At 38.2% G+C, this 72,089-nt stretch overlaps 2 long non-coding RNA genes across 2 annotated transcripts; both read right to left on the reverse strand.

Moving 5' to 3' along the window:
* Positions 1-12,959: 12,959 nt before the first annotated feature.
* LOC122893327 lies at positions 12,960-15,222 on the reverse strand. The gene is made up of 3 exons (XR_006381613.1): positions 15,159-15,222; positions 14,953-15,075; positions 12,960-13,027 (listed from the first exon to the last, which is right to left on the reverse strand). It is a non-coding gene; the product is annotated as an uncharacterized LOC122893327 (long non-coding RNA).
* A 1-nt stretch (position 15,223) lies between these two features.
* On the reverse strand, positions 15,224-49,244 carry LOC122893329. Its single transcript, XR_006381614.1, has 3 exons — positions 49,196-49,244; positions 15,868-15,933; positions 15,224-15,305 (listed from the first exon to the last, which is right to left on the reverse strand). It is a non-coding gene; the product is annotated as an uncharacterized LOC122893329 (long non-coding RNA).
* Between the last annotated feature and the right edge of the window lie 22,845 nt (positions 49,245-72,089).

Consider the following 72,089-nt stretch of genomic DNA (forward strand, 5'->3'; position numbering starts at 1 on the left):
TAGCCAACCTGAGTCTACTTTTGGTTCAGAGTTCACAGTCAGCAATGAATATTGTTGCAGAATCCTGGAGCCTTTTAGGAGATCCATTGATCTTTATTGTAATATAAATAATGACTATCACATGTTGGGCACTGCTATTGATCTTACTGGATTTTGAATGGCATGCTCTCTGAGTATCTATATTCTCCTTCTTTGACTCTTCAGGAAAAGCACAGACATAATCCTGTATAAAATGATCAGGGTTTGATAGGTCTGAATGGACTTCTGCTTTTTCTGAAATGAATATACCTCTGCTTTGCTGACTCAAATGGTAGAAGCATTGCTGTATGTTAAAAACTGCTCCTTGGATTGGAGAAAATTAGCAATGCAATTTTTTTTGCTAAATCCTTTCCCTAGATCATTAAAATTATGAAATTTAGTTCAGCTGAGAGGTAAATAAGAGTCTTTGGTGGGACTCCCCCATAATAGAAGATTACACAGTATATAAAAAATTCCCAAATGCTCTTCATAAAACTATGCAATGTAAGCTGCAACGTGTCCATTTGTAATACTTAAACATCTGAACAGTGATTGATGGAGCTTCTTTAGCAATGCAGTCATTTCATCAAAACTCTTGTTCTTTAGTGTGGTTAAGAGTAAAGAGACACCTTATTTTGCCATATGTTTGGGCCCCCTTACATTGTCAATAACACCACACTCCAATGCAAGTTCTCTGTATTGTTTTACTGCAAAATGAAATGAATGTCTCACAGCATGTGAATCCTAAGAAGAGTAATTCAGATCATCAAAATTTTCAGTGGGCCCCAAAGCAGCCATTTGAGGTCTGCTCAAGTTTTGTTGTGGAGGTTGAATTCAATTGTTTGCCAAGACTATTTGAAAATGAATTTATACTGCCAGCTGCTGTCCAGCTTTTATTGCCAAATAAAACACATTACCTTATTATAACTAAAAATTGACATAAATAACTTCTCCCTTTCTCCTGTAGCCTACCCAATAGTGGGGCCCCCAAAAAGAATGAGTTAGAACAAGAAGTCAAAGGAAAAAAGAAGCTAAAGATCAGGAAGTTGTGCAAAATTTGGGGGCAGAAAATCATGATATGCAGTCAGAGAATCAAGCCAAATCCAATCTTTTTTTTTTTGTTGTGAAAAAATTATTTGTAATGGAGATATATATATATATATATATATATATCTGTATATCTATATCTATATATATATCTGCTTTATTTACATAGAAAGTTAAAGTTAAAAGCATAGCCCTCATAATGGCTACTCAGTGATCTGTATAACCTTTGGTCAAGTTGATCTGGTCCATCAAGGAAAGGTGGGTTAGCTGACTTAAAAGAAAACTTATTGCTTGGTTTTGTTTTCTTTTGTTTTTATAGCATAGTCCAGTCTGGCCCTGAGTCTTACAGGATGAGAAACTAAATTTTGTTCACACTAGTGCTCAGAGGTGGATTGATAGTAACCAACCTTGCAAGATGATGGTGTGAGCCCAGAACACTTACATTTGGAAGGCCAGCTTATCTTTCTCCAGAACCAGAATTATGTGGAAAATAAAATTATAATCATAATGCCAATTTCTTCATTAATAATGATTAATAGCTATTACAGGGACAAAAAATCCTTAAAAATTTTAGTTCTCTCTCTAGTGGAGGAAAAGCATTGGAAGCCTATTAATTATTTATATTAGTTAGAGTACAGGTTAATATATTGCATCATAAGATCTGTCAAAAATCCAGGAACAGTAAAGAATAAAACCAAATCACTAAAATAGTAAGAGTTTATTGTGTACAAAAGAACAGTTCACCAGTTGGGAGTCTTCCAAAGCGGAGGTGAAATTCAGAGGCATGACGTTAAAAGATGGCTTACAAAGTGAAATTGAGGAAGTTATTTAAACTTTATAATGATTGATTATTACAGTGTGGGTTTCCAGATGGCAGGGAGTTAGTTAAAAGTGATTATCTAGGGGCGCCTGGGTGGCAGTGGGTTAAAGCCTCTGCCTTGGGCTCAGGTCATGATCTCAGGATCCTAGGATTGAGCCCCGCATCAGACTCTCTGCTTAGTAGGGAGCCTGCTTCCTTTCCTCTCTCTCTGCCTGCCTCTCTGCCTGCTTCTGATCTGTCTGTCAAAATAGTAAATAAAATCTTTTTTAAAAAATTAAAAAAAATTTTTTTTAAAGTGTTTATCTTATACCATTTCAGGATAACTGAAGTTTTTATTTTATGATTATCAGAGGCATGTACAAGAAGTAATCTAAATTTAGTTTCATTTACGTTCATGAAATAATCTGGATTTAGCTTTGTTGACATGGCTTGAATAGCTTTATCTCCTTGAGGGATTTTCAACTCCTGATCTCCATTTTATTTTATTTTAACAGACCCCAGAATACCATGGCTTTCACATAATGATCCGGGACGAAGAGGCTATCCAGCTCCAGGAGGCCATCTAGGGATCCAGAGTCTGCCTGTGGTAGCATTCCATTATCTCTTGGTGCTGCTTTTATCCACCTGGTTGGAGCTTCTCAACCCATCTACATCCTCCAGCCTCAAGCAAGAAATAGGATGTGGAGGAGAGGTGAGGGTTACTTTTTTATTTAAAACATGACCAGAAATTTCACACAGTACCCTGCTCATGTCCCATTGCCCTGAACATTATGACAACATCACCCCTAGTTGCACAAGCAGCTAGAAAATGTAGTCTTTAAGGAGGTGGCCGTGTGTCCTGTTAAAACTTGGCTGTAGAGCCGAGGTGAGGGTTCTGTCATTAAAAGAACAGTTAGCAGTCTGACAGAGTATGGTATCTGAACAAGCCTGTGGAGTTGAATTAAATGCTTAGTAGAATCTGCTATAATAGGTTAGAGTACTCAGTCTCCTTCTTTCCTCATAGGCCTGTGAAGCTGCCTTCGACAGGAAATGGGTATAATATAAAAACATCAGTAACAGTAATTGTACCTGCTTCTTGAGGTTATTATGGGGATTAATCCCCAGGTCTCAGATATTCCTCTAGAAAATCTTCCAGGGACATTTTCCTTCTTTGGGTTCCTTATAGCACCTTGTATACTTTTTCGATCATAATATCCATCATACAACTTTAAAATCACTTTTTTATCTACCTCTGCCATTAGACTACTAAGTCCTGTAAGAACAGGGATTTTGTTTGTTTGTTTGTTTACTCTTGTACCCTAGCTCAGTGCTTGACACATTATATAGACTCAAGCATTAGTTAGCCGACTGAGTCACTGACCGAAATACTAGCCTGGCCCACTAAGGTGCTTGCAGGGAAAGGGGAGACACATTCCTGAGCAGCCAAAGGCAGCAGAAGGGCCCAAGATACGTGTTAGAGAGAATAGGATGCTGAAAGTTTTTCAAAGAGTACAACACATCCACTTCACAAACTTGATCAGCAGCACCATGAATGTAAATAAGTCCAAAGAAAGAGGAGAATCTTCAAGCTGATTCAAATTAGGAAGAATCAGAAAATCGTTGGGCTCAGTCAGCGATCACAGCTGATTTGCATAGGTGACCCCAGTCCTTTTACTGAGAGCAGACTGAAGGCTAGTTTTATCCCCTCCCTCATCACCTCAGGAAATTCTGGCTCTAGGAGAGCCCCACCACAATTCTAGGAAGAGCTTTGCAATCTTTTCCTTGGGTTTATGAATTATGCAAGACAATCTTAGGATGGGCCTCTGAATGGCTGTGTGTCACTCAGACGGACTGGTTTTGCATCCTCAAGGAGGGAAAATATGACTGTGAACTGTATTCATAAATATTCAGGAGACGCATTACTGTAGAGCCTGGCTGGCGTGGCTGTGGCTTGGCATATGGGCCGTCAGGTATAAAACAAGTGATAGGACACCCGTAGTGGGTATTGCTGTGCTGTTCAGTATTTTAAAAAGTTCCTTGCCCCTCAGAGTTCCTAGAGAGGTGAGAGGTCCCACAGACATATTTTCCCATCCCCTTCTCCAACATCAAATAGAACTCCGAGTTTTGAAGAGAAGATGGCAGTTTTATCCCATCCTCTCGGGAACTTCCCATGGGAAGAAATTAACAGGGAGGCAGATTTCAGGGAAACATATGGAGATTTTTACCACCCTCGGAGCTGTCTAAAATGAGAAGAGTAAACTAACTGCCTCATAAATACTGAAATTTGTTTCACTTTCAGCCGGAGAGAAGAAATTAGATTTCAGTTTTCAGCAGTGATTTGGGATGGATGGGACGTGATGACCTCTAAGTTCGATTCTGATTATCCAATTCTATGATGTAACTTTTTCTTGATGACTCAGAATGATCGTACTGTACAATGATGCAGTGAGGTCCCCAGGGTCTGTGGGGTGAGTTCAGCTGCCATTTCCTACATGTGTTGCTCCAGGCCGCAGTGCTTTTGTCCTTGGTTTGTATCTACCCCCGACCCTGTCCATCCCGCAGACCAGTCCGCTATCACGCTAGCTATCACCTCCTCATCTGAGCTGGAACGTTTGGCAGACAAGAAGCAAATCTGCTTTTGGTACATAAGACAAGGCTTTTTCTTAAGAATTCCATTCGATGACACTTTGGTGATACTCGATGAAGATTTGGTGAATGAAAGATGAGTGATGTCTTAGGGAAGAATGCTACTCTTTATTTACTGCTGTTGAGAAAGAATCCCTGCCCCAGGCGTTCACCCAAAACCCAAACCACAAAGATTTCTTGACCTTCTCTGAGGAAAACATCTTGCATTCTTGCTGTGGCTGGAAATTCCTGCTGTTGTTTCCCTGTCTTCCAAATGCTTACTGATCAGTGAAGCCTCCATTTAAATATTATCTCCTGTGTGAACCTTTTTCATTATTTTATTATTAACTACTTCTCTTACGCTTTTTTTAGAATTTCACACATATTTTTATTATATAACTTTTTTTTTTAAGATTTTATTTATTTATTTGACAGAGAAATCACAAGTAGATGGAGAGGCAGGCAGAGAGAGAGAGGGAAGCAGGCTCCCCGCTGAGCAGAGAGCCCGATGTGGGACTCGATCCCAGGACCCTGAGATCATGACCTGAGCTGAAGGCAGCGGCTTAACCCACTGAGCCACCCAGGCGCCCCTATTATATAACTTTTAACATTGTATCATAATTATTTGATTCTGTTTATTTCCCTGGTTAACTCTGAGATTCTTGAGTATAGAGTATCTTAACCCACCCCGGTGTGATGCCTGGAATATCGTAGATGCTAGGTAGACACTGGTAGCTAGATAACCTAGCGAGGCAAATTAATGTGTCCTCTTCCAGCAGAGAAAAGCACATGGCTTTAATGCATTCATCTCAAGAGGCATTTTTGCCTACTTTCTAATTCCTAATTCTGTTTTAGATCTAAAAATCTGATGTCTGAAATAATGGGTCATACTGTACTATAGTGAGGGTACGTGGAAGTACACACACACCCCCTCAAGAAGTTGTTTTTTTTTTTTTCCAATTTATTTAACCCCCTCAAGAAGTTTTATTCAATTTTAAATCTTTTGTATTTTGACATATTTTGATAAAACATTTACTATTTCTTTAAGAATCAAATTTCTATAAGATAAATGTGTTATAACAAAAGCCAATTCTATTACTTTATTTGAAATGACTGAAGACTTGTACAAGGTGCGGTCTAGAGAGAACTTCATGCTTCAAATTTCAAAGAATATGCAACTATAGAAGAGACTCATCCACAGTGTAATGGGTTGTTGGGCCCATTGCTATGTGGACCACCATGTGCACCTGCAGTCAGGGATGCAGAGACTGCCTCTTCCCGTCGTCCCTGTCATCAAAGCATTTCTAATACAATGGCCAAAAATCATCCGAAGCCTCAGTTCTTGAAAGACAGGTATGAGTTGGATTGTGTATAGACTTTGATAATGATAAAGAAAAAAAAAATGAGAAAATGGGAGCTTGAGGCCCAAACCTTAAAAATAATTATTAGTTCTATTAATTAATGACATCTTCTTCCATGTAATCAATGTAGCTATGTGACTGTGAGTTTCTACCATTTTCCTGCCTTACTGATTCACCGCTGGGAATTTTTTGAAACTTGAAGTATTGCTAGCAGTTCTTCCTCAGTGGGTAGGAGAAGCAGATAGAAGTAGCTTTTCGCCATCATCCCGCCCTCCCTGGCTCTTGCCTCTATCACCTCTGCCGTTTTCCTCAGCCAAGAAAGTTCTGCCCTCTGGACCTTGTCTTAGTATCTGAGGACACTCGTTACTGAAAAGTGATTCCATGTCACTTAGGCCAATGGAAGAATTTGACAAGAAAACAGAACTTTCATATAAGCTACTCATTCCTAACCATGGATTTATAGCAACACAAGAAATTTCCACTTAATATCAGAGAATCGTTTTCAAAACAAACACCATTAAAATATGGTCTGTTCTTTTTAAATTCAACTTTTAGAACATAAATTAGAAAAAGAAATAGTGGCTTTTTGGATAAGAACAAGACATTTCTAAAGATACTTAAATACTTGTACAGCAACAATCAATGCTCTATAAGAAAAGGAACTTCTTACCACCTTGCCTTTGAGAAATCTCAAGTCATTTGAGATGGAAAGATAATATATTGTATAGATTAAAGGTAGTATTTTAAACTTTTTAATTTATAAAATGATTTATTAGAAAATTTGTAAATCAATTCATTGGAGCTCAGAATAATTTTTTCCAAGTAGATAATATTTGACATGGGCTTGGTCCACAGGTCTACCCACAGAAAAAATGTTAAAGCTGTAGATGAATCCCATTAGGGACCCAAGTACTGCCAACATTATGATCCCCTTACACATGTTCATGATAATGTTGCCTATTTTAAGTGATGTGAAATTTATCTACTTTCAACAATCAAAATAACCCTGTAAATTTTCTGACTGAAAACATTTTAGATAAGTATATCCGAAGGAAAGATGGTTTCTTTTCATTTTTGTGCCACAGCTGTGCTGATGCCTTCAGTAGGGGCTTAGTCAGCCTATGGCGTGATCAAGCACTGAGCACTCATACATAACAATGTGTTAGATAAAAATGGATTCTCAGTTGCACATTGGGATGCCTGGTGCATCTCTCCTTCACAATGTGAGACAAGGTCTGTTCCAGACTGTGGCCTTGCACATTCCTGAAGGTTCAAGTTCTTGGCTGTGTTCCACTGACCTGGAACAGGGGCACCACAGGGAGAGGATCTGAGGGGAGAAGAGAAGAAGCATTGCCATGGGGAGAGAATGACAAAACCCGGAAGGATGGGGTCAGATCATTTTTTACACATGGAACAGTCAGACCCTCTAAAGCTCCTTGTTGAGTATTTTTCAGAGATGGCACATTAGAGAGGTTTTCTCTTCCTTATTATTTTCCAGTTTCCCTCCACAGCCCCTCTCTCAAATCATGTATTTTCCTTGGTTGCCAATAGATATTAAGCCAAGGTAGAGAAGAAGGAGCAGTAGAAGGAGGGAAGAAGTGAAATTGGGAGAGGATGTCAGACTGAAAGCGTAGTCTATAGCAGGAGGCAAGGAGCATGTTTTGTGATGATGGAAAACGAAGTCCCTGGATGATAAGAGAGAATAAGTGAGAGGACTAGGTGATCAGAGATTACCTCTATGAGTACTGCTAGAGTAACTCTCCCTCTACTCTGCAAGGATTAAAGATCAAGGACCATATTCTCAGCACTTAAATGAAGTGATGATCATGCACGGTTGCATATCTGGGTGAGGGCTGACATCTTTTATCCTGATCACACTAAACTAGAAGCTATGAGATATCGTGCCAGGAGCAGCTGCATCCCAAAGTCAATTCCTAGTCCTGACCCCACTGGACTTATCAGTACTCTGGGCCAAAAATAATCATTCTTGCAATACTTTGCAATACTTTGTTCACTTTGCTTCCCGTATACTTCACATCCTGGGCGTCCTCCTATCCTACTAGCTGCACTTCTCAGTCTCATTTGTTAGTGGTGGGAATACTCAGTTCCTGAACTTCTTACCTATTCATTCACTCTGCTGGTAATTCTGTTTGATCTCGGGCTGATGATACCCAAATGTCTATCTTTAGCCTGTACCTCATTGAACTTCAGCCCCTTACATCCACTTAGCAACTCAACAGTTGCACTTGGCTATCTAAATAGCATCTCAAATCTCACCAGAACTGAACTCCTGGTCACTCTATACATACCTAAAACCTCCACTTCTAGAAGATGTCCTCATTGCAGTGAATGCCAACTGCATTTCTATTAGTCAGGCTATGCTGGGTGATGCTGCAACTTGCATATTTTGCTGGCTTCCAACAACAAAGTTTGTTTCTTGCTGTATATCATCATTGTATCTCTTCGGATATAATCCATATTGGGTTTGCTCCAGAAACCAAACTAGCAGAACAGCCTTTAGCTGGAGCCTTGCTGGCTTTGTAGCTGAGGAGAAAGTGACATGCATGCCAAATGCTAGCTCTCAAAGCTCCTGCTTACTTATTATCGGTCAAACAGTTTCAATCAGACAGAGGTGCGGTATTCTTCCACAGGAAGGAACTCTGCATTGAAGGAAACAGAAATAATTGGTAAATAGTAGAACAACCTGCCGTACCACTCCACGAGTCTCATAGTTAATCCAGCTAAAACTTGTGGCTCTTCTCTTTTTTCATAAGTCTAGTCCATCATTAAATTAACCAGTCAGTGAACTGTTGATCAGTCCCAGCATTCTGGCTCAAACCACCATTTCCAGTCTCCTTACTGGTCTTCCTGCTTCTGCCTTGTTGTTCTAGTCTATTCTCCATGTAGTGTCCAAAAGGGATCATTTTAAACCCAAGTCAGATCATTTTAAACCCAAGTCAGATACTATAGGACAATAAAATATAGAATAAAATATAGAATAATGTCTGGGCATCTGCTCAAATCCTTCCACTGGATCTCCAACTCAGAGTATAAGCTAAAATATTTTGAGTAGCCTTTCAAATCTTCCCAAAATATGATCTTCCCTTCTGACTCCACTGCCCTCTGCATCCTCTCTGCCTTACTCTTCCAACCACATGGACTCTTCTACCTTCAAATATACTAAGTACATTCCAGCCCCAGGACCTTTGTAGTTGCCATTTCCTCTTCCTGGAACTCGCGTCTCCCAGATACCCACATGGTTTACTCCCTTCTCTTCTTCAAGAGCTCACTCATATGTCACTTTCTCAGTGAGTCTGTACCTGGCCAAGTTACTTAGAATTTCATCCCAACCCCTTACCATGGCTCTCCTACTTTCCCTTTTTGCTTTACATGTGTCTCTAGCACTCAGACCCATGTAACTTTTCAGTGAATTTTTATTACCTCACTCCACTAGAATACACAGTCCTGGACTGCATGGATTTTTGTCTGTTTTATTCATTACTATAGGACAATAACATATAGAATAATGTCTGGGCCAGTTGGCACTTCATAAATATTTATTTAATGAATAGATTAATAAATGACACAAACCATAGAAAGATTTGAGGAACTCAAACATAAAAAAAGATGTAACTTAAAAGTCTGGAGAAAAATATGGTAAACAGTAAAATTGAACAGTCTCTCTCTCGCTCACACACACACATGAGAAACTTTGGGATATCTGCAGCAGACATTTACTGGACTAATGGTTAAGATATGATTTCAAAATGGAGTAGAATGGACTCAGTGACTGGGCAGTGGATCCCATTATGAGTCTTTGAAAGGAGGCAAAATCCTAACCTGTAGCTGCAGAGCCCCCTGCAGATGTCAAACTGCTATTTCCCTATTTAATAATTTCTACATGTAAAGTCTTATGCCTATTCTTAATATATAACAGCAGCACAATAAAGCAATGTTATTCAAAATGGATTTAAGCAAATAGTCACAATACCCCTAATTTGACCACTAGATTCATTCACTAGAGTACTTTGGCAACTGCTTTAAGCCGATTCAAAAAAAAAAAAAAATCCTACTCTGGAGATCATTGCATGACTCCAGTATAGTCCAAAATCTTTATTACAAGCTCATCACCTTTTATGAATCACAAAACCCTTCTGAAATTCAAACCAGAATGAGGCATGAGGATGGCTTGCTTTTCTGATGAAATATTTCTGTGTTAGCTATGGAAGCTAACATTAATGGAGCATTTCTTTTGTGTAGGTTCCATGTCAGTCAGAACCTAATGGACCTCGTGAGATAGGCAGACATTATTTTTACTTCTATTTTGTACGTGAGTATTTGAGTCACTTGTTATAAGCAAGTGGCAGAGCTGGGATTTTACCCAAGTCCCTGTGACTAAATAGAATTATACAACAGAGGGAAGAAATGCTGGCCATTTTCTTCAGTTCATTTCTTGGTTTGCCCACTGATGTTCCATAACAAGTAGGCTTCTTAGCCCTCAGAACCTTGGAGCCTGACTCTGCCCCCCTCACCCCCCGGCATGCACTCTACCTGTCGACTTGAAATGTTGCTAAATGATGGGCATTCATTAACTAGTGCGGGCTCCTTAATGACCCATCTCCATTCTCTATTACCTTTTGAGGTAAAAAAGTCAATAAAAGGTATTCTCCCTTTCCAGAGAGTCTGTGAGAAATTGAGATCCCTTTATTCTCATAGATTCATAGGAAATCCCTGCCATTTGAAGCAGTTTCCACCAGAGTGGAAATTGGTGTCTCTTGGTTTGGGCCCTCCCAGTACTCTTCTGATTCTCAGGTCAAGAAAGTCCTGTTCAAAGGGCTCACTTTTATTGCAATTACAAAACACATTACCTGGTTTTGAGACCGGTCTGTGTGACTGAGTCCTGATGTTGGTACGTTAGCAGCCAAGAGGAGACTTCAGATTGGTGAAAGTAAACCCGAGGGTGAACACAGCACAGAGACTTTGGCACTATCAATTGTCGCACTTAAATAATGTCAAAGCAGTTCATAAACTGTATTTATAATGTTTAATTCAACATACCTCAATAAACAGAAATATAACTAAAATTTAGCTATGAAAATCTTTAGTTATATTTAAAAATCTTAAAGTAAGTTTCCTTATTTAATGGTAAGACATATGAGTCATCAGCGTACAAAATTAGTCATGACTGAAAGACTAGCTTTGAATAATTATATTCATGACAAAAATAATGATATTACCATAATATAAATCTGCTCAGTAAAGGGCATGTATTCACATAATTTTATAGAGCAGGGAAATCAGTGGTGCAGTAGATGTTTCTCAGCTACTCCCTCAGAAAAGGAATATTATTTTTCTTAAATAACTTCGACATTAGAAGATTCAGACCTAATGATAGCCTTTCACTTTGAATTTTGCTCCCAGGGAAAAAAGTCTCTTGACATACATTATTTATATTACCTCAGACATTCAGACATACTTTTACTTTACATTAACTATGGTTAATACAAATAACTGCCAAGTTCAGATTGAGATCAGTGCTTGCTTTGATGATTTTCATTGTTTATGTTAAAGGATCATACTAATTTTCAGTAAATATTGACATTTGGTCACATTATTCTAATTTGCGGTGGTTTCCTATAATAATGTGTAAGTTATAATATTAACAGTTTACCCATTTTTAAAGTTTAATTAGAATACCATGGGATGTACATAGGATACGAAAACACACTAAAGCATGCATATACAGTGTTGTGATTTTGGAGTCAGAGAAACCTGTATGAAAATCCTTCAGACAACACTAATTTGCTGCCTGAACTCATAGAGCCTGGTAGTCATTGTCAAATACAAACACTGGTCTCACGTCTCTAGGGAACAGAGTAAGGTCCACAGTCAATGAGGTCACCACAGGTCCTCTTGCTCAGAATCCTTTTCATAACAAGAATTTTAGGACTCTCTTCCTTCTTTACCGAGTCACTTTTTATTGGTCTTCTAACCTCTTTTTGAGTCTATTTCGGCACCAACAGTACAGTAATACTGATGAAATGGGAAGAGATTGTGCGTCTTTCTGCTTGAAATCCATCCATCCATTCACCCACGTATCTAGTTAGTCTTTATCGTATTATCTTTGGCCATTTCAGTGGTTTGATTTATCGTTCAGCTGCATAGTTTGATATTATTTAATATCTTATATATTCAAGAAGACGTACAATTCATAAGATAAGGAGACAAAAATTAAAAAGACATTTTTCCATTCTTTACAATTTAAAGAAAAACTATATTGGATGAGAAAGCTTGCACCTGCATTAATCATTTTGTGGTGTTTCAAGTTTTTACATTTAGATATAACTACCTAAAATTAAATAAGCCTATGCCTGCATCATAATTTTTTTAAAATACAACACAAGTCATTTCAAAATGGACTTTTGCCCATCATGTACTAGTAATTCTGGCTTTATCATATTATAAAAAGTCCACATATGATAAGATATTCTTGTAGTAGTGCTAACATGGGCAAAGATGCTTAATGTTTGTTAGATTGTCCATGCACTTGTTTGTCACTACAAAAGGCTGTGCTGGAGTCTCTAGTATGATCTTTATTCTCTCATTCCAGTGTTAAGAGGTTTGCTCATATGTCCTAGACCTAGTCTAAAGTGAGCCAGGACCCTGGATTGCCAAAATTACTAAAAGGAAGCATATGCTTTGGATTTCAACATATAATGCCAAGCAAATTTAGAAGACAATGCACTAAAAACTATTTTGCACTGTGATATTTAAAAAAAAAAAACCACACACACAAGAAAGAAAAACAACCTTTAGAGCAATCAGATTCTCATATCCTCAGTGCACTTAAAACATACATAAAAATTAATTTATTCTCTTGTCCTTTTCACCAAAGAAGCTGTTTCCAAGAAGTTATTTATTTTACATAAACTCCAGCAAAATATGCAGACTTTAAACAATCCAGTAATTTTTACTTCAAAAGTAACACAAGGCTGAATTCTGGAGGAGTCCAGAGCATATTCCCCAGGATAGAGCTTAATTTCCTCCTACCCAGCTGATATCAAGAATGGGTCCAAGGCCCCCTGATGGGCACTGTTACAGAGATGGGTCTTCCCTCTTTCCATGCTCTTCTTTTTTCCTCAGTAACGTTACTCACCCCGCTTGCTGCAGAATCGTGCTAGGATAGAATCACATAGATCAGATACAAACAACTCACCAAAAAGTTGAATTTCTTGAGTTTGCCAGAGATGTGCCCCTTAATAAAAGAACATAAATCTTAAATAAAAACAGAGCTTTTCAAACATAGCAAACTCCCAGAAACATCTGGAATCCTTGTGAAAAATACACACTCCTAAACCCCTCTCTTGAAGATTTTGATTGAGCAGAACTTGGGTGGGGTAAAGGAACTCAGGTGACTGAAAATTCACCAAACTCTGAACACATTGACCTAAAGAATGACTCTTTAATTATAGACTTCAGGCTTCACTGAGTAAGTCAAAGCCGTTATCAGGTAGTGGTGATGGTTTTAAAATTGTTTCCTCCAGGGAATCTGGGAACTAGACTAGCATGTTTTGTAATTTCAATACAAAATAACCATAACTGATCATCTGGCTTTCAAAAGATCTGGCTTCCAGTTTCCTACTTTAGCCAGTTTTATAATCAGCAGATAATAAATGGTGGACCTTTCACAGAAAGCTAGTAGTTCTTGCCCCCTTAAAATTAACTGTAGCTACGAGCATTAAAATAACTTCTATTTAAGACCATTTTATATACCAGTTAGAAGCTAGCCCCTGGTGTTTAATAAAACATTTCAAAAGAAACCTGTGCTGGAATTCAACATCTTAATTTCCAAAATAGAGAATAAGGATGGAAATAAAAATGATGATTATAGAAGTAAATTGAGTGTGACATAGAACAGTGTAGAGCCAGGAAATAATAGATGGGAAGGATTTTTACTAAAGAACTTTGGCTTATTTTCCTGTTCTGAAATTTGGGACAATGGATTTAACCTTCATGTCATGAACTGTAGGTGACAGAGTGACTTTCCCTTCAACATTCATCAAATATTAAATGAGTTTGGCCTTGTGTGAGACCCAGGGAGTTGTGTATAAGAGGACTATTCCATTTTGCATTCATAGTTTCAAGAACTTTAAAGAAATAAGTGGTAAAGAAAATCCAAAAATGGCGTGTCATTATTTTTTTTGTTTACGTGTTCCAAGAAATTTAGAATTAGAAAATACGTCCCATTCAACTCTCCTACAAGAGATATAGCTTAGTAAGATTGTGCAGTGTTATTATTCATTATTATTGTTGTATGAGCATAAACTTCATCATGGGAATAAAATAACATTCAGATTGTTCTTTAATACAACCAAAGATATATTTGTTCTGAACTGGCTGCCAATTAATTTTGTGAGCTTGGGCAAGTGGCTTTGCCTCTCTAGAGTATAGCTTCCTTGTCTGTGAAATGAAACAGTCAGATTAAACCATTTTTAATGTCCCTTTTGGCCATAACATGATGTAAAAGAGTATCTTGACCTGACTCCTGGTATGGTCAGGATGGTTGGGGTGCCTGGGTGGTTCAGTCTGTTAAGCATCCACCTTTAGCTCAGGTCCTGATCTCAGGGTCCTGGTATGGAGCCCCGCATCAGGCTCCCTACTCAGTGGGGAGTCTGATTCTCCCTCTCTCCCTGCTGCTCCCGCATGCTGCGTGCACACATGCTCTCACTTTCTCTCTCTCTCTCAAATAAATAAATAAAATCTTAAAGGAAGAAAAGATGGTCAGCAGTGAGTGTTGTTTGTAGAAGTTGTATGAAGAAGAGTTTATGCATCATACCCAAACGCACTACATTACCTGGCTGAGTAACATTTTACAACAGCTTTAGGGGCAATGGCAAACACTTTGCAGCATTCGACTTAGCTCATTTAAACCTCACAACAAAATTAGAAAGTAGATGCCGTTAATATTGTCCTTTCCATTTTATAGATAAAGACTTTGAAGTGCAGAGAGGTTATGCAGCAAGCCCCGAGTCACCAGCTAATAAGTGGCATAGCTAAGATTTGGATGCAGACAGCCAGTTTCTAGAGAATGTGTGCGCTTACCCTCTATGTATCACTTCTCTGCTAGATTGTATGAAGAGCACTCATTGAAGATCTCATTGCTAAAGCTGCGCTGAGCGTGTACTACGGCTGGGACTGGCTGAGACACGGATGTGGGATCAATACCTTTATTGAGAAGATAAATCAGGGTTACTAATCAGATCTGAAGAAACAGAAGTGCAAAGTCTGTTGCAGTAAACCACACTGACAGTGACACGGGGCACGGCCACACTGCGGCCAGACAGCTGTCAGGGGCCCTGTCCAGCCTGTGAATAGCGAGCCCCTGATCCCTCCAACCAATTCTGATGATGCCTCCAATCGCGTATCCCTCCAGGGTCCCGAATCCACGGCTGCATCTGTAAAACAGACCAAGACCATGGAAAATGCTGTCACTCTGACGAACTTATAAACCAAACACAGTATGTTTATGATTACTTTTTTACTTTTTTCAAAGGCTCAGGCTAATTTATGTAACAGCATTGACAGTGAGCAGCCCATTCACTTCTTGGAATTCTTTTCATGTTTCACTACGAAATATATTTGAGGCTTACTTTTGGATTCTGTGTGTCCATATTTAATGCTAAGGGTCTTTCTCTTTTTTCCAATGATTTTTATTGGGAATGAGTATTCAGTTTTACTGAATATTCTTTTTGGCAGTTATTGATATTGATATATCTTTTTCTTTATTACTTTAATATTAATATTTAATGAGCATTTCTGTTATGGAGTTATACTTACATTTCACAACAGACCATGTAGGGCTGCTTTAAAATACGCACTAAAGTTTATTATTACAGTTTTGTAAATACAAAAAAAAATTAACTTAATCCTACCAAACAAAATTGTACTAAGCTACAGTGCAGCAGAAACCAATGAGGCAAATTTAGAATCATCTGGAAAAGGAATACCAGTACATACCCCTTTCTTCCTCTGTCTGTCACAGGTTCATTTCTCAGTAAGTATCTCCCTAATCACCAACTGTACCTAAATTCAAAATAAAATAAAATGAAAAGGTTTGCTCTTTGGAGACCTGAACTAACAGAACATCGGTTTAGAAGGTTGCCTCTCTACACGGGAAGATTCAAGATGTGAAAAGGGAGAGCTCATAACTATAAAGGCTCATTTTTAAAGAGAGATTAGACTGGTGTGAAGGAGAAAACTAGGTTCCCCCTCAGTTCAGCATTATGTTTTTTGTGAAATGAATTCCTTTCTTAAAGCTTCTTTGCTCCCAGAAAAAACGGGTGAAATATGGAAGCTGTTGGCTCTGGGCAAGATTTAAATTCTTATCGGGGCCCCTGGGTGGCTCAGTTGGTTAAGCATCTGCCTTCAGCTCAGGTCATGATCCCGGGGGTCCTGGAATCGATCCCCTCCTTGGGAATCACTGCTCAGTGGGGGGCCTGCTTCTGCCTCTTCTGCTGTCTGCCTGCTTGTGATCACCTTCACCCTCTCTCCTGCTCTCTGTCAAATAAATATATAAAATCTTTTAAAAAAATACTGGATTCTTATCTTGTCTTTTCTTTTTATGGTTTCCAGAGCCTGGACACAACAGGCAACAGAATGGGGGTACTTGCTTTCTTTATGGAGGATGAAGTGATTTTTAATGATTTAGAAGTTGGAATCCTTCCTCCGAGAAACCCAGGCCTGGCTGTAAGACAAGCTGTACCTCCTTCATAAAGAGAGAGCAGAGCACTCAGCTCAAAAATACGGGTTTAGGACTTAGAAGACGGATTCTGCTGCTAACTAGCTACGGGACTTCAGGTAAGTCACCTAACCTCTCAAGGCCCTCAGTGTCTTCATCTGTTAAACGGAGATAATAATACACGCACCCCAGGGTGAGGCAGACAATGTGAAGTACCTAGCTCCATGCCTAGTGCATAGTAAAGTACTCAGTAAATGTTAGCTAGATACATACACATATTCACACATGCATACATTATGAAATATTTGCAAAGCTTCAATAAACAACCAGAAATGTCTTGCTGAGTTCTCTCGTTCCAAGGATACAGTCAGATAAGTACCAGGAGACACAATATAGATTTTGTAAAGCCAACTCTCCCAGCTCATCCAGCCACTGTGGGCCAAGCACAACAGGACCAAAAGCTTCAACGCCAGAAGAATGATTCTTGTTATGAAGATTTGCCAAAGGGCATATCCTCCCCAGTGAACCTTTACAGTACAGAGGTCTCCCTCATAGGAGAACCTGATTTCTTTCTGGTTTAAAAGCCAATTAGAAATCTTTGCCACAAGAAAGAGCACATGGAAAGGGAGGAGAAAAATTGCAAATAATCTGCCCCCACCAAAATTCAAATACTACTATATTTAAAATGAAGCGTTGATCTAATCATTAACTGATGGAATTAAGTATTATCACTAAGCTATGTATTGATAAAATTAAAATATTGATAAAAAATGATCCCAAGAATTAATTTCACTGACAGGTGACAGACTAGGAAGGCAGCCTGGTCTGTGGTGGACTTCATTCTTGATTTCACCTTTCTGAGTCTGGAAACTTCAGAGGTACTACTAATCTCGTTGTGAAAGCTCAGGAAAGGCATCCATTTCCTTACGCCTACTGTGAGAGCTGGGTGGAGAGAGGAAAATCTCCCTAGCAGCTCTAGAATTCTCATATTCCAGGTTCTGCAGGGTCATCCCTGGGCAGCTTCAGACAGGAAGTTCCTTTGAAGCTGTGCAAGCCAGCCGACCAGACTCTCGGAGAGCCAGAAGGAGCCCTGCGGACATCAGCCAGCATTGAGGCTATGGCTATGGCTGTGGCCATGTTCCCTGCCCCCTGGTGCACTCATCCAGAGGGAAGAGGTGACCAGATTCCTTCCCAGGGCTCCTGTAAGTCTTTGCATTTCCCCTCGGATGGCCCAAAGTGCTTGCCTTTGGAAAAAAAAAAAAAATTGCAGTTAGGTTCCATTTGGAAACACCAAATTAGAATTAAAATGAATATTAAGAACCAGCATCTGTGAATCTTTTCTTAATGGTTGTATAACTGGGTTGAAAGTTTCTGGCACATTTAGACTGCGTACCAAGTCACCCGACCATCTGGCTGGAGGACAGTTATGCAGAGAGCTGCTCCCCACCTGGGCACAGAGCATTTATATTAACATCCTGCTGGGAAGGCGCATACATAAACAGAGAGTAGGATGGGTCCAAGGTCAAAAGTCAAAGAGATTTGAAAAACACTTGGGTTGTGAGAACAATAGCATAAAACTTGTTTCCAGTGAAAATTATGCTTGCAAATCAGCAAGGATGAGGTAAAGAGAAGTTAAACAGCTGCGGGAGGAAGGTACGTAGAGTAGACCTCGGTAAGGAAGTCTTTAGTGTAGATTTAACAGCATAACTATACTCATAATTTAACTGTCCTTTCAAAAACCCATCTCCCTACAGAACTACGGGGAAGAGATGACTTTGAAAATGTTCCCGATACCGGATACGATCCTATTAACATGGCTGGTCACCAGCGCTTCGGTTCCGTTTTTTTGTCAGTTGCCCTTTTGAAAATGTCTGATTGCCTTAAAAATGTAGCTCTTGATATATAGTCCTCATATATTTGTGTTTCAGAGATAACTCACACATTTAAGTTTGATTACTTTTCCTTAATTAAATATAGATTTCCACGGCTCCCAGGTGTCTGGAATAAATCCGATAAAAACAAGATTCCCCGCCCCCTGTGCCAGGCTGAGCGCCGGCCAGTTTTGCATTGCTTATATTAGCAGGACAAGCCGCTGGAAGGTAGCCTTCCTACCACGCACCCAGTCTGTGCACAGGGAAGCCCCTCCTTCTGTGATTTCCTCCCCTTGCTCACGGATTCCTTTAACAGGAAACCCAAGCTGACGTATGACAAATTCAGGTATCGTTGGGAGAGGGGATGTGTTCAATGGGATTCTAAGGTTCAAAGGGCCGGAGAACTAATCCCCTCTTCCATAATTTTACCCTTTGTTGAATATTTCTAGATCATCCTAAAAATGAAACAAACAAACAAAAAAAGCTAACTCTCAGAATACTAGAAATGTGTGAGGTTGTGTTCAACTTTTCAATATTTTAGAGTCCGTGAGTAGGTGGGGAAACATGCCCTCTGTCACGGTCTCAGCTCTTATACCTTCTGGGAACACAGATTCCCATCAGCTTCCAGGCTGTGGCTCAACCCACATGCCGCTCAACGGAACAGCTACTATTTATACGATCACCTGTGAATGCCAGGCATTTTTTTTTTTTATCATTCCTCACACATTGTCTCATTTAATCTTTATAACACCTCTGCAAGGAAGGCATGAAGGAATATTTCTTATTTTAAAAACAAGGAAAATGAAGCTGTGTTTGTCTGGGGTTTCCAAGAAATAGATACCTAGTTGGGATTCAAATTTGAAGGATCTTATTAGGGAAGATGCCTGCATGAGAGTACATAGGAGGAGAGATGGGGTGTTGGAAGAGGTGCCAGACCATGAGCCAGATCTGCCCTTGGGTGAAGGATGGGGCGGGGGAAGCATCCCAGAGCCCTGTAGTGTCTAAAAAAAGTTCCCCAACTTCATCAGAGAGTCCTTGAGCTAAGAATGGTCATCCAGGGAGTTCCTTGAGCCAAGCTCGCTAAGGTGTCCCTTCATCTCCCAGAAATGGGTCTGTGTGAGGAGCTGTGTGATGGATTTCAGTGGCTGGGGCTCTGAGTCCATCCTTCTCCCTGAGCTAGGATGTCTACAGGCTCTTTCTCATAACTCCCCAATAGACTCAGTCAGCCTACTTCTCCCTGGATCTCACAGCCAGCTGCTGGCAGAGGAATAAGACTTGGCAGTCTAGGCCCTATCCCCACATATCCAGACATGTGTGATTTGAAGCCTAGAGGTGCCCACCCTGGGCTCAGACCTCTTCCGTGTTCTCCGACTCACCCCAGCTTGCAAAGGCAGGCCAGATGCAGATGCGGGGCCCCAGGGGGCCAGAGCGAGCCCCTGTCAGAGGCTGCATTTTGCTACCCAGAGCACTGCTCTCCCACTGCTTCAATAATTTGTTATAAAACAAACAAAGTCACCGGGGGAATTGCTGCCAGTGGATAATGGCCTCCTGCTTTGCAATTAAGTGCTGACATTCAGCTTTGCCTCACCAGCCACAGTATATTGCTGCTTCCTGTCCCAATGTTCTCACCCACGAGCGTTTTCTGCTAATCAAATTTATTATCCTATATAGCAGATCTCGACGTTCGTTTCCTTTTCAGCTTGGTGGTAATGGCTTAGAGAACATAATTTTTAAGCTACCTGTTCTTTTCAGTCCAGCATTCATGTGGCCCACAAAGAAACAAAAATAGGTTTAAGTATTAAAGCACAAAAGCTCCAAAAGTTAATGTTGGTAAGAAACTGGGATTCAGTCCTAGGAATTCAGGCACAAGACAAGCTATTCAAGTGGATGAGGAAGTGGAGCCGTGTGAAAGTCCTTTTAATACCATGCTGAAATTATTCCCTACTGACCACTTGGCTCAGGTTCAAGTTCATAAACCTTGCCTGGGCTCTGACCTGTGGGATGCGTTTACGGATCTCCCCGTTCAGACCTAATAGCACCTTCTGGTTCTGCAGTCAGGTTTCAATTCTTTTACCAGAAAAGGGTATTTCATGTACCACCTATATTTCCCTGGTAGGTTCAGATCGTTAAAATACTAGTTACCCAAGAGGTGTGGCTGCTTCCTCAGCAGCCCAGGGGCTGAGAACTGCTCCCAGCTCTGAAAACCACACACGTCTTCCCCTGGGAAGAAGGGATAGAAAGCATGCAGTACTTCCCACAGTTAGAAGCGGCGTTTGAAGTGCCTGTCCAAGAGCAAGGACAGTGAGTTTCTGAGGTCTCAGTTCCCTCATCTGTTACCTGAGGGCAGTGCACCAGGTGATCACATGAACCTTTTAGACTGTGATGCTGTAAGAGGCAGGAGGTCTTAAGAATAGGCATCAGGAACCTTCTATTTTCCTTCATTTCTCCACATCAGTCCCCTTACCCCTAGTTAACAGTCTCTCTTCACTTCTCTCCTTGTTTAGGGTCCAGCCTTGGCATCTGCTATCCCCAGTCTACAATCACCCTTTCCTACCCCACCTTCTCAAGTCACCCTGTTTTCCTCTCTCTCACTTTGCTATCCTGTAAACCAAATTCACCTCCACCCACCAGCCTGCCCTGGAGATCCATTTTGTTATTGCTTTCTGTCTTCTTTGCCGGAGCAAAACACATTTAATTGCTGTACAATTAAATGCAAACCAGCCTGAGAAACGTAACAGGTTATGTTATATTCACGCTAAATTAGAAAAGACAAAGAGACTTCTTTCCTGAGCACAGGGGAGAAGTATATGTGTGGCAGAGTAGGGGATGAGGAGGAAAGGAACAGTCATTCATTGAGTGTCAAGTAATGCCAGGAAATACATGAGGTTAATAAATTATTATATTGTTATATATATAATGTTATATATTATATATCTTTAATAAATTATTATATTGTTCTCTTAGATTTAAAAAACAACTTGTACCTCTTACACCACGCAAACACAATGAGATGTATAAAATAAGTTCTACTGTATCCTCACTCTCCCCCACCTCCCTCTTTTTCTAAGATCAACCACAATGATTTCATTATGTATTGATTTAACAGATATTTACTGAGTGTTACCCTTCATCAGGCCCTTTCATGATGTAGGTGTTTTGCTTTTTTGTTTTTCTTTTTCTTTTTCTTCTTCTTCTTCTTCTTTTTTTTTGTATGAACTAAACAGACAAAAATCTGCTTTCCTGGAGCTTACATTCTAGTGGAGGAAGACAAGCAATTCAAAACAAGTAAAATGAATATTATATCAGAGACGATAAGTGCTATGGACAAAGTAGAACAGGGAAGGGGATAAAAAGGGCTAAGACAGGGATCTGGGGCAGGTGAACAGTTTTGAGTAGTAGCATCAGGAAACACCTTGCTGAGAACACCCTGAATGAATATAGAAAGTTTGTGTAGTAAGTAAATATATCTTTCTCTAATTTTCTCTGTGCTCATGTAAATATTCCAACCATAAATGCACGCATATGGTTTGTCTGAATGCTTCTTACATAATGGAATGATGTTATACACATTACTTTGCAACTTGTTTTTTCCACCAAAAAGTAAATTATTTATTTTATATAGATCAATACATATAGATCTAGTTCGTTCTTTTTAATAACTACATACTTTTCCATAGTATGTGTGTACTATAACATACACAAATGTTCCTCTATTGATGGAATTCCAATTTTTTGTTTTCCACATTCTGTTTTATTCTCTTTGAAAATAAAAGTAATGCTGTAAGGTTTTCCAGGCTTTATTTGTTCATGCCAAAGTTCTAGATATTTTAAATATTCTTTTATTCAGAACAATTTAACCAGGAGCTAGATTTATTATTTCTTTTTCAAAAAGCAAAGAAGCAGAATTTCAGAATAGTTAAGTTGGTCTGCACTTGGCTGGTTAGCGATTAAGTGGAAAAACAAAGATTTCACCTCAAGACAGTATGGTGTCAAAAATACCATGCTCTTTCCAAAACCACACTGCATCTCAGAGCTGAGGACGGAGCAGCAGTATCATCCCCAGGAGAGTGGGAAGAGCAAAAGCAATAGAGTTAGTTTTTCATAGCACTGAATTTATTCAACGTAAGAACTGCCATTTATTTTGAGATTATGTCCTTCCTGTGTTTTTGGCATTAAATTCACTTGCTTTAATGAAATAAGGTGATAGCAGATGGTGGACGATACTGTCAAATGAGTTTACTTGGAAAAGAAAAACTTCTCAGTCTTAGTTTGAATCCCCAAATATACCTATTTTAATGTTTCATGAACCTGTGGAACCACTGGAGTACAATATGGTATGAAATTTCCCTGGTCTACACAGCAAAAGACCTGAGCCCCACCTGACCTATGCCTCTGCTTCTAGACCTCAAAACACAATTTTCCAGATTGTGGAAATTGAGATCATAATACTTCTCAACTCCTTACATGTAGAGTGTTTTTATTTTGCTTAAAGATAAGCTTGTGCCTATCCACAGATAATACTGGGAAACAAAAGATTCAGCCAAACCCTTTGGATGACAATAAAATTTCCAAGTTTGGGAAAAAATTGAAGCTGAGTAACATTTGGAGTCCAAGACTAAGCAACTCGAGTTTTAAATAATAATGTAGAAAACTTTTATTGAGAGTTTATTTTATTGTCAAATGTATATTCTGTTTAATATGTTTAGAAAGCTTTCTCCATATATAATCATTTGACTGAGCTAATATTTTGTGAACTATATATTTTTGAACTTGACTTTTAGTGTTAGATAAAATATTGACCCTCGTGGTATATGGTATCCCTAAACTGAAGGAAACATCTCTCCAATAATTTTAGAAATCAGAGTCACACACACGCTCAGAGAAATGAACTCTCAAAGTGAGAGTGTTTGAAATTGAGATGTGAAATGAAGAAAGCATAAGAAAAAACAATTTCTTGTCCACAATTTCTTGTCTGTTGATGTCCATCAACAGATGAATGAATAAAGAAGATATGGGGTGTGTGTGTGTGTGTGTGTGTATTTTATATATATATATATATATATAGTGTATATATATAGTGTGTATATATATTCATATATATATTCATCATATATGTGTAGTATTCTATTATATCATTATATTCCATTATATCCAATATCTATATTCCATTATATATATATTCCATATATATATGATGAATATATCATATATGTGTAGTATTCCATTATATATATATGATGAATATATGCATAGTATTCCATTATATCCAGTATACATATTGGATATAATGGAATACTATGCATATATGATGAATATATATACACACTATATGAATATATATACACACTATATATATTCATATATATTCATCATATATATAATGGAATACTATGCATACATGATAAATATATATATTCATCAATATAATATATATATAATGGAATACTACGTAGCCATCAAAACCCCTAAATCTTGCCATTTGCAGTAAAATAGATGGAACTAGAGGGTATTATGCCAGTAAAATAAGTCAACCAGAGAAAGACAATTATCATATAATCTCTCTGATATGAGGAATTTGAGAGGCAGATTGGGGTGTTTTGGGGGGTAGGAAAAGAAAAAAATGAAAACAAGATGGGATCAGGAGGTAGACAAACCATAAGAGACTCAAATCTCAGGAAACAAACTGAGGGTTGCTGGACGGGAGGGAGGAGTGGGAGGGATGGGGGTCGCGGAATGATGGACATTGGGGAGGATATGTGCTATGGTGAGTGCTGTGAATTATGTAAGACTGGTGATTCATAGACCTGTACCCCTAAAACAAATAATACATTATATGTTAATAAAAAAAAATTTCTAAGAAACTAACCTAAGAGAGCCCAATATGGTATAAAGTAACGCAATAAAAAGATCATTTTTCATGTACATATAGTAAAATAATACAGTGCTAGAAGAGAGGAGATATTGCTAGTAATCTATACTTAACTGCTTAATCTCTTACTGGCAGAAAAGTTAGATCCCATGTTAATCTAGCATCTATTTTAACCAAGTCCACATGAAAAAACTACTCTGGACTTCCTGCTCTCTGTAGATTTGTTCGTTACTAGATGGAAAGTGTGGAGTCTAAGGACAACACCTTCCATTCGATTTCATCAAATTAATGAATTTATCTAGGAAAAAGTTGAAGGATGTTTAAAGTTTGAAACAAATCAAAACAAAAGCCTTGATAAGAAGTGAATGTGAATCCAAAGTGACAATGTCTTTGAAACACACGTGTAATTTCCCCAGAGCAGAAAGGAACCTAGAGTGTCTGCTTATGAGTAATTGCAAGAAAGAAAATATCTAAACAAAGGATTCTGTAGGCAGCCTAGGTCCTGAGAGTTATAGTCCTAATCTTCTCTGTTGGGTGGAGTCAGCAATGTGGGCCAACTCTGCCACTGTCAGACCTGGAGTCACTAAAGAATCAAAAAGCTAACTGAAGCAGAAAGGAAGGCATTAATATTGAAGGCAGTTTCTAGAGGCTCCAGTGTTGTTATCGCTACTGTAAAATTAACACTGCTGTCTCAGAAGCACCACTAGATTTAGCCCATGCACAGAGCACAAACAAAAAGCCCAACTTTGGCATTTTGCAAACATTTTATAACTAGAAAAACAAAAATAAAGAATGTAATAGCCTTAATCTTGGGATTTTTAACATTGGAAAAATAAAATAGTTCTGTTTCTGAAAATACTTTCTAGGTTTTCTTTACATTAAGACTCTGCCATAGGCCTTGTTTGGAAAATGGGAAATAAACTTGCCTTACTTTTTTTTTCTTTTTTTTTTAGGGGTTAAGTTTTGTGTGCTAACATGTTACTTTTCCTGTTATAAATCTGTTATGGTAGAGATGTCTGCTATTCCAAAAATAACCATGCAACTTGGTAGCTACTTACAGAGCAAGACTTAGGAGTATAGAGAAAATGAAATTAGAAGCAGATTTAATTTCATATGTGCTTAGGTAGAAACACTCTAAGTTTAAAGAAAAAGCTATGACTTCACCATGGGTAGCAGAAGATAAAGTTTAGATCCTATGCTTCCCATTTACCATGAAAGTCTTCATAAACCTCTGGAAATTCAATAGTTTAGATGTTGCTAGAAATTTTCAACCTGCCTCAAGAAATATTCATAAGCAAGAAGACCCCTCTTTACTTAGGCTCATCAAAAAGCTCTAAGGATCTGCATATGGTAGGTTCTCCGTTTACCAGGTACAATCGATTTCTCTATTCCCACTGCAAATAAATAGTTGTACCTGCTTATTTGTTCTCATTGCTTAGTACAGATTATGTGGCCCACAACTTCTAATTGAAAGTACAATATGTCTTTATAATTTCTTTAGGTCGTTTCAATCACTCAGTAATTGGTATTTTTACATAATCATGAAATTTGATCAACACAGGTAATGCTAACTGACATCAGTAGAAAAAGTGGGGACCAGAAAAATTCCATGTTTACAGTGGGAAAACTACACAACAATGTTAACTACCTGTTTTCAGAATGTCAGACACCTGAGGCTGAGGCTTTGGTGTGCATATTGATCACTAGAGAAATTATTAAAGCTATGAAGGTCGGGAACCCATAGACGCTGGTTCACATTAAGAGTGGGGCCAGGATTCCAGATTTTTCAAGATTTGTAGGTGCTTCTGATGAAAAATTGAGAAATGCTTATTTATTTATTATTTTTAAAGATTTTGTTTATTTGTCAGAGAGAGAGGGAGACAAAGACAGAGGGCAAGCACAAGCAGTGGGAGTGACGGGCAGAGGGAGAAGCAGGCTCCCCACTGATCAAGGAGCCCCATGTGGAATTCAATCCCAGGACCCAGGATCATGACCTGAGCCAAAGGCAGATGCTTAACTGACTGGCCACCCAGGCATCCCTGCTTTTCTGAATAACAGGTAGTGACTTACTTCATGAATTCCTTTCCAGAAAACAAAACATACTCTCAAAATGGCATTTTTTTTTTCCCCTCAGGAATTGAGGGCTTTCAAGACTCATTATTGCTTTTAAAAACAAAACTCTCCCCCACCCCAGAGAAAAATTTTAAATAAAAGATCTATGTAACTCCAGTGTCTCTCCGTGTGACAATGCAGAGGAATTCATATAGAGAGAGACTTTTCTACCCATCACATAATTTAATGAAAAATAGCTAGGAATATCAAAGAGGAAATGAAGAGCAAAGCACACACACACCAACATAAAATTATACACTTAATTAAAATAAAAATCAATTACAAAATAAGCCATGTCCTCTCTTATGGTTTATTCTTTTAAAAGTAACAACAATGGGATTGCCTGTAGGAGAAAAACAGACTTGGATTGAACTATAGAGCAAGGGTGGCTTTGTCCAGGGGCATGGAATTCCAGGCCTTCTTCAACACAGTCTGTCTTTACTCTTGTTTCAGGCAGAGCTCTTATTTGCCTTCCAGTTCAATGCTGCGTTGCTAAGAGAAGATATTTGTGCTCATAGACCGATCTTTCTTTACAGTTTCCTTTATACTTTTGCAGAAGTGGGCATTGTTGCAAACCTTTATTAGGATCTAATTTCATAACATACACTAGACAAACATTCTATTCTGTTTAATTAATTCACCTCTGAGTCTGCAGGTTAGCTAATTAAGAGAGGAACCTGTCAAAGTATTAACGTTTGGCATTAGTGGTACTCAAAGTTTTCCAACTGTGTGCTGGGTTGCATGCACAATTTACCCTTCAATAAGAACCAGTTTCCTTTCCTTGAAAAAAATCTTTTCTGGTGGCATCTGTCTTTTTTTCTTTTCTTTTTTTTTTTTTAACTTCTCAGCAACAGCTTTGTTGTCTTAAAATAACATGCAAGAAGAGTATAGATATAAATGCATGAATTCAAAGACAAATCTCATGGGAATATGTAAAAGCTCTGAAAATTGCATGCAACTAAAATAGGAGAGAAAAAAAAAATAAGCTCTTCTTGATTTCTCTTTTCTTCAGCAGCATTATTGTATACACATTAGAATGGGGCTTTTGTATTTGAATTGACAGGCTGGTGTTTCAAGCCAAACCCGTGAAACACTGTCAGTGACAAAACCTCCTTCTTCATTGATAAAATGGTAGAATCTGAACAATGACTTGCCTTTTCAGTGGGTGCTGTGGATCGAGGCCTTGTCTTCTGAAGAACTCCATGTGATTTTTAAATCTTTATTTCATTCATTAACCTATAGACGGTTTGTGTGTTTGTTTTGGTAAAATATAAGAACAATAAAATTTACCATTTTAACCACAGAGTTCAATGGCATTAAGGACATTCACGTTGTTGCGCCATCATTACCATCTATGTCCAGGCTTTTCTTTCCTCAAACTGAATTTCCATAGCCATCAAAAAATAACTCTTATTCTCCCCTCCCCACAGCCTTTGGCAGCCACCATTGTACTTTCTGTCTCTCTGAACACTGCAGGTTCCTCCTGTATATGAAATCACACACTATTTGTACTTAGTATCTGATTCCTGCCACTTAGCTTCATGTCTTCAACGTTCATCCATGTTGTAGCATGAGGAAGAATTTCACTTCCTTTTAAGGTTGAACAAGATTTCATTGCAGGTATATACCACATTTTGCTTATCCATTCACCCATCAGTGGATATTTGAATTATTTCCACGGTTGGCTATTGTAAATAATGCTGCTATGAACACTATTGTACAGTTATCTCTTCAGTTCTCTGCCTTCAATTATTTTAGGTATGTACCTAGGCGAATTGCTGAACCTTATGATAGTTATACATTTAATTTTTTTAGGAACCATCATACTGTTTTCCATAGCCGTGGTACCATTTTACATTCCTTCCAACAATGCACAAGAGCTTTGATTTTTCCACATCCTCAACAACTTTTATTATCCCCCATTTTGTTTTGTTTTGTTTCATTTCAATACTAGCCTGATATCATAATCAGTGTGAAACAATATCCCATGTTTTTGATGTGCATTTCCCTAATGATTAGTAATACTGAACATCTTTTCCTATACTTACTGGTCATCTGTATATCTTCTTTGGAAAAATATCTATTCAGTACTTCATCCATTTTCAATAGGGTTATTTGTTATTTTGTTGTTGAGTTGTAACTCTTTATAAATCTGAATATTAATCCCTTATCAGACAGGTATATTCTTTGCAAATATTTTCTCCCATTCTGTGGGTTGTCTCTTCACTCTGCTAATACTGTACTTTGAGGTACAAAATTTTTGAATTTTGATGAATCCACTTACCCTTTTTTCTTTGGTTGCCTGTGCTTTCAGGGTCATATTTCAAGAAATCGCTGCCAAATCCAATGTCATGAAACATTCCCCTATGTCTTCTACTAACAGTTCTATAGTTTTTAACACACTATAATGTTTATATATAGTATAAGTCAAAGACCCAAATTCATTCTTTTGCATGTAGTTATACAGTTCCCATCACCATTTGTGGACAGACTATTTTTTTACCCTCATTGACTGGTCTTTAGCACCCTTGTAAAAATTATTTGCAAGGGTTTATTTCTGGGCCTGTTCTATTCCATTAGTTTATATGTCTATCTTTTTGCCAGTCCCATACTGTTTTGACTACTATAGGTTTGTCATAAATTTTAAAATCAGGAAATGTGAGACTTTCAACTTTGCACTTCTTTTTCAAGATTGTTTTGGCAATCTGGAGTCCCTTGAGATTCCATATGAATTGTAGGATGGATTTTTTTTTTTCAAAAAGAAAATTTATTGAGATTTTGGTAGATATTGCATTGACTCTACCAGTGACTTTGGGTATCATTGACATTTTAACAATATCAAGTCTTCCAATCCATAAACATGAATATCTTTCCATTTATTTGTGACTTGTTTGTTTTTATTCAGCTGAAATGAGCAATTCACTAGCTACCAGAAAGCAGCTCTCTTATGTGGAAGATCTTGTTCCAAAAAACACAGGACATGCTACACCAGATAAAGGTTCAGGAGATAGAGAAGAATAAATAAATAAATAAATAAGTGAAGACTAATCTGTTGATGAGCAACAGAATCACATTTCTTTCCTATAACCCACAGGTAGTTTTAAGCAACCTCTCTATTTTATAACTTTCCTTCACCTATAAATATAACAAAACTGATGCAGCTTAATTTCGGTATGTGGATGCACTAAAAATATTGATCTGTGACCACACTTCTTTTCTTATAAATTGCAGGAGGTTTGCCCTACCACGATCCAGTTTAGCAAGTGGCCCTAAGGATATACCAACACAGCCTTGGAAATCTGAAAAAAAATTGTATGTATCTAAAACAATTTATATATATATAACTATATATAAAACAATACTTGTCCTTCCAGAGCTTAAAGTTTAGCCTTAGAAGTAGGGAAATTAAGACAAGCATACATTCAGAGGTTTGTTTGTATTTAAGTAATAACATGTTTCAGTAATAAAAACCTAAACAGCATGGTTATATCCATGAGCTAATTCTATCATTTTTCACCTTTATCCTTACCTCTATTTAACTTTACCTCTGTTAAATCCTATTTTAAAAAATAAGTCTGTGGTAGTTTTAAAATATTATTTAAAAAAACTAATAAAAGTTTTGGTTTTATAATTTCTTCTTCCTTTTTTTTTTCCCCCCTGAGAGCTGATAGTCTTATAGACCTGGGATTTGTGTCAGCCATTTTGTTGTTACTGTTGTTAGTTTCCGGACAGGAAATAAAAATATATTGTATACAGGTACATAATATAGTGGTCCTGAGCTTTTACTGTCTTTATACACTTTAGCTGTCTTTTATACACTTTACCTCTAATATACATGTAAACGAAGTTATTAAGATTTTAAAAATGCAAAACTACTTCTGGAAGATCCTTACCATGTTTCAAATAGTTCTGTGTTGATTAACATAGAGGCCATTATTGAGCTGTCTTTAGGGGAAATGTTGCCAACTAAGTATATTTGCTGCTGGATTCCTACATTCATGAATAGCCTGCCACTGTCCATAATTTGACACTTGGAATTGAGTAAATCAATTACTTTTTTATAGTTCATGATATTTTAAAATCATTTTTGATGCCTGAGATTTCAAAAGCCGTATAAAACTAAAGCATATGCCCTTTTAAAATCCTAGCAATCTGTCATTTAATTGACTTGCTTGTTTTTTTTAGTAGCGAAGAGCAAAAATGACTAAGATGATTTGAGAGTTCTCTGTAGTATATCACAGTATTTTCTAACATTTAACAGGTATGACTTTATGAATATAAATAGTATAGGACAATGTATAGCTTTTAACTTCAGTTTTTCTTAGCTTGTGTAATTAAAGTATGGAATTAATGAATAATTTAATGATGATCCTCCCCACCACCAGCCACCAACCCCCAGAATATCAAATAGGATGATTTAACACAGTGAACATTTGGTCTATAAAAGTATGCTATAAACCAAATTCTCATGAGATTATATACAAGTCGATATGTGTTTTAGAAGAAATCTGAATACTATAGCTGGTTTTATGATGAGGTTACAGTCAATTCTTTCAAGCTTAAAATCATGAGTAAGGTTCCAGGAGGATGCCCAATAGGAATAGCCCTCAAATTCTCTAAATCAGCCCACTGTAAGAAGCATGTAGTTTGGACCTGGGTCTAAATTGCTTTCCCTAAACATAAGATTTAGTATAGTGCCCTGAGCCCAGTAAACCTAAAATCATGATATGATGGAGTTCTTTCTTTTTAATTTTTTTTGTTTTTTAATAAAAATATAATGTATTATTAGCCCCAGGGGTACAGTTCTGTGAATCACCAGGTTTACACACTTCACAGCACTCACCATAGCACATACCTTCCCCAATGTCCATAACCCCACCACCCTCTCCCTAACCCCTCCCCCCAGCAACCCTCAGTTTGTTTTGTGAGATTAAGAGTCTCTTATGGTTTGTCTCCCTCCTGATCCCATCTTGTTTCATTTATTCTTTTCCTACCCCCCAAACCCCCCATGTTGCATCTCCACTTCCTCATATCAGGAAGATCATATGATAGTTGTCTTTCTCCAACTGACTTATTTCGCTAAGCTTAATACCCTCTAGTTCCATCCATGTCGTCACAAATGGCAAGATTTCATTTCTTTTGATAGCTGCGTAGTATTCCATTGCATATATATACCACCTCTTCTTTATCCATTCATCTGTTGGTGGACATCTAGGTTCCTTCCATAGTTAGGTTATTGTGGACATCACTGCTATAAACATTTGGGTGCATGTGCCCCTTCGGATCACTACATTTGTATCTTTAGGGCAAATACCCAGTAGTGCGATTGCTGGGTCATAGGGTAGCTCTATTTTCAACTTTTTGAGGAGCCTCCATGCTGTTTTCCAGAATGGTTGTACCAGCTTGCATTCCCACCAACGGTGTTGGAGGGTTCTGCTTTCTCCACATCCTTGCCAGCATCTGTCATTTCCTGACTTGTTAATTTTAGCCATTCTGACTGGTGTGAGATGGTATCTCATTGTGGTTTTGATTTGTAATTCCCTGATGCTGAGTGATGTTGAGCACTTTTTCATGTGTCTGTTGGCCATCTGGATGTCTTCCTTGCAGAAATGTCTATTCATGTCTTCTGCCCATTTCTTGATTAGATTAATTGTTCTTTGGGTGTTGAGTTTGATAACTTCTTTATAGATTTTGGATACTAGCCCTTTATCTGATACGCTGTTTGCAAATATCTTCTCCCATTCTGTCAGTTGCCTTTTGGTTTTGTTAACTATTTTCTTTGCTGTGCAAAAGCTTTTGATCTTGATGAAGTCCCACTAGTTCATATTTGTCCTTGCTTCCCTTGCCTTTGGCGATGTATGTAGGAAGATGTTGCTGTGACTGAGGTTGAAGAGGTTGCTGCCTGTGTTCTCCTCAAGGATTTGGATTGATTCCTTTCTCACATTGAGGTCCTTGATCCATTTTGAGTCTATTTCATGTGTGGTGTAAGGAAATAGTCCAATTTCATTTTTCTGCATGTGGCTGTCCAATTTTCCCAACACCATTTGTTGAAGAGGCTATCTTTTTTCCGTTGGACATTCTTTCCTGCTTTGTCAAAGATTAGTTGACCATAGAGTTGAGGGTCTATTTCTGGGCTCTCCATTCTGTTCCATTGATCTATGTGTCTGTTTTTGTGCCAGTACCGAGTTCTTTCTTTTTATCCTTTAACAAAATCCAACCCATCAAATGTGTTAGTGTTCATTATATGTCAGGCAAATGCCTAGTACCAAGGTAAGATGGATGGCATACAGTCTGCCATCAATGGGCTCACAATTTAGTGAGAGAGACGGGCACAGAAATAAATCAACTATAAACGTGTGTTACATGCTCTAAGAGAAGGAGGTGGAAAGTGCTTCAGGTACCCAGCTAAAATAGCAACGGATTCTATCATCACCCTCCTCATCACTACCAACATCACTATCCATGCTTTATATTTAAGAATAAAACTCATCTGAAGTAGTAGAAAATTACAAGGTAATTTTTTAGCTTTTTCAATACTTACAATGTGAATGCTGCATGATGTTTAATATACCAGTGTGTGTAAAACTTTATGTGGCCCTGCGCACTCTCTCATGCACCTTTTGATGAATGATACTGGTGGGTGATATGGTTATGACAATGGTTAGTGAGTTCAGAGCACCATTAATACTATAGAGCACCATTTAATACTATAATCTCATGTTAGTGAATGTCATGTACTCTAAACAATGCACCATTAACACAGACTATTCAACCTGACAAACTGAAAAATCTGACTGAAAAATTATGACTGTTCTTCATTTCAGATTTTTCCCTATGAAAGTAGTTTAGTAAATATTCACCAACCATCTCCAGATACTACATTTTTAGCAACTGAAGTTTAAGTACAAGCTATTTCCCTGAAGGAAGTTTGATTCCACTTTGACTCAATGATTTTTCAGAGTTCAATTTTGGATTTCTCATTATTTCACTTTTCCTTCAAGTCAACTCCCGAACTCCCAACAGCAACCTGCTGTTGTACCTCCAAGTGGCAGAATTAGATTGGGGATCGTTTCAGAGCCTACCATTATCACTAAGGATTAACTTGAAAGCTTTTACAATGGTGTGAAATAATATTTCAAATCTCTCCTTGTCACCCTCTATTATCGTGATCCTAACTACTGTAGAAAACGACACTTCTCAATTTGATCAGGGAAGAGAGAATATAAGACCAGAGGCAGATTAAGAGTCAGGTAAGTAGATTTAGACCATCATAAATGGGTGGTATAGTAGTTAGCATTTATCAAACAGAAAATAGGTGCCAGGCACTGTGGGCAGGTTGTATATAACACATATCATGTTAAAAAATCTCATGAGGTTAGAATTTTTATCTATATTTTAATGGAAGATGAAAATTGAATCTCAGAAAGTCACTAAGCTATTAAGTAGCCAATACCTGTATTCAAACCCAATGGGAATATTGAATGAATGACAAGTTCAAAATAGAGGACATGGGATGTGACCACATTAGAAGTCTGGATCCAAACTTCGGAGAATACAATATTAAAGTAAGAAACTGGGTTCAAGTAAGTACATTGAAGTTGAGAAGGGAAGGCACATAACTGCCACAGCCCTCTATCCAGATCTCTGACTCTTCTTTTAAAACAAAATATGTAAAGATGCTAAATTAAAGGAGTCAGAAGCAGTGATAAAAAGTAATAATGGTAGTTCAATATTCTGATGGGACAAGAATGGAAGATTACCTTAAATAATCCAGAAGCAGGGAGACATTTATTAGCTTGGAAACAACCTGCCATTTGTTGGGAACTGTTATAAAAGCCTAAAGAGAATGAACAGGCAAAAGAAGGGAGGATTTGTTCCCTTCCTGCCTGCCTGTTTGAGCTTCAACATCAATCTGTCACCTCCTGCCCTTGGACTGGGATTTACACCATCAGCTCCTGTGGTTCCCAGGCCTTTGGACTTGGACTGGGATTATATCTCTAGCTTTTCTAGAACACCAGTTTGCACACAGCAGATTATGGAGCTTCTCAGCCTCCATAATCATATAAGAAGTTTCTCACAATAAATCTCTTCACATATATATTTTATATATGAAGATATATACATCATATAAATTTAGATAGAATATAAATATGAAGATATGTATGTCATACATAGGAAGCTGATAGATCAATAGATGATAGATTTTATTGGCTCACTAGATACGTAAATAGATAGTCAATAGATGTTGATTCTCTTTCTCTGGAGAGCACTGACTAGTACAACAACTTTGGTTATTTTTCTCTTTGAATTCCTCAAGTGACTCATTTCTAAATTCTGACAGTCTCTACCCTACAGAGTTGTGAAAATTAAATATATACAAATTTATTTATTTAACTGTTCACTCACTCATGTTTGTGGTTAACAAATATTTATTAAGCCCTAATTGTGTGTCAGATGCTGTGCTCAGCACAGGTAAAGATACAACTCTAAAAAACTATGGATCTGAACAACCTTTCTATTTCTACCACCACTGTAATTCTTTATCTAAACTTCTAAATGATAAACTTCTTAGCTGGTTTTCCTGCCTTCCATGGCTTTACTTCCTTCCCCTCAACCATTTCCAAATTTCTATTGCCAAAATGCCAGCCATATAATTCCCTAGCTTAAACCTTTTAATTCCTTGGTACAACATTTAAAATTCTCCACAATCTCTCTCCAATCTCCTTTTCCAATTTTATTGCTTTACTATAATAAAATTGGGACTCCAGTTAAATTACACATGTCTTCCAAATATGTTCCAAGCATTCTGGCCTCATATCTTACACTATTTTCTCTGCTTGGAGTGTCCTCCTCTAGATTTGAATGTCCAAATCTGTCCATCTGTTAACATGAAATAGTTCCCAATTTCCCCATCTCTAAGTAAGCTATTCCTCTCTAAACTATAACGTTTCATCTATGTTTCTCTTTTACAGACATGTTTGTACATGTCTCAGTTTTTTTTCTTGAACACAAGTTTCTTTTCTAATTAAACATCTTATTTTGAAATCATTGTAGGTTCATACAGAGTTGTAAGAAACAATACAAAAGGATCCTGTTTACCTTTTACATAGTTTCCCAGTGGTAGCATCTTGCAAAACTATAGTGCAAAATTACAAAAAGCATATTAACATTAATATAGTCAAGACATAGAACATTTCCATCATTGCAAGGATACTTCAGGCTTCCCTTTTATAGCCACACTCACTTCCCTCCTGCCCTCACCCCCTTCTTAGCCCCTTGAAACCACTAATATGTTTTCCATTTCTATAATTTTGTCATTTTGAAAACATCATATAAATGGAACCATATGACATGTAACCTTCTGTGACTGACTTTCTTGATTCAATATAATTCTCTGGGTATTCACCAAAATTGTTGTATGTATCAACAGTTCATTCCTTTTTATTGTTTGATAATAGTCTCATGGAATGGACACTCATTGAAGAATACCGTGGTTTCCCATATTAGCTGGTTCTCATATTAGTATGGTGGTTTCCCATATTAGTTGGGATAAAACTGCTATAAATATTCATGTACAGGTTTTTGTATGACCATAAGTCATCATTTCTTTGGGATAAATGTCCAGAAGTGTAATTTCTGGTTGTAAAATAGTTGGATGTTTCACATTTTAAGAGATGACAAAATGTTTGCCATAGTGACTGTACCATTTTATATTCCCAGCAACAAGTATGAATGATCCAGTTTCTCTACATCCTCACCAGTATTGGATATCATTGTTATTTTTTATTTTAACCATTCTGATAGGTGTGTAGTGATATCTTATTGTGTTAATAATTGGCATTTTCCTGATGGCAGTTATGTTGATGGTATTTTCATGTTTTTACTTGCTTAAGTTTCTTGAGGAATTTGTAATTGCAAACCTTGAGGAGATCAGCTTATGTTTTATAATCCACAAAGTTCAATAAATTGTTGCTGAATCCATAAATGATATCTCAGAAAAACTTAAGAGGTTCTAGGTGAGAGAATGAAACATAAAGAAGTTGGATTGCTTGCCAACTGGTCTGCCTAGTGGTAGAGTTAAGAGATTTCAGTTCTTGTGTTTTAAGAATGGTGTTCTTTCCTTACACCACCTGTTACTCCCTATCTGTGTTAAATCCAAAGGACTGCTAACTGCCTTTAACTTTCTTGATTCTCAGCAGCATCCCAAGTGGTCAACCATGCATAACTTCTTGAAACATTCTTCCTTTGCCCTTTGTGACCCAGGTTTTCTTATCTTTCCAGTTACTTCTGTTTGTCTCTTTTTTAGAGGTACATTCTTCTCCACTGGTACTTCTTAAGGTGTAGTCATCAGTCTCCTTTATCTGCCTTTCTCATAATTCCTCCTTGAGTGCTCTCATCCATGCTATGACTATGATAGGGAGTACCTCCCTATCAGTATATCTAACTCACTTCCTGACATCTCCATCAGCATATCTCAAAGGCACCTTAGAACCAATGCATCCAAAACTTAACTCATTTTCCCCAAGCCTAGTTCTCTTTTCAGTGCTTTTTGAAAGCAGTAAATGGAATCACCATCTGTGCTGCACTTAGGAAAAGAAGCCATCCTAGGATTTTAAGAAGCATAAGGGAGGTATCATATTTAGATTTCAGAAAGTCCATTCTAGCTTCAGTGTGGCAAACAAATTACAGAGGTAGATGGGGTCTTGTGAGTTTCACCAGTGTATCATGCTCAAGACACTACAAAGCATCTGCACTGGTTTTTCTGTCTGCTATCATAGTCTTGTACTTCTCTTTGCAGTAATTAGCTCTGACTTTGCTTCCAGATCTCGACTTACTCTCCAATTTTCTGAGGAAAATCTTTGACCTTGCTAAATCAAATCCTCTTATTATCACCCTGGCAGTGGTTATAGCATTTGTCGTAGTTATTTGTGTGGTTACCTGTTTAAATTCTACCTCCAAAAAAAAAGTCTACCTTCCATTAAAAAAAGACTATGCCTTCTTTTGTTCATACTATATCCTGAGCACCTAGCAACATATATATTGAAGGTTATTCATGAATATTTGTTGGAAAAACTGAAAGATTAATAAATGAATTCTGTGGAGAAACAGAGACACATTGTAAGCTTCTAGGACATGCCCTGGGTCAATATAAATTTCTACAATGAAAATGTAATATTTATTTGATGATGGTAATGATTAACCAGACATACAGACAGATTCTAAATCAAAGAAAGATTCAGTACAGCTTCATTTATTTTACAGACTTTGGATTGTTTGCATGTTCTAGGCATTTCTGAGTAAGTGTAGTACATGACATATTAATATATTTTTAAGTATTTTCAAATTTGAAATGGAAATAAAGACATTGTCTTAATTTTGAGCAAATATTGCCAACTTATCTTCAAAATATACCTCACATTCAACCATGTCTTTCTTCCTCCTATGCCACTCTTTTAATCCAACCCACTATTTTCTCTTACCTGGACTTTCAATTGAATTCCCTGATTATTCTGGGGTGCCTGGGTGGTGCAGTTGGTTAAGCATCCAACTCTTAGTTTCAGCTCAGGTTGTGATCTGAGGGTCATGGGATTGACCCCCATGTCAGGCTCCGGACTCAGCACCGTGTCTGCTTAAGATTCTCTGCCCTGCATCACCCCACCCCCCAGCTCACTCTCTTTCTCTCTCTCAAATAAATAAATAAATCTTTTTAAAAATGAATTTAGGGAGTGCCTGGGTGGCTTAGTGGGTTAGACCTCTGCCTTCGGCTTAGGTCATGATCCCAGGGTCCTGGGATCGAGCCCCCCATGGGATCTCTGCTCGGCGGGGAGCCTGCTTCCCCCTCTCTCTCTGCCTGCCTCCTCTCTGCCTACTCGTGATTTCTCTCTCTGTCAAATAAATAAATAAAATCTTTAAAAAAATAAAATAAAATAAAATAAATAAAAATGAATTTACTGATCATTCTGTTTTCATATCATCTGCAAATCTAGATCCCACTCAGCAGCTAGAAAGTTCTCTTTAGGATATAGATCAAGTTTATATCTTCCTGTTCTCCATTGAATAATCATTTCCTGTGCAGGTCATCTATTGCTGCATAATAGATCTTCTTAAACTGAGAGGATGAAATAGCAACCATTTTATTATGTTCATGAATTTGTAGGTCAAGAAATTGTACCAGGCACAATGAAGTTTGTTACTCTCTGCTTTTCAGTAAGACTCAGCTGGGGTCACTTGAGTGGCTAATGGTGGCTAGAACAGCTCCAGTAGAGCCGACTGTCGGAGGCCATGCTTCTTCTGATGTCTGTGAGGCTGGATTAACCCGAGTGATTCCTCACCCATGTCTGGCAGCTAGGATGCATCGGACAAACAAGAAGGGCTGACTGTACATCTCCCTACGTCAGACCACTTTCATGGCAGCTGATAGGTTTCAAGGTGTCTGAGCAGAAGCTACAAAGCTTCTTAAGATCTGGTCATGGCCCAGAATATTACTTCTGCCACATTCTAGTAGTTAAACACGTCACCACAGCCAGCCCAGATCCTAGGGGAAGGGAATTAGACCACCCTCCAATGGAAGGAATAGCAAATAATTTTTGACCATTTTTTAATGGACTGCATTTCTCATATTACTTGGTGTCCTTACTTATCAAGGCCGTGCGAAGCCCTTCACAGTGAGTTTCTCGCTTTTTCTCCAATCTCATCATCCATGAATCTCCCCTTTGTTATCATTCTTTCTGGTCCTCAGATTTACCTACCAGGTTCCTATCTGGAGCCTTTTCATTTGCTGTTCCTCTGCCTGGAATTCTTTCCCTCTGTTTACTCTTTCCTTCCTTTAAGTGTCTTACATGTTGTCATCTTTTTTTTTTTTAAAGATTTTGTTTATTCATTTGACACAGAGAGAGAGATCACAAGTAGGCAGAGAGGCAGGCAGAGAGAGAGGAAGGGAAGCAGGCTCTCCACTGAGCACAGAGCCCCATGCAGTGCTCGATCCCAGGACCCCGAGATCATGACCTGAGCCAAACCCACTGAGCCACCCAGGTGCCCCTACATGTTGTCATCTTAAGAGAGGTCATTTTTGACCACTTTAAGTCATACTCCATTCTTTTACTCTTCTTCATTCTCTGCATTGCACTTACCTATTATATAATATACCTATATTATACTTGCTTTTCAGTATATTGTGTGTCTCAGTTCCTAGAGGGTAAGTTCCAGAAGCAGAAACATTTTCTTTTTTATCTCTGTAGCCCCAGGGCTTAGAATAGTGCCTGGTACTTACTAGGTTCTCAACAAATACTTATCTCGTGAAATAAATGAGTAACTTTTAAAGCTATCTGGAGCCATGATTAATAATACCCTATCTCTATAAGAATATATACTGAGATATCTTTTAGTTATTATACTTTGCTTGTATCTGAGACTATAAGGGAGGGAAAACCTCCTCTCTAAAGAGGCCAGCTTGAGCTGACACAGATTCAGAACTGGTCCTCATCGAGAACACATGTTCTGATTCTTTAGCAGACTCATTGAGGAAATGTAAAATGCAAACCATATAAGACAAATGTAAAAGATAAAGAGTCAGTATGTTTTAAAAGGATTAAATATCCTAAGGCTGGATTACCCATGATCTTAACCAAGAAAGGGAGTTTACATGACAGGAAAATCACTCATGATATGAGCCACTCCTGCAAAAGGCATAGCTCTAAGAAGCAGGCTGGGTGATTATTAAAGAGTGTTCAGAATGTGATTCTAAAATAGAATTAGGGTGCTGATTTTTAGAATGATTTATAATTGTGATTCATCTTATTGGCTATTATTATTGCTTTTTAAATAACTACTTACATAGACTAGTAATTATTTTGTGCAAGATCTGTGGTAAAGAAATTTGACTCACTTTCATTTATTATTTATTTCTTTGTAAGCATTTTCTATATTACAAAACCACCTCCAAAAGAGTTATTGAGCAATAATTATTTGGGTCTTCTATGTAACCCTGTATTAATATTGGGAAGGCAATATTCTGTTTCCATCCAGTTGGAAAAACCCTGTGTCATTAATCTGCATGATATATTTAGACCACATTGAGACTGACCAGTCAGGAAATTGTTTGTATAAATTCTTTGGTCTCTTGCCTAAAGAAAGAGATCAAATTGATTATCTGTGTATCAGATTATATTGCACTGGGGAGAGAGATCTTCCAAAAATATATAGGCTATTAAATGCTGGGGTTACTTGCAATTGATGGTTTCTAATGCTGATAATATTAATAGAACAGATACATCCAAGTCATTGTACCATGCTTGGAATAAAATCTTAAAGCTTTCCACCACAAACCAGTCTCTTGCAAAGTATAGTCTTTGGATTGTCTGCTCAGAATTACCTGGCGTGCTTATTTAAAATGTCCAACTCAGATGTACTGAATCAGAATTTCTGCAGGTGTGACCCACACATTTACATTTTGAACAGAGCAAACACACACACACACACACTAAACAATTATGTACACTAACAAACACTTTAAATTATGTACTTTAAAAACCATTATTATTATCCCAGTGTAGCAGAGATGGGAAGTTATGTTCAAATGATAAGAGAGTAAAGATGAGCTAAAAAAAAAAAATCATTAATGTCTACCATCTCTTCTCTTTTCATGAAAATCTTTGACTATGTCCCTGTTCCAGGACCCAACAACAAAAGACACAGTAAGTTCCCAGAAGCAGGGAGAGAATAAGAAAATGTACAGTTTATGGATCTTTGATGTCTAGTAGGACAATGTCCCTAGCCAGGTTGCAAATCTATGACAAGGTAGGGGACAGCACAATGTGGCAGTTACAACTCTTGACTTTAATAGTCACAGTGATTTGAATTACCCTGATTTTGTCACTTGATAGCCTTTCTGCTTCCTCTTTTGTACTTTCTAACCCATTTTTCTATACCGAAGTCAGCCTAATCTTTTAAAATATAAATAGGATAAAATCACTATTCCTTCTTAAACAATCTTGATGTTTTCTTATTTCTCTTAAAATAAAAACTGAACTCTTCTCTGTTCATAACAAGACCTACTGCACGATCTGGTTCCTGTTTATTTCTTCAATCACATCTAAAACCTTTTCTCTTGGAGCTATCTTCAACTCACACCAACCTATATTTTATTCCTAGAAAATGCCAAGCTCTTTCTTGCCTTAGGAACTTTTCCTATTTCTTCTGCCTGAAATGCTCTGCTCTGACTCTTTGTGTCGATTTTGCCTTTTTATCCTTGTTTCAGCCTGAACACTGCCTTCTTAGACAAGTCTTCACTTCTCACACTATATAAGTAGGTACCCCCACCTGAGAAAATATATTTTCTACAATTTTAGTAGAATGTAATATAAAATGATCAGCTCTGGAACCAGAACACCTGCACTTAAAATGTACTAAATCCTAACTTCTAACTAAATATGGCTATCATTATTATTTTATTATTGTTGCTAATGTTTAATAATATATCCTTGGCTTATATTTACATATTAATTAGTTAATTTTTTTTACCTTTTACTCTTTTAATGTCAGCTTTCTTAACTGTAATAAGCTACATAACCTCACATTCTGGCTCACGTATGTTCACCACTCTAAATCCTATTCTTGGCCAAAGACCTCACAGAGGCTCTCAAAATATTTGTTAATGGAAGGAGTGAATGAAAGGAAGGACCTAAGTGGTAGCTTTTCTTGTTGGATTACTATGGCACTTTTCATATTATATTTAATTGGGCTTGAAGTTCTACCTAACCCCACATGGGCTCCTTAAAGAAAGGAATATTGTCTTAGTCATCTGAGACACCCAGATTCTTGGGCAAATGGTTACTTCATCAGTGTCTAGTATGTTGAATTGTTTAAAGAATAAGGAAGGAAGAGGGTTGCAGTCAGCAAGAAGAGAGGGTTGTCCTTTTACCCACATGTAAAGCCCAATTACCTTTGGTTATACATAAAATTAGGCAAGTAGAAAAATGAGGAGATGAAAAGATGGCACACACAAAAATATACAAATGTGGACGATTTTACCAACCGAGATACTTGGTATTATGAGTAGATCCAGTCAGAGAAGGGAGGAGGCACCTGCACTGAAGTTGATGATTGGGGGATTCAACTGAAAGATAAGAAGGAGTAAACTCCTCAAGAGATAATGGTGAGCCAGAGGGAAGAGCATATGCAAATGGTAACAGAAGAAAGCACTGAAGGAAACAAAAGAAGGTAGGCAGGGCTTGAGGGAAATCGGTTACCAAAAAATCTAGGTATATAGGGATGGGGTCCAATTTTGGAGGGTCCCGAGGCTATGTTAAAGTTTTTTTTTTTTTTTTAAAGATTTTATTTATTTATTTGACAGAGAGAAATCACAAGTAGATGGAGAGGCAGGCAGAGAGAGAGAGGGGGAAGCAGGCTCCCTGCTGGGCAGAGAGCCCGATATGGGACTCGATCCCAGGACCCTGAGATCATGACCCGAGCCGAAGGCAGCGGCTTAACCCACTGAGCCACCCAGGCGCCCCCTATGTTAAAGTTTTTGGTTTCGAAATTAAAGACAAAGGATACCTCAAGAATGCTTTAGGGGGAAAGAGAGTGGGGTAAGGTGGTGAAAGGGAAGATGAAGAGCTTTGCATTTCAAGAAAGGTCTCTTGGGGCACCTGGGTGGCTTAGGCGCTAAGCATCTGCCCTCCTTTCAGGTCATGATCCCAGGGTCTTGAGAAGGAGTCCCACATCAGGGATCCCTGCTCACTGGGAAACCTGCTTCTCCAACTCCCCCTGTCCACTCCCCCTCCTTAAGTTCCCTCTCCCACTGTGTCTGTCTCTGTCAAATAAATAAATAAAAGGAAAGATCTTTTAATGATCTATTATTAGATACATGATTTTCAAAAATGGAGCTGGTTCTGACTTTAGATCCACCATACATGTTCATTGGGTGCCTGGAAGTCTTCACCCTTAACAGAGCCCTTAAAAGAGCCTCCTCCCTTTTCTACTTGGCCCACAAGCTCTTCCACCTTGCTTTCAGCCCTCTGACCTGGCCCAGCTCTCTCCAGGCCCGTTTTGTAACCTCAAATTCTCCACCCACTTAGACGGGTCTCCTGACATCTTCCTATGTCCCCAAAGACCCCACAAAGGCTGCACAGATTCCAGACATCCACTCACCATCCAAGACCCGGCATAGTTTTTAGGTTCATCTTGTTCTTATTTGTGCATGTGTCATTTTTCTCTGTCTCTGTCAAATCCTGTAGCTAATACCATGAAAATAAAATGTAACCTCACATAATAATTTCACACACTACTTAATTCTGCCATGTACATTACTTCTATCTTCCCAACATCTATCTTACTACCTCCTCCAGGGAGGGAATGGATCATAAACTGCTTTTTAGTCTGTTGCAGTTCTCACATTTCCATGAAAATGGTAAGTATTCAACACATCCTTGAAGAGGTTTTGATTGAATGTTTACAGTCCTCTACTAGTAGTAGAAGGTAGTTGGGGAAGACTTGATAGCAAAAATGGAAATAATCTGGAAGATTTGTATAAGGAGGTGAATGCTATTGGGGGTTAACACGGGACAAAGTGTGAGTTCAAAAACATAGTTGAGAAACCAAAAAAAAAAAAAAAGAGAAAGTTTTGGGCAAGAAAATTTGTAATGTAAGTTTCATCCATATTTTTAAGTTTTGAAAAAAACAATTTCTTCTTCACACAAAAGTTGCAGAAACAGTTCGGACAGTCCCCATTTCCCTTCACCCAACTTGCCCTTTGAGACTGTGGAAACATAGTTTCTCCTCAAACTCCCATCTGCTACTTTTAGCCTCCATCTGTGGACTCTGTCTGTAACAGTTATGTTTGCCTAATGACAATCTTCTATTTTTCCCATTCCTTCTGTATTTATTAATCAGAATTCTTCTGGAAGGACCTTTCCCTTCTCTCCCACTTTCTTTCTCATTGTCAAAGAAAGAAGCTACCATTGATGAGAATCATTACTCCCAACAATTTATAATGTGCTTTTCCGTGAGGCACCATAGTATTATTCTAGACTCTTAGAGATCTACTGTTAGAATCAGTTCTCAGTCATGGTCAGACGAACACTCTCAGGTGACAGGACAAGGTCTTATAACTTGCTTTGTGGGTGACAAGCATGCTGTGGTACAGGGACTTAATCAGTGTTTACAGATGATATCTGACAAGCAGGCACTGAGTTTGAAATGTAAATTAAATAGCAGAGAAGTATTTAGAATTAGTGTGTAACATCTGAGTGACCTTTCTCGGGTATAATCACTTGGAGGGGCAAATGATATCATTTCCCTCATGCTGCAATGCTAATAATGGGCTTACTTGTGAAAATATGCTTTTACTCTTCTCAAATTTAGTGTCCATACTGTTTTTATGTTTGTTGAATTATGAATCAATGAATAAGTCAAATGTTTTATCTCTTTATAAAACGATACCTTGTGTCGTGCATTTAAATTTTCAGTAGACTTTTTCTTATACCATTGCCGAACAGCCATTCTAAGGGATACAACAGTATTGCTGTCTTCATTTTACAGATGAGAAATCAGGTATGGTAATTAATTGACTTGCCTGAATTTAGGCTCCTTGCTCCTTCCACTAGGCCATTATATGAACTCTCCTTTATTTTTTATTCTCTAACTCATTGACTCAACCATTTTAATGGACAGTCTGCATAACAGTTTAATTTGTCCCTAAGCATTTGCGCCTAATAGGATTGTGCTTTACCACTAATGGTTGTCATGATGAAGGTCAAGCTGGTTTTGCTCCTCACCACCAAGTGGTAAGAATCCAGATCCCCAAAGTCTTTTGAGGTTGTAAGTGTCCTTTGTCCTTGAAGGGGAGCATGTTTACATGGACATAGGCATCTCCCGTCTGGGGTGTTCTCTGGATGATGTGTTGGCTGCTGTTGAGGGATGTTCTCATTCTGATCAAATAATTGTTAGCTTTGGCCTGAACTGTGTGGATCTGAGGTGCTTATAGGAGTGGACAATTAACCATCAGTGTACACTGACTGCTATCTTCAATTTCATTCACCCCAGACCCCTCTCTTTTATCATTTCCTTTCTGACTTCTAGTCTGACAGGAGTAGTGAAATAGGGACATTTATCTCTTACTCTTGGGATTTTGTCCAAAATATTTTGATTTACCATAAAACCTTTCCATTGCCTTAGAATGTGAGCTTTCAAACTCAAAGTCAGAAAAATACTCCCTTTCTTCTACCTTCTTGATTTCTGCTATCATTTTTTTTTCACCTGAGGAAATAAGAACAGAATGATCTGGCTGCCAAACAGAGGAAAGGATCAAAATTTGAAAAAAAAAAAAAAACTGGAGGGGAATTTGCAAATATTTCATAAGCATTAGCTCTTCAAACACTACCATTGGCTTTCTGAATGATTAACCAGGAGAGAAGACACCACCAAAAATAGAATAGATTACCTGCTATGTTGGACCATATTGAAAGGAACTGTACAACTCTGAAGAAAAGACTTGAAATAAAATGATGAGATGTGCATATAAAACTAAGCAAATAAAATATAAGGTAATTAGTAACTATAGCAATACAAAGTTGTGTAAGGCAGAATATTTCATCATAAGTGCTATATAGCTCAGCCATGAACAATATTTACATAGTAAATCCCTGAATATAATTAAGCCAAAGTTGTGATATACATCAAATGATGGGTTGGGGAGTATAGGTTATGGGAGGGTGAGGCAAAAAGCAATGAGGGAAGTCTAAACCCTTAGGTCCTAAACCCTGATCCTTATTAGCACATTAGTAGAAAATTATGTGTGTACAAAGAATATGATACTGTGGACTGAATTGTGTCTTCCCAAAATTCATCTGTTGGAAACCTATCACTCAATGAGACTGTATTTTGGAGATAAGGTATGAAGAGTTGACAAAGTTTAAATGAGGTCGTAAGTATGGACTCTGATGTGAGAGGACTGGTGCCCTTATAAAAAGAGAAAGAAACAGCAAGTTTTTTCTCTACCATATGAGGATACAGAGAGAAGCTTCTATCTGCAAACCAGGAAGAGAGCTCTCACTAGAAACCAGCCTTGCTGGACCTTGACCTTGGACTTTCCAGCTTCCAGTACTATGAGAAAATAAATATCTGGTGTTTAAGCAAAATAGTCTGTGGTGTTTTATGGCAATCTGAGCAGACTACAGATGGCATTTCATTTAAAACTCCTATCAATGCCATGAGGTACCACAATCTCTAATTGACAGATGAGGAAACCAAGGCATTCAGAGCTTGCCCAGATCATGTGGTATTTAAATGGTGCTGCAGGGAGTAAAATGCAGGTGTTTTGTTTTTTTTTTTTACTTACAGTCAGTAGCTCCCTCTCACCACAAAAGAGCCCTCTTATTTATTACAGTCCGGCTCATTTGTTAGCTTCTACTATGGGAAGCTTAATGGAAACATAAAATGATTGAGCTGGAGAAAGACTTTGGAGATTATGTAGTCCAACAAAGGAAGTGAAGCCCTGAGAGATCAAGTAATTGGCCCAAGATCACACAGCAAGTTCATGGAAAAGCTGGGCTTGAAATTCAACTTGAGTTTAGTTGAGTGTTCTTTAATTTTGACACACTCATATTTCAGTTACATTTTTAAAAAATATACAGATTATTCCCTCCTAAGATTAAATCTATGTAGCTGTTATGCAGGTCACAAACTTTATCTTCCAAAATAGAGGTTGCCCTTTAAAATCCCAATGGGATCTGCTTTCTGATGCCCTCTGATAAAGCCACGCAGCACATAATGGCCAATGTTTGTTTCAATCTTTTTTTTTTTTAAACATGATCACACCTAATTCTTTTATATATGACTCTCTAACAGGACTTCGTTTGTTCAGGGACTAAGGGCTTCCACATCTCTTGTTTCTATGCTAATTAAGATGTTGGTTTCTTCAGTCTTTGGATATGTGCAACAGGAGATTAGAGTTGCGTCTGCTTCCTATATATCAGCAAAATGGATCACAGTGCTGCCAGGAGACTTCCATTAGAGTCATAAATCTTCGAAATACTGTGCATTTTTTGGAGGATGAAGCCTGATATTCGGAAAGCAGTACAGTAATTTTCTGCTGACAGATACCCCACCAGGATGATAAAAGAAACCATCTCAAGTGGGGAGCTACAGAGGACGCTCAACATCAGGCAAGTAAGAGACGCTTTTTGAAAATAATTAGTCTCCCTCTACAAAGCGATATACGTGTTTCTTAATATTATTTTATTTTCCTTTTTAAATTTAGTTCTGGCGCTCTGTTTTGCAGAATATCAGAATTAAATTGAAAATGAAAAAGAAGAGGACCATTTTTCCCTCCTTGCAACACAGCATGTTCAGTAGCTTGGTGATTCCAAACATGTTTTTTTAAATAGCAGAAAGAATTAAACTCAATACGTAATGAGTTAAGACACGTCATATAAATTCATTTTTCTGTGACACTCTCTATGCAGTGGAATAGATGATACAAAACTGATATTAGTAGAGTAGCTGAAAGGTAACATTGATTCACTGCATGTTGCCAAGATTTAGATGAACCTTTGACTAGAAACAGCTTGAAGACATCTGACTTGTTTTTTTCTAGTGTCTAGAATAAAACTGGGGCTCTTAAAAATCATTTCACAATATCGTTAAGCATTTACTCAGTCCGGTCTGAATTGTGCATATTTTTTAGTTTATGTTTTAGAAATAATCAAACATAATTATATGATAATTCCTAGTAACACTACCCATGGGAAGCTGATTATTAAACTATTTCATTATTTGAAATGCAATGTTTTTCTCTACTCAGGAGAATACCACAGAATAGGAAAGGTAGTAAGAAATAGGATAGCAGAGGGGAGAGAGTAATGGCAACCCTCTGTGCACATCATAATAAACTGGGGGGCTTTGAAAAAGCACAGCTGCCCCCCACTCTACCCTGAGATTCTGATTCATTTGGTCTGGTTTGGGGCCAGGCACGAATCTCACTCAGCCTAGGCTGAAAACCATTATGATAAGAAAATACAGAAGCACACGTGAGAGCATACGCTGTACCTCAGTGCTCTCAGCAGAATTACAGAGAATGGACGTTCCTGTTTTCTGAAGGTTGACATTCTAGGTACATGGTGTCCTACCCCCAGAGACTGATATTCTTGGAGGTTTGGACAAGAAACTATTGGCCCTGCTCTCTGCTTATTGTGTGAGCTCCAGTAAGTTACTTAACGTTTGGTGCCTCAATTTTCTCATCTGCAGAATGGGATAAATACCAGGTCACCCATATGATAAAATGAGATAATCTATGTAAAATGCTTAACTCCTAACAGCAAATTCTCAGTCTGTGTTATCTAAGGGCTCCCCTGGGAGAAAGTACTGAGATCATTTCTTTTCTTTTCAACACATATCAGCAGAGGTATTTATAAAGCAGCAACAGACAACCCCATCAAACCATGCTGCATATTTTATAGGATGAGGAAAGACAAGCAAGTAGAAGGGGTCATCTAATTACAACCATACTCAGACTGCAACAGGATCCATCAGCTGGGACAGCGCCTTGGCTGCCAGGGTAAGAAGCATGGATGGTGCAAAACACTCTAGGAAAGCAAGCAAGCAAGCAGCTGGCGCAGATGTGTGTGTGGTATCGCTGCTGTTGTTTAAATTGAAGAAAGTTGATTAGATATACAGGCTGAAAGGAAAGAGGCAAGGGGAAACTGCAGGCGAATGAGGAGTATTTGACAGAGCAAGAACCTTGAAGTGGTGGGAACTCACGTGGCAGAATCAGCCTGGAACACAGCAGAGGACAGTCTCGCTTTGGTGGAAGGAAAGGGCACTGGGACGTGTAAAGCAGATAAACACTAGGCAAGGCAGGAGAGTGAGCTGAGCCAGTTCTCCCTTGATGGTCCTTATTTTCTCTGTGAAATATGAGCTGAGGTCATTGGCAGAGGTTGGAGAGGGAGGACGAGAGGAAGGGAGTGGAGAGTTTTCAATAGCTTTAGGGAGGTCCCAAGAGCTCTGAAGTATCCCTCACTGCAGTAAGTCATTTAGATGGTATTCTTGATTTGTCTTCTTGGCAGATTCTTGAAAATTTGCAGCCATTTGGAGATAATTAGTTTTCCAAATAGATCCCACTCTGGGAGAACCAATATTGCATTCTTTTAATGCAGGCTTTTATAAATAGCAATAAAACATTCTGCCATCTAACCATAAAGAAGAGACCCACATAAAGTCCTCCCTTCATTGAAAAGGGAGATGTTATCTTCTAAAACTGTGCTGCAAATATCATTCCCTCCAATACATCGGGTGTTCCTCCTAAATAACAGTCTTTTGGCGGGGGAAACAGAGGTTAAAAGATGCAGTTTTTAAACCAAGGAGATTTTTATTTCTATTTCTAAACAATTAACCTTGTTTTTCTTTGGGAGATGCAGATAAGATTTCTTTAACTAAAAAACGACAACAACAAAAACTATACAGAGGTGCCTGGGTGACTTCACCGGTCTGGTGAGTGTCCAACTCTTGATTTCTATTCAGGTCATGATCTCAGGATTGTGAGATTGATCATCAGATCGATCAGGTTGGACTCTCCCCTCAGCTGGGAGTTTCTTGAGTTCTCTCCCTCCCTCTTCCTCTGCCCGCCCCTGCCCATCCCCCACTGCTCCTTGTCATGCTCTCTCTCTCTCGCAAATAAATAAATCTTTTAAAATTTTTTAAAGAACTACACAGCAAATCCAAAAAGAGAAGTCAAAAATGTAAATATGTATGCCAAAAGCCAACCACCTTTCCTATTTTTCTGACTTAACCGGTAGCCAAAAAAAAAATGTATTCTATGTTGTCTGAACTAATGAATAAAAGGTCAAAGAGCTGAGTATAGATAATGAAAAGAAGCATAAAAACAATTGAGAGAGATGAGGCAAGCATTGGAGCAAACCACTTTGCAGACGGAATTTATGCTGAAGGCCATACGCAGGCCAGAACTGGAAATACTGTTGAAAGCTTAAAAGGTACAGTGATAAGGAAACATAGCAAAGGCCATGAAGCAGCTCTTCGGGGGTCTAATCACATGTGCCTGAGAGGATTAGAGCTTCCACACACAGCCTTGCTTTAGAGCAATGCAAAAGCAAAATGAAAGCATTTGCCTCCAAAAGAAATCAGAGACCCACTCGATCTGGAAAGAGAATTATAATGTAAAAAAACAATAATATCTTTTTATTAATCAGTACTCAGTGTATCTCTTCATGTCATTATATAATTCAGTTCATAAAATATTTAATGTATATGAGCCTAGACTATGAAAATATGTAGAAGGTATACATATATCCACATGCAGAGATGGCATCAACTTCTTCCTTTTTCTGTTGTTTCATTCAAAGCATCTATAGGTAATAATCTACAGTAGATCGAATTGTTGAAAAATATGGGATTTTAGGTCCTCACTGGCCAGCTGTCAGGATTGGCCATATGACCTGCTCTGTCCAGTGAAATGTGAGCAGAAATGGTATGTGTCTGTGCAGAAAGAAGTTAGCATAGCATCCCTGAGGCTGCTAGACTAGGAAAGGCTTGCTTGCAAGATGGGACCTTGGGTGGTGTCAGGGAGCTTGGTTTGGGGAACGTTCCTGTCATTCTCCCTATGCCTAAACCACACAAACAACGTGGCTTACACTGAGAGCATGTTTTCCTTTGGGGAATCCAGAAGTGTGGTACACACTAGGCAGCGGATGCCTATGTGACCACCCCCCCCCCAAAAAAAACATCCCTGGGTGCTGCATCTCTAATGAATTTCCCTGATAAATAACACTGCACACATGGTGTCACAATTTGTTGCTGAAGGAATTAAATATACCTAGTGTGACTCCAGTGGGAGAGCACTTTCGGAAGTTTGCACCTTGTTTCCGCCATACTTTGCCCCTTGAACCTTCTCCTTAGCTGATTTTGCTTCATCTGCCTGCGCAGTCGTAAATCAGTGCTCTGTAACTATATGCTTCAGTCCTATGAGTCCTTCCAGGGAATTACCAAATTAAGGGATGATCTTGGGGACCCAAGACACAGTGTCACTTTTAGTTTTTTTCCCTCTCGCATGGCAAGTGACAATGCTCTACCTGGAGGCTGCTTTGTCTTCTGGGTCTCAGAGTAAAGTTGATATGATAAAGCCATAGCCAACCTGAAGTTGCTTCATATGAGCCAAACAAACAAACAACAACAACAACAAAAAACTCAGAGATGATAAGCTCATAAGATTTTGGGGTTTCCATTACCATAGCAAAGCCTAACCTTCTCTGATGTATTATTTATGATCGTGTCCTGGAAGTCATTCATATATATATATATATACACACACACACACACACACACAGACATGTGTATAATTCTCTCATGCTCTCCAAATCTTGTTTCACTTGACACTGGCCATCTCAAAACCCTATGAAGTACGGCAGCCAGATGACAATGTTTCTATACTAGAGACTAGCTGGGCCCTTATCTTTCCCCCCAATTCACATGACATTAGATAAATAAACCCAACATGAAGCATGGTTCCCAGCAGCGGCCCACACAGGATACAGAAGGACAGTGAATTAGTCACCGCAACTCGGAACACTCAAGAGTTACTCCTTGCATTTGAAGTTCTTATTTGTGGTTACTGTGGGGTTTTGTATTATTGTTCTTTTCTGTCCACAGCACCTTTATTGGTTTCCGACTGTCCATCGGTTTAATCTGCCCTGGCTGATAATAGTATCTCTGAGATAATCTCATAGGACCAGAGAATTAGGTATGATTTGTGCCACATAGCCCATCTTGTAAATCATACTGAATCTAACATAACCTTCAAATTTGGTAAAACTCAACTTATTAATTCTCTGTTACCGAAAAACAATTCCTGTACCACTTCAAAAGAAACTGGCTTGGAATAGCAATAATACTTATTATCTCAAACTGTTTCAGTCAGTCAGAAACTCCAGAGTACCTTAGTTGAGGGCTCTGTCTCAGGACATCTTACTGGTTTGCCATCAAGATTTGGACCAAGGCTGCAGACATCTTTAGGCTTCACTGGGCCTGAAGAACCTCCTTTTATGGTGGCTTGTTTACATGGGGACCAAGTTAGTGCCATCTGTTGCAAAGAGGTCTTAGTTTCTCACCACACATGTTCTGTTGAGGGACTGCTTGAGTATCCTCATGACATGGCAGACGGCTTCCTCCATGGTGAAGGATCCAAAAGAAAGCAAGAAGAACCTACGATGCGTTCCATGACTTTGTCCTGGAAGTCACACACCATCACTGCTGCCCCATTTTATTCATTAGAAGTGTGTTCCTAAGTCTCATTCCCATTCAAGAGGAGAGAAATTAGGCTCCCAACTTTTGAGAAGGGCCATGCCAAAGAATCTGTTAGCATATTTTAAGAACACCACATCCATATAGGTCATTATTATTGTTGTTTATAAACATGTTCGGCTCTCCCTGACTCTGAGGAGACGGTGCAGACATTTGCCTTTATTGCTCCTTTATGGTGGGTAGGGCCATGTGGCTACATCTGGCTGGTGAATCATGAGTGGACTAGTCATTAAATACTCTTGGAAAATTGGAGATTTATATGAAAAAAGGAAAGAAGATATAGCTACTCTATGTCATCCACACACAAAATGCCAATGAATTAAATAAGAAGAAAACCAGCAATATGAAAATTTTCAAAGAAAAGTTACAATAATTTAGTACATTAAAGAAGGCAGGAATTTCTTAAGGCACAAAAAATATAGAGGTGAAATTTCTCTTCAACAGAAGACATAACCAACAGAGTGAAAGGTAAGACACAAATTTGGAGGAGACATGCATAACCCATGTAATTAGCAAAGAATCTGGGGTGTATACAAAAGTCAACAGAAACCATAACAAAAAGAGTAACAAAGCAGTAAAAAAAATAAGTAGATAGCACATACAATGAGACAAGTCACAGAAGAGGAGAGGCGTGATGCTCTACGTCGCAGATAGACCAGGGTAATGCAAACTAAACTTCAGTGAGCTACCACTTTACGTTTGTCAGATGGGCTAAAATTAATAAATCTGAGAGCGTAAATTCTCAGCCAGGTAGAGGAGTAGCTGGTGTGAATGTAGGTTGGGACAAGCACCTCGGAGAACAACAAAACAAGAGCCAATAAAATCAGAGCCATAAATAGTCTGTGATCCAGAAATCCCACTTCTAAGTCCACGTTTACCTTGAAGAAGTACAAGGGCCATGTGTGTAAACGTACCATGTTGATAAAATCTCAAAAAACCAATAATGAGTGAAAAGGCAATTTGCAAAAGATGTTCACCATATCATTTATGTAAATTTTAAAACATGTCAAACAATGCCAGATAGTGTTACTGAATAAATACATATGTAAAAAAGGTAAGAAAACCTGCATGTAGTTCAAGGTTGACATTTCTCCTGGGAAAAAAAATAAGCCAGATGACTGGGGAGTGGAAAAGGGATGGTTTGCTCTATTAGGCACACTTTTTCTATTTTCTCTAAAGAGATTTGCAAATATAGCAGATATAGCAAAACGTTTCTATCTGCTTAATACTTGTCGTGAATGCTTGTTATTGTCATTTGCCGTATTTGTTAATGTGTTTGGAGACTTTCAAAGTTGCACACCAAAGTTTTATTTTAAGAAAACCACTAGACTAGATTTTCTCAATCTCCTATTATATTAAAATCTGTGATTCTTATAGGGAGAGGGGTAATCCCTAAATTATGATGAGTGATTCATAAAATACTGGGCTTTTTAAATTCACCTACATTAGTGACGACTGTCGGGTGGATTCTGTAGACTCACCGATGTCTGTGGCCCAGGAAAGTTCTTGGCCACCCAAAGTTTTGTCACCTTACAAGATAATACCTTTATGTTAGTTCTGCCTGGTGTGGGGCTCAATCCCAGGACCCCTGGGATCATGACCCAAGCCGAAGGCAGAGGTTTTAATCCACTGAGCCACCCAGGCGCCCCCTATCTGTAACTTCTTAAAAGAACTGAAATGGTTTGACAATATTCTATATTGTCGAAACAGCTGACACAATAAAACGTCTTTTTCAAAGGAGGTACATTTAAAACCTTCAGTTCCTTCTTTCCCACAAAACCAATCCAATCGCATTTGAACTTATTAGGAATGAAAAATACATTATATATCTCCATTATCTCCTAACTTCCTCAAGAAGGTTTTGAAGAGAGTGGGAAACATGCGAATTATACTTTAATTATAACTGTCACTGCCCGGACACAGCTGGATTACAAAGAGCTGTGAAATTGCTCAATTTTTAAAAAGAAAAAAAATTCAATAGTTCTAGTTTTGCTGACAAGAGGAAGGTCCAACTTTCTCTCATAGGAAAGAATTTTTAACCACATTTTAGGCTGGATGGGACTGAATAGTATAGATAAGCATCCAATCTTCCAGATGCTTATCCTGAATAAATCTCCAAAGTTTGAAGGGATCGCCTGGGAGATAATCTTTTCAGCTTTGAGCTTGAGTCAGCCAATAATAACAATAAAACAGAGAGCTGATCCATTTCCCAGTTTTTCTCCCTGTTATAGTATAATACGAAGAGCCACACTAATTTAAGCTTCAGTGTTTCTGCATTGAGTGTGATTGTGTATGTGTGAGTGAGTGTGGGCCCGTGTGTGAATATGTACACCTTTGTCCAAAAAACACACTCTTCATCCAAGGGTACAGTATTGTTCTCTCTCAGTAGCAGAGGTTTGCAAGTCTCCTAAATAAGGGCCGTGTTTTGGATCTGGGCCAAATAATGAAAGAATAAATTACTAAATTATCCTAGTCATAAACAGTCCATTCTAATGAGTCCAAACTTCATGATAATTTTTTTAAACCACTTTCCTCTACTTGCCTGTCATTCATTTATTTAATAACAAATCAATATTTACTGCCCTGAGCAGATTCTATATGAGGCATTTCATAGTCAAGCAAGTATGGGATTATAAAGCGACATGTCATTTCCTGTTTTCCATATCAATTAAATTGCAGGAAAATTAAGTCACAGATTTCTCAGTGAAAGACATGATTTCAGACATATATTTTCTGATCTGTGGAAATGGTGATAACTCTCCATCACTGTAGTCAATGTGCAGCCAGTAACTCAGCAAAACTAGAGCGAATGTGACAACAAGAGAAAATCAAAATGATTTGTAAAGCAAGAATTCATCACATTTTCAGGGAAAACCACACAGTATCCTGAAATGAAAGCCATAAGAGGAAAAATGTATTTCATTAGCCTGGTTTTCTAAGGACGGTTAGGTTATAAAACCAGTTTGCCTTGTTTTAATCCTTTGCTCCACTCTCTGCTGTATACCCTCATGTTATTACAGAAGTTTCATGATCGCCTTGGAATCTTTATGAGAAGGGAGAAAAAGGAAACTCAAAACATTTTCTGGAATATCGTTAGACGGAACGGACTATATTTGACCCTTCACTTCCTTCCCCTCAGAAATTTCAGCAGAAACCCAAACCTTCACTTACCTCATAAACATACTGTATACTGTTACATACAGTGAGCGTGTGAGTCCATACACGGTACAGTTATATACATCCGTACGCAGGACAATACGATGGTATTAATTCTCAGACTGTCACCACACTCACGTGACAAACTCTGGAAGACTAAACATTTATGTGTGTGTCTGTGTGGGTATGCATGTGTGTTAGGATGGCTGTACACATGCATGTAGAGAGAGACAGAGAGAGAAAGAGAAAGACAAGAAGATGGGAACAATTTGAAATAATATAAAACAACAATCCTTTGTGGATTAGTTGAATCTGGTTAAAATAACGGTAGAAATTGGGAGGTGAAAAGAGAAAGAGCAGGAAACGACTACTTTTTAAATAAATGAACTGAACTGACAAAGAATTGGTAGAGCTGGGAAGAGTTGTGATACTACTACCAAGGAAGCTGTAAATCTATGAGTAAAGTGGTCAAGGAGACGTTCTTGACACACTGTTTGGAATGACAGCACCGCCAGTGTCGTGGAGGCTCACTGTCTCTCCCAGGGTCAAAGGTACTTTGCAGAGCTACCTGAAGCCTATAAAGTGCTGTGTTTTCTGACTCTAATACCAGAACACTAAAAGAAAGAAAATCCTGCATCTGCAAGTTAAAAGGGCATGCATATCCTGGTGGAATCAACAATACTGCAGAATCATCAATACTGTAACACAGTTTGGTAAAACTATTAGCCTCTAAGTTTGAGAAGGCACTGCCATCCACGCCAAAAAGAAAGCTGCCAAAGGATGACTATAAACAGTCCAGTGTTGGATTACTAATAAGAACTTTCCTATTCAGATAGCAGGGAAAATATTATCTATGTGTATGTGTATTTATATGTGTGAGGGAAATATCGAAAGAATATGCACTGTATTCTTTGGTGGTGTTGTAGCAGTGATCTGTGGGGTTTGGAGATGATCTCGTGATTGTTGCTTATGTTATTTCCTCATTTTTCAGCAATGTGTATGTATTGATTTGTAGTAATAAAATGTTATTAAAATGAGAATAAAATAGCAAAAGCATAAACAAATGGATAAGAAGATAATGGTTGGGGCACCTGGCTGGCTCAGTCAATTGAGCATCCAACTCTTGGTTTCAGCACAGGTCATGCTCTCAGGGATTGTGGGATCGAGCCCCATATCAGGCTCTGTGTTCAGTGGGGAGTCTCCTTGAGGATCTTTCCTTCTACCCCTCTTGTGCTCACTCTCTCTCAAACAATTTATAAAATCTTAAAAAAAAAAAAAAGAAAAGCTTGAGTCAGCCAATAATAACAATAAAACAGACTCTAAAAGACACAAGAAAATATATGAATAATAGAGGAACAGACTCTAAAAGGGGAACAGACTCTAAAAGACACAAGAAAATATATGAATAATAGAGGAACAGACTCTAAAAGGGGAACAGACTCTAAAAGACACAAGAAAATATATGAATAAAATAGATTCTTTTTTTAAAGATTAATTTATTTGTTTAAAAGATCGAGAGAGCAAGAGCAAGTATGTGAGTGGGGCAGAGGTAGAGGTAGAGGAAGAGGGGGAAGGAGAATCCTAAAGCAGACTCCCTGCTGAGTGTGGAGCATGACGTGGGCCCTATTCCAGGATCCTGGGATCATCACCTGAGCCAAAATCGGCCACTTGGCCAACTGAGCTACCCACACATCCCGAAAATAGTTTGATATTAGATGCAACAGATAGGGGTGCCTGGGTGGCTCAGTGGGTTAAAGCCTCTGCCTTCTGCTCACGTCATGATCCCAGGGTCCTGGGATCGAGCCCCATATCAGGCTCTCTGATCGGCAGGGAGCCTGCCTCTCCCTCTCTGCCTGCCTCTCCCCCTACTTGTGATCTCTGCCTGTCAAACAAATTTAAAAAAATAATAATAAAATTAAAAAAAAATGCAACAGACACCCATGTGTTTTGAGGGGAAAAAAATAATTGGAGAAGTCATTTAAAATGAATGACAGTAGGGGCACCTATGTGGCTCAGTGGGTAAAGCTTCTTGCCTTCTGCTTAGGTCATGATCTCGGGGTCCTGGGATCGAGCCCACATCAGGCTCTCTGTTCAGCAGGGAGCCTGCTTCCCTCTCTCTCTCTCTGCCTGCCTCTCTGCCCACTTGTGCTCTCTGTCTGTCAAATAAATAAACAAAATCTTTTAAAAAATATATATGGGGGCACCTGGGTAACTCATTGGATTAAAGCCTCTGCCTTCAGCTCAGGTCATGATCCCAGGGCCCTGGGATCGAGCTCTGCATCGGGCTCTCTGCTTGGTAGGGAGCCTGCTTCCCCCTCTTTCTCTGCTTGCCTCTCTGCCTACTTGCCTACTTGTGATCGCTCTCTCTGTCAAATAAATAAATAAAATCTTTTAAAAAAATATGAATGACAATAAACATCAAGGCATTCTGAAAACAGATCTGATAAATATAGATATAAATAAATTACAAATGCAGAATATAATGATTCCAGTATTTGAAGTAAAATAGAAGGCTGTAATTAAACAAAACTTAGGAAGTGCATTCCAGAAGATATGAGAAAAAAAGACTGATATTTCTTCATCTTTCATAGGATAGAGGCAATAGTGTCTATCTATGGATGATAAAATAATAAGAACTTTGAGATATTTAAATGTACAAATACGGGGCGCCTGGGTGGCTCAGTGGGTTAAGCTGCTGCCTTCGGCTCAGGTCATGATCTCAGCGTCCTGGGATGGAGTCCCGCATCGGGCTCTCTGCTCAGCAGGGAGCCTGCTTCCCTCTCTCTCTGCCTGCCTCTCCATCTACTTGTGATTTCTCTCTGTCAAATAAATACATAAAATCTTTAAAAAAAATGTACAAATACATCTCCAGGAAAAGCAAAACATTAAAAATGTGGTGAAGCGGGACGCCTGGGTGGCGCAGTTGGTTAAACGACTGCCTCCGGCTCAGGGCGTGATCCTGGAGTCCCGGGATCGAGTCCCACATCAGGCTCCCAGCTCCATGGGGAGTCTGCTTCTCCCTCTGACCTTCTCCTCGCTCATGCTCTCTCTCACTGTCTCTCTCTCTCTCAAATAAATAAAATAAAAAAATCTTAAAAAAAAAATGTGGTGAAGCAAGGAAAGGTTGATAATATTACCAAATTACTGTAGAAAATTATGATAATTATAACACTACTAATCAGAGTTTTTGGAATATAGCTAAAGCAATGCTCAGTAGAAGTTTATACTACGTTATTGAATAAGTATTAAAAATAAGTGAATAAAATGAAAAAAATGAATGTAGAACGCAAAAGTGTCCTAGGAAAAGTGTTTTAGTAAAAAATAAGTAAAGAGAAAAATTGCTTCAATGAAATAAATCAAGTAAGAGTCACAGTCAACAGAGACAAGAGGGGCTTCTAGGAGGAATGGAGAAAACAATGTGACAATAGATAAACTGCCAGCAACTCTGAAAAAGAAAAAGGAAGAAAGCACAAATTTGCAGAATTAAAAATAAAAAATTGGAGAATAATGATTAGCAAAAATATTTTGTAAAGCTCTCCACTTATATTTGAAATATCTGGATAAAATACATATTTTAGAAAAAAATACTACAAAAATTAATTCCAGAAAGCTAAAATCAAGCAATTATATTTAAGAATCTGATTAGATTCTGATAAGAGTCTGTTAAGATCTTGCCCTCTAATGAAAAAAGTCTAGAATGTTTTAAAAACAAAAACGCTTGGGCGCCTGAGTTGCTCAGTGGGTTGAGCTGCTGCCTTCGGCTTGAGTCATGATCCCGGAGTCCTGGGATCGAGTCCCGCATCAGGCTCTCTGCTCAGCAGGGAGCCTACTTCTCTCTCTGTCTCTCCCTGCCACTCTGCCTGCTTGTCCTCTCTTTCTCTCCCTCTCTCTCTCTCTGACAAATAAATAGTCTTCTTAAAAATTAAAAAATAAAAATAAGAAAACAGAACATATCTATATGGGACAGATAAATTTCAGTGTTATTTATGTTGTTCCAGACTATAGCAAGTGAAAGAAAGTCTCCAAGTACTTACTTTTTTTTTTTTTTACTAATGTTGCACCTTAGTAGGCAACATTCCTTTTTTTTTTTTTTAAGATTTTATTTATTTATTCATGAAAGACAGAGAAAGAGAGAAGCAGACTCCCCAACGAGCAAGGAGCCTGACATGGGACTCCATCCCAGGACCTTGGGATGATGACCTGAGCCTAAGGCAGACGCTTAACCATCTGAGCCACCCAGGCGCCCTCCAAGTACTTTTCTTAAAGCAACATAATATTGTCACCCAAACTTAACAAGGATAGCCCACAAAAAGAAACACAGACCAATCTCATTTATAATGAACTACAAAAATATTCTAAATAAAACAGCAAGTACATTTCACTGGTACTTTTAAACAAATAAGTAGGGTTTATTCAGAAATACAAGCATGATTGATAGAAACCAAAAATAGGAAACCAATTAATATAATTAACCATTATAGTAAAACAAAAAATGATGCATCAACCCTATAGATAACAAAAAACAGTGCTTAGTAAAATTCAAAAAACTCCTGACTAAATCTGGAAGATACCTCTTCACAATTGGTATATATTTGATAACAGATATTTATTAGAAGCCTGTCAATAAACATTCTTAATGGTTAAACATCAACAGTTCAAGAACAAGGCAAAACTATTCTTTAAATGTTTTATTCAGTATTGTTCTAAAAGTATCAATCAATTCATTTACCTAAGGAAAAAAATGAGAGTTTTAAAGGAAAGGAGTAACAAAATTTTGTACAGATGATATGATTACATATCTGGAAAACCCTGAAAAATCAGAGGAAAGAAAGAAGGAGGGAAACCACAAAAAATTTGTCAGTTAGTTATTACAAAATTGGTATTCTAGGGGCACCTCGGTGTCTCAGTGGGTTAAGCATCTGCCTTCAACTCAGGTCATGATCCCAGGGTCCTGGGCCTGAGCCCCACATCAAGGGTCCTTGCTCAGCAGAAAGCTGCTTCTCCCTCAGCCTCTGCCTGCCACTCCCCCTGCCTGTGTTCTCTCTCTCTCTGTCAAATAAATAAAACTTTAAAAAAAAAAAAAGTGCATGGCTAAGATAGAAAAAAAAATGGCTAAAATAGAAAAAAAAAATGGTATTCTGAAAATCCAGTCACTATTCTATATAAAGAGAAGATGCTATTTACCAACACCAACACTCATGCACACATAACACTCACATACATCCCAGTAATAAACAAAAAGTGAGGATAGAACCTCAAAATTTTCATAAAAACATAAAAATAAGAACTAATGGACATACATGCCATTTATAGGATTAAGAATATTGAAAGTAAACATTTCTATTTCCTATAAATTAACCTAAATATTTGGTGTGATATCATTAAGAATAACAACATTTCTTGATAAAGAGATAAACTATTTTTAAAGTTTAATTGCTGGAGGACTTTTTGCTAAGTGAAATATGCCAGGCACAAAAGAAAAATATTACACGGTCTTGCTTATATGTAGACTCTTGAAAACGTTGGTTCGTAATAGAGAGTAGAACGATGGTTACCAGAGACAAGGAAGAGGGGTAAAGAGAGGATGGCCATTGGATACAAAGTTGCTGTTGTATAGAATGAGTAATTTTTTAGAGATCCAATGTGCAGCATGGCGACTTTAGTTTAAAATACAGTGTTATAAGGGCACCTGGGCGGCCAATTGGTTAAGCAACTGACTCTTGATTTTGGCTCAGGTCATGATCTCAGGGCCTTGAGATTGAGCCCCAAGTCAGTCTCTGCTCTGAGTGTGGAACCTCCCTGAGATTCTCTCTTCCTCGGCCCCTCCCCCTGCTCTCATTCTCTCAAAAAAAAAAAAAAAGTAAATAATTTAAAATACTGTTTTATATACCAGAAATTTGCTGATCAGGTGCTTTCATCACACACACACACACAGAGGCACATAAAAATGGTATCTGTGAAGGGATGGATATGCTAATTAGTTTAATTGTAGTGATCATTTCACTGTGTATATGTATATCAAAACATTATGTTGTCTACCTTCAGTATATATAATTTGTCTTTTTAAAATTAAATTATATTTAAAACAAAGTTTAATTGAAAAACATAGATATGTGAGAATATCCAGAAAATTCTGAAATAAAACTGTAATGGGGGAGGAGGAGGAGGAGGAGAAGGCCTTGGTAGCCAGAATATAGAGTGGTTACAAAAAGTCCAGAAATATATACAAGTAGATATGACAATTCACTATATGAATAAAGGTGGGAATAGGAGAGATTATTCAATAGATTTTGATGGGACAATCAGATACTTAAACTAAGAACAAAGCTGAATTTTTCCTTCTCACCTTATAGGAAAATAAATTCCAACTGAACTATACATTAAAGGAAAAAAATAATGAAAGCATAACCACAATAAAGAATATATCCCAAATTTTCAAAATCCTGAATTTGAACAACTTTTTATAAATTAAGACTAGAAAATACAGAAACCATAGGAGAATGTGTTGGTAAATTATTCCTCATGTAAAGTTAGAACTTCTGTGTGGTTAAAACCAAGTAACATAAACAGAGAGACAAAAAGCCAAAAAACAAACTGGAGAACATTTGCAATATATATAAAAGTAAAACACTATTTTCTTTAAAACAGAAAACTCTCCTAAAAATCAATAAAGAAAAATACCCCAAATCCTCTGAAAGATATAGCTTAATAAGCATTTCACTGAAAAATAAACACATATGGCTTATATGCAGATGGAAGGATGCTCAATCCCTCTCATAAATAAATGCAAATTAAAGCAAAATAAAGATAATTTTTAGCTGCCAGATTGGCAATAGTTTGATAGTATACAGTCTTGGCAAGGTTGTGAGGAAAAAGGCATTATCACACCCTGGCAAGGGTGTACACATTGTCATAACTTCCTCAGAAGGCAATGTGATAGTATCTATAAAAAGTAAAAATGTGCACATCCTCCAACTCAGAAATTTGGTCTTGAAGAATTTATTCTACAGATAGACTTACACATGTGTGCAACTGTGTGAAAGGACCAAAAAAAATGTTTTGGAGCCTCTCTCTCTATATATATATATATCTATGTATATATATATGTATATATATATGTATATATGTGTGTATATATATATATACACACACTCACACACACAAACATATATACATATACACATATGTATATGTATATGCATATATGTGTATATGTGTATATATATGTATCTATATAATCACTGGGAGCAACCTAAGTACTAACATAGTTAGGAGGTTAAGTGGGAATGAGCCCTAAGGGTCTCCTGCCTGATCTAATATCTGGGTGGTTCCACTACTTACTAGCTCTGTGACCCTCAACAAACTCCTAACCCATCTGCCTCAGTTTCCTAATCTGTAAAGTGGTGCTAGAAGGAGTATCTATTTCACAGGGTTGTTAAGACTATGTGAGTTAACACTTATAGAGTACATAGTGTTGTTATGTACATTAAAGTATATATACAGGTATTCTTTATATATACATATATGTATACAGACACAATTATAATATTATTAAATTATTCTTAAGACAGTTTAAATTCATTGCTGATATGGAAAAATCTCCAGGATATACTGTTATACTAAAAAAATAAGATAAAGAACAGAGTGGGTCCTATGCTCCTATATATACCCAAAAAGGTATGTGTTTACATAAAACTCCAAAAGGGTCTATCCTCAAATAGATCCCACAGACGGTTCCTATATTTAAGTCCGTCTTGGTTCTCAAGTTACTTGCCCTTCCTTGATCTTTCATTGTTATACACAATTAAAGGGCTGATTATTTACAAATACCCTCTAAATGGCCATTAAAATTTATGAAATGTTGAAAACATTTTAAAATATACTAATCCTCTATAATTCTGTTATCACTCAGTTCTTTTCAACGGGGAAATGAGAACAAATAGGACAGCCAGGCCATAGCACCTGTATTCATTTTCTGTTGCTGAGTAACAAATGACCACAAACTTAAAACAACACACTTTTATTATCTTGCAGTTCCCACAGGTCAGGATTCAGGGCACAGCCTCACTGCGTGCTCTGATCAGGACCTCGTAAGTCCGCAGTAAAGGTGTCCACTAACTGTATTCTCTTCTGGAGCATGGGTTTCTTCTCCAAGCTCATTTAGGTTGTTGGGGAAACATCTGTCCTGTGGTTGTGATTAAAGTGTTGTGAGCTGTTGGCTATAGACTGCTCTCAGCTCCTAGAGGACAACCTTGTTCCTTGCCACAAGTCTCCTCCACTGACCATCCCACAATAGTCAGATTACTTTTTTTAGGCCAGCCAGGAAACCTCTCACTCTGACATGCTGAGGAGTTTTATATAACATCACATATCCCAGTACCTTTGCCATATAATGTAACTTAACCAAGGGAGAGGCATCCCTTTGCCCTATTCTATTGGCCTGAAGTAACAACAGGTCCATCCTGCATTCAAAGGGAAAGGTTCTACATGGGAGTGATTGATGCCTTGGGGTCATCGTAGTGTACAACTGCCACAGCATCCTACCTGAGAAGTCAATCAGGAAAGTTTGAGAATTATTATTGCCCCTTTAAGAGGTTGTTGGGATAAATAAAATTTAGAAAAGGAAAGATAACCTGATGTAACCTTATAAATGAGGACAATGCCAGCATCTGGCAAAAACTGACTGATAGGCTACTTGGTAGTTAGGGAACAGCAACTACCAAGTATTTTTCACAAAAAAAAAAAAAAATAGTTTTTGTGAATGAAAAATATTTGGAGGCCATGTAACGAGTACCATAAACTGTTTTAATTTTTGCCTTCTAACCTAGGGCAGCAGGAACATTTTTAAACACGCACACAAAGGCCATGCTCCCAGAAATTATTTTCTTCTGAAACTCAAGCCTGACATTTGGATATAATCCTTCTGGGAAATTCTTGTTGTTTTTTTAAAATGTTATTCCTTCAAATGCCAACATTCGAGAAGATGGCAGCCACCTGTCCAGAGATAGGGTTGGGAGATAATAGCCAAGGGCATCGGTGCTTCCAGGCCACAGGGTCTCCTTATCCCTTCCTCATCTCCTTTGCAGCCCCCTCTAGAGACTCTTCCCCAGTCACTGAATTTATCTGACAGAGATTAGAATTATCAAATTCAGCTGAGCCCTGGAAGATTTAATTAATCACCTTCTGGGAATAAGTATCAGTTTTTGCTTAGAAGTTGGTTAAATAATAATAATAATAATGATAATAATAAATTCACTTTCTGTTGGAAATTATTATATGCTTGTTAATAATCTGTATTTATTTTTAAGTATAATTTAAATATCTACATAGCTTACACTTAAGAACTACAGATGTTAAAAAAAGGCTACGCATTTCAATAGAGATATGAAGGAAATACACACTGATTTCAGTGAATGAAAACACTTCCATAATTGGCTTTTATTTTGGTTTCTACAGGACAGAGCAGAGTCTGAGAGGAAAGGGAGCTTGAAGACCTCAGAACCTCTGAGGTCAGAATATCCATCTCTATGAATGTGGATTGCTATTCAGTTACTTAGATCTGTCATTTGAACAAAACAATGACTGCACTACTTACAAATGAAGTTGACATTTGAGTGAAACTCCAAGATAAGACTAAGATATTAGCCTGTACCCAATTCTCTTAAAAATAATCCTGAAATCAAATCCAAGTGCTAGGGTTGCCTGTTCCTGGGTGGTAGGTAAATAAATGGAAGCACAGTGCCTGAAAATTCCACTTACAGTGATTTTCTCCACAGATTCCTCCTCTGTTTTTTTTTTTTTTTTTTTTTAAGCCAGGGTTAAAAGTTAATTCTTCCCCATTAGCCCTTTGACCTTAACCTCACTGACTTAGTGAGGTTACTTACCTGTAAAATAGGGGTAATTGTACAACCTAGAAAGTTCTCCAAACTTAGAGATATTGCATGAAACCGTTCTTAACATCACATCTTGTGTATAGTAAATGCCCACTAAGTGATAGCTATTGTTGATAACACTACATAGAAAAAATGATTCAGGCAGAATCTTGTATGGACAAGCCTCTACTACCCCATTAACAAGATATATGGGTATATAGGGGCGCCTGGGTGGCTCAGTGGGTTAAAGCCTCTGCCTTTGGCTCAGGTCATGATCTCAGGGTCCTGGGATCGGGCCCCGCATCGGGCTCTCTGCTCAGCGGGGAGCCTGCTTCCTCCTCTCTCTCTGCCTGCCTCTCTGCCTACTTGTAATCTCTGTCTGTCAAATAAACAAATAAAATCTTTAAAAAAAAAAAAGATATATGCGTATATATATATATAGATATATATACACACACATATATATAATATATAATATCTCATATGTATATATCTCACATGTATCTCATATATACATATATATACATATATGAGATATACATGTGATATCTATATTTTTGTGTGTATATATACACACATATATGTATATATGTATACATATGAGATATATATACACACACACAAAATATATATATCATATATATCTCATATATGTATATATATGTATACATGATATATATATATGAGATATATACACACACACAAACACACATACACACACAAAATATATATAAAATCTTTGGGCGTTTGGGTCAGGGATGGAGCTTGAATTTTGAAGTACAAAATGACATAATGCTGATAGGTCTCAATGTTTCTAAATGTGCTAAATGTGCTAAAATTATGTTACTCTTCTTTAATTCAGCCTCCTCTTACATTAAATGTTACCTAATAAGAGCAGTTTGATTTGCTATTTTCTCAATCCCATTTTGCACAGTTTGAGTTCCTCTAAAGGTCTGTGTATCTTGAAGTCTTTCTTTTTCTCGGTGCTTCTGCTCCGTCTCAGTCTCTCCCCCAGTCTCCCTCTCTCTTTGTCTCTCTTTCTCTCTCCCTCTCCCCATAGCCCCTCTCTCTCTGTCTGGAGCTGAATGACATCAACTCCACACCCTCGTCTCCCTCAGCCCCTGTGGATTTGATCATCTCATTATTGAAATACAGTGTCCTTTGTTCACATCTATGGCAGATATTAACATTTTTATTGGAAACCAAAGTAATTCACTTACTCTGTGAATTCTCCTCTGCTGTAACTGACAGAAGAGACCCTCTCGCCAAGTGCAGTCATTTTAGAGGCTTTATTACTTTCAAGAAGAAAAGGGTCCAGGTTAAAATGAGGTTAACAGATTTGCTGAAGGGCAGGATTCTATATACAAGAAAGTCTTTCCTTCGCTAACATAACCCCGTGTTGAACTCTGTGATCTCACTCCACAGAACTGTCTGACAAGGCGTTCGATGCACTCACAGCAGCAAAACTCCAGATCTGAACTCCTGGTGCCTGAGAGCAACCGTTCTTGGGACCAAATCAGAAAGTCCCCCATCGTATGCACAGTGTCCAGGGCAATAACCAGTATTGTGCTTTTTTCAGCTGGATATTTTTTGAGCCTAGGAGTAATCGGGGAAACCACATTCTGGGTTCGTTATTAAGATTAAAGGGCCCAATTGCAGCATATCTACTAGGATTCTGGAAGCAAACAAATCATTGCTTGGCCTTCTAGGAGCCTCCACAGACTCCCCTTGGAGGCTTCCCAGCCCTATTGGTCTGAATTAAATTGAGGCAAAGGCACCCTCAATATTATCACTAATTTAAGGGATGTACGTTTGATGAAATGACCCTGGACATATGGGAGATGCCTGGATATTAGGCCTTTCTCAGAAACCTACATCTCACACCAGCTAAGGTAATTTGAAACACCTCAAGAAACCTTTCTTCTTGTCAATACCCTCCTAATCTAGCAAAAAGAGTGACCTGGAATTCAGAAGACCCAGCTTTTAATGTTGCCAAATCACTGCCTGATTTTGAACTCTTCTGAAACTCAAGAGCTTCAATGGGGATATAACGGGTAATAGGATGCCCAATGAATCTAGTTGAGTTTCACCATATGAGCAAAATGGGGACAGCCCCTTACAGCCTTATCATTTTACAGTCCTCTCCTCAAAGTCCTATTCGGGATGCATAAATCTCTTGAAGGCCAGATCAGCTCAGAGAACCCTCAGCATGATTCCATCAGCATACCTATGCACCACAGGGGGCACAAACAAGGACTTCTGAGCCTCACCATATGGAAAAGGGGACCTGAGCCTGGCCAAGTTCTCAACAGATGCCTAAAAGCCATCTGGTGCTGGTGGCCCAAGAGGAATTTATGGAGAGAGAGAGAGAGAGAGAGAGAAGGTAGGTCATGATCAGAATAGTCTCTTCTTTCCTCTATTCCTGCAGACAAATATAAACCACCATCCTGGTCTTTGAAATTACAAAATTAAGACATCCCAGGTAATTTCTTTTAAATCTGGGCTCTTGAACTTAGATAAGGTGAATGTACATATGACTTTTCTATAAGATAATGAGGTTATTCTAAAAATAAACATGAGCTACAAGATGTGAGGGATCCAGGAAAAAGATTAGACTTTTTCCTAAATTAAATGTCCCAGACATGCCGACAATGGAGGCATCAGTATCAGAGTTCAAGCTTCAGAGAGGCTTTAGTTCTGGAATGAGACCTAATCATAACGGAAGTGTAGGCTGTGAGGCAAAGCTGCTTCTCTGGAAGCCTAGAGTAACTGTGGCTATTTTATGTGTTTGATGATTAATAAACATATCAGAAGAACCTACATCTCTTGTTCTAGTTCCTTTCATTGACAGAAGTGTACATACCAACCCTGATGGGGCAGTCTAATGGGGATGGTCTCCAGAGCCCTTACACTCACAAAGTAGATTCTACTCTTTATCTCTCCCACCACATACCTTTTCCCATTAACCCCCTTAAACCCTATTGCGTTCTTTAGAGTTTACTGATCTCCAGCCTATCTCCAACTGTCCCAGTGAAAAAATAAGTAAATAAAAATAGGAGAAATCATTAACTGTTCCTCAATCTCATGCTCCCAAATACAATCAGTCATCAGATCCTGATGATCTGAACGCCAAAACATATCTTGATTTCACATCCACTTCTCTTCAGCTATGCTTGTACCTATTTTAGTTAATGCTACAATCATTCCTGACTTTGTTTTTTTGAATGTAGACTGCTGTGGTGTGTAAACTGCACTGTTACATTTTGTATCACTGAGACAGAAGAAAAAAGATACCAGTTAATCGAACACACGCTGCTGATGGTAAGGTGAACACAGGCTTCAGAGATAATAATATATGAAAAATGTATGTTTTAAAATTAATATAATACTGTACTTTCCAACCTCTTAATGGCTCTCTCTGTAGCTACTCCTGCCCTCCGCCAATTGATTCACATTCCATCTAGAATGTTTTTTCAATAATAGTATCATGGCAATGTCTCCCTGTTTACGACACTTCAAACTGTTTCCCACACATTCACAATAAAGTCCAGCAGCATTGGTGTAACATCCAAGGCTCTGCTGGTTTCTCCAGCTCTTGAGATTCTTCTCTTCCTCTGAGTTCCAGCCATGCGGCACTCCTTCCAAATTCTGAAAACAAAGAAACGCAGTTCTGTCCAAACTTCAGATCTTTGTACATGCTCTTCCCTCTGCTGCAACGATCTTCTCACTCTTTAAACCTCCACTCAAACTTCGGGTCTCAGCTAGCTCAAATGTCATTTCCTCCCAAAGCTTCTCCTGATTTCCAGAACAGGCCTAGGTGTCTCCTGTGTGTCCCCAGACACCCCGTGCTTAACATACATTGTACCCACTGAGACGGCCTCTGTGTCAGTTTGTCTCTCCCTCCAGACCACAGAGTCCTTGAGACCAGAGACCGGGTCTTGGACACTAGCACATCCCCCAAGTTTCTCACATGGTCCCTGACATCTAAATGTTTGTATAAAATTGACAGCACATGAGGAACCAATGAGACGTTGCCAGCCAAACAAGTACACCAGCCATATGATTTTTCTTAAAGGAATTCACAGTGGGTTAGCTATTTACCACCTGAACCAAACACCAAATCTCCATCACAAGGTTCTCACCAATGGATTCAATATGTTGTGAATTATAGTCCTCTCTCAGCTAGAGTTAGAGGCTGAGAGGATTCAATGGATTCAATATGTTGTGAATTATAGTCCTCTCTCAGCTAGAGTTAGAGGCCAGTTAGAGGCTGTGGTGTCTGTAGGGAGACCAGCTTCAAGTTGCAAGGATAGAATGAATACGATTAGGAAGCCAGTTTAAAAAATAAAAGAGTTACAAAGAAAAGCCATGCAGGGCTAGTCTAGAAATACCTAGCTGCGTGTGGCAGGTACAGCTCATTGCTGGCGCTCACCAGGGCAAACTGGAACAGTCATATCATTCCCTGAGGGAACTAAACCTGAGCAAACTCTAGAACAGAGGATAGAATTTAGGCTGATCACTTTTAGGAGGAGCTAATCGTGAGCTACAGAAAAGAGGTCCATCTGTCGTGTTTTCAGTTTACTCTGTCTTGGTGGCTAAAAACAATCTTTTTCAGAAGGATTAGAATCATAGTCTTTGAATAATGGATGAACACAATTTGAACACAATTAATTCGAAATCCATTCTTACATTTTCTAGTCGTCCCATTCTTCCCTCTCCTCATGCCACCACTGATTTCCCTGTTCTTCCTGAATAATGTGGTTATTCACCTTCGGGGGGAAAAAAATATACAAAAACCCTGAGGAAGTCTAAGGCGATTACTCTGAAAACGGGGAATTTCTGCAATGGTCCACAGAGTTATATCTGAGCCTGGAATTTCCCTGTTTCAGCCGGTGTTTGCAATCCATCAATTTCTCAACAAAAAGTCACATTGACCTGCAGCTGAAGAGGAGTCACTCTGCACCACTTAGTCGAAATGATAATCATGTCCTTAGTGACAGGATATTTGAATGGTTGGCCAAGGTTTTGCTGGGATGACAGCCTATGGGTCTGAGAGGAGCTGCACTTTCTCCCAAAGAGCTTTTAAAGACTGCTAACGTCTCTTGTCCCGCTCCTCTGAATTTTTTTTTATTTTAACAGTTCTTCAGTTAAATGATATGTGATTCTTTTCTTATATTACTTTGTCAAACACATCACTCACTCTAAAGCATTTACCATAAAGTCAGAACTCAAGGTGGCCCACCACTGCTCTTGAACCTGAGACAGTGAGTAGATATCAGCTATGAGATCATGGCCAGAAACAAGTACCAGCAGGGAAAAAAGATTCAGAGACTTTCTCTGTCCTGGTGGCTAAAATTGCATCTTTGTGGTTAGATCTCTGTTATATATCATTTCTCCAAACGGCCATGTTCAACAGAAATTCCAATCCTCTGGTCCTTACCTTGAACCTCATAATTACCAATAACTACAAATCCTTTAATATTTCTAATTTCCCACATTCTATTTTTTGATAGTCCTATTTTATTTTTACCTCATATCCTCTAGAACTTCAGTTTCAACACTCTCATGGCACCATCTAGAAACCAATCTACTAATTACCCTCTTTACACTGTCCCTTTGACATTGCTCCTTCCCTTACCCAACTTAAATTCCATGACCCATCATTATGATCACTTCTTGGCATGCACTGCCTGAGAAATCTTTTACCTTTTTTTCCAAATAGGTCTGTTGGTGATAAATTCCTTTCAACATTTGTCTGTCTGAAAATGTCTTTATTTCACCTTTATTTTCCAAGGATATTTTTGCTGGATATAGAACTCCAGGTTGAACAATGTTTACTTTTGAAACTCTGAAGATGTTTTCCTAGTGTCCAATCACTTACATTATTTCTGATGGGAAATGTATAGCAATTCCTTGTTTTTCTTATATGCCATATGGGGTTTTTGCCTTATAAGTACTTCAAGGATATTATCTTCATCACTGATTTTCATCAAGTTGATACTGGTATACTAGTATGGTTGGTTCTGTTTGTGTTACACTCCTTTTAGTTCACTGAGTATATTGAGTCTGTCAATTTATAATTTTTATCACATTTAGAAAACCTTAAACCTTGGGCACATGGGTGGCTTAGTCAGTTAAGCATCTGACTTCAGCTTTAAGTCATGATCTTGGGGTCTGGATCAAGCCCCATGTCAGGCTCCATGCTCAACAGAGTCTGCCTCTCCTTCTTCCTCTCATTCTCCCTCTGTCCCTCCCTCTACTCATTCTCTCTCTCTCTCTCTCAGATAAATAAATAAGATCTTAAAAAAGAAAAC

The sequence above is a fragment of the Neovison vison genome, chromosome 13, assembly GCF_020171115.1.
Source record: "Neovison vison isolate M4711 chromosome 13, ASM_NN_V1, whole genome shotgun sequence".
Classification (NCBI taxonomy): Eukaryota; Metazoa; Chordata; class Mammalia; order Carnivora; family Mustelidae; genus Neogale; species Neogale vison.